Source organism: Grus americana, chromosome 17, assembly GCF_028858705.1.
Source record: "Grus americana isolate bGruAme1 chromosome 17, bGruAme1.mat, whole genome shotgun sequence".
Lineage (NCBI taxonomy): Eukaryota > Metazoa > Chordata > Aves > Gruiformes > Gruidae > Grus > Grus americana.
In genome coordinates this window covers 10,322,697-10,394,190 of record NC_072868.1, presented here as the reverse complement: position 1 = coordinate 10,394,190, position 71,494 = coordinate 10,322,697, and the positions used below count along the sequence as shown (strand labels likewise).

Genomic DNA, 71,494 nt, shown 5'->3' with positions numbered 1-71,494 from the left:
CAGCAAGCAGGAGCAGGTGGTTCCTGGGGCCAACCTCGGTGCATCCCCAGGCTGGGACCAGAGCAGCTCGAGGGAGACTCAGCCCCAAGGCAGAGGTTACAGCATAGTGACAGTTACCCTAAAATAATAACCTGACCAGGCACACTGGCTTTACTCACCAAAACCCATCACTTGCAGACCATTCAACATAATCTGTTCTGGATATTAACCTGCAGTGCTGTCCCATCTTTTGCCACGTGGTGCTTAGCTGCTGTCTGGGGCTAAGCCACAACAGAAAAGCCTGAACACCTCATACAAATAAATCACCCTAATAACCAGTGACTGCAAGATAGTCAGCTGAGAACATTTTGTCTTGGTGAGCAAAGAGTATTGATTGTGCATCTGCGTCCTTGAGATGAACTTGACTGTGACAGCAACCAGAGCCCAAGAAAACAGGATTATCTCCCCCTGCTAATCCCTCAAAGGGTAGGGGTAGAAAGCAAAGGCATCTTATCAAACTGCACCCAGTCGCAGGACTTCTGTGGCTGCAGGAACTCCATGATCATGCCCAGGGCCTGTGAAGCAGAGGGCTGCTGTTTCGTGGCTTAGCTGCTGGGAGGGATGCTGAGCCCAGCACTGCACAACCCCTTCCTTCAACACCGAGACATGAAGCAAAGTGAAAAACAATCCCTCTAAGTGTCTGGGAAAGCTGGACTCCTAGAACAGCAACCCCAACCCAGATTTGACCTGTTCACGTGATTACACCCTCCTCTGAGCCCCAGCTTTTCAGACAAACCTCTGCTCTGTCTCTGCAAATCATCTATGGATCTTCCCAGGATGACTGTCATAGACATGGAGGTGAGGCTCAAAGCCTACCCCAGAAGAGGACAAGGACTACCAGCACTGTGACCGTGGGGAGATGGTTATACCTTGTCCCCAAAGTGAGAATGCCAAAAGCAAGGTGCATCCTGAGAGGTACCCCGAGTGACTAAGAAGCCATCTTCATCTGGCTTTGTTTAGCAGCTCTTCTTGAACCCTGCTCCAAAGACAAGAATATACTTTTTCAAAGGGGGTGAAAAAGCCCTGGAAAGCTACTGCCTGATCAGCAGGTGACTTTAGGCAGCAGTAGCACAGGTGCATTAAAAATTTCCAGCATTACCACCCCTTGGTAGAGCAAAGCATAATCAGTGCTCAGTTTTCTTTCCCACAGTTAATTCATTTAATTTTAAATGGCTGAACATGTCTCCTATCCTTGTGAGCCCTTGCAGGAAGGACACACTCATTGCCTTCCCCGGTGAAGTCACCCCTCCAGCAAGCCTGGCTTCATCTCCCCTGGTGCTCCTCCATGGAATAAAAAGCAGCTTTAATTCAACAAAATTTCAAAATTAAACACAGGCAAGATAACTGAATTTGAAAAAGGAGAAGGAAAAAGGCGTCCATCTCAGGGGCTGATCCAGAGTAACTCATCCTCTTTAATTGCCCCTGTGGATTAACAAAGGAGGTGAGGTAGACTTCACTACTAATGACCTGGAGAAGTTCTCCTCAAAAGGACTAAAACCTGGTTAGAGGGGTCAGCCTTCTGCCTTAGACGACAACCCTTTAGGCAACATGCCCTCACTGGAGGGCTGAAGCATCTCAGAGGGCTTAGACAGCATCACTCACACTGCTGGTGGGGAAATAATCCCATCATTCGAGCAGACATTTTGTAGTCCTCTCCAAATACAACCCAGGGGAAGAAAGCTTCTGCCCTGCCTGTCCCCAGCGAGGTGCGAGCTGCTGCTGTGGCTCAGCCCTGACCGTGCCAGGCATTCCTGCTGCCCCCCAGGCACCAGTGGTGGAACAGTTCTCTAACTCCAAAATGATGGATGGCCTTCGTCTGGAGTCAGCAGCACATCAGCTTTATGAAGGCAATAAAGCACCGTTGATTTAGCATTGCAAGAGACTTCCCCCTCCCTTACTGCCTTTTCTGTTTGCACAGCTGACTCCAGCTGCATATTGTGAACGTGGGTTTCAAGAGGCAAAGTCCATCTCCATGGCATGGATTTGCCAGGGATAGAAACTTCATCCCTCTCGCACGGCGCTGGCGATGGAGCTACCTGCACAAGAACAGGTCCAAGTGTCTCAGAGGGAAAATACAGGTCGTGTCCTTCATAACAGCAACTTGAACTAGTGCTTGATTGTCAGGGCTTTGTGCCACTGTAACATTTATAATCAAGTGGCAGGGACACCCAGCCAGAGAAAACAAGATGAATAAAACATCCTCTCAGCCTTTCCTCCAGGCACTCCCCATTTCATGCCAATATACACAACGTGCCACCTCCTCTCTGCTCAGCCACCGGCTCTGGTCGGATCCAGAGCCAACGCAAGGGAAAGATTTTCTCTTTCTTGATAGAGGTGCTCCTGCTGCAATGCAATTTCATGTGTGAATTTAGATCTGTTTGCAATTGCCCTCCCCAAAGCAGGTGAGTTTTACTGCAAATCTGCTAGAGGAACTAGGCAAGGGGCAGAGCTCAGAAAGCAGGCGCCGTGCGTTTGTCTTGGGGATATAAAAGAGACAAAAGCCCTTCTACTCACACCAGACAATGAGATTAAATTCTTAGTCTCCATCTCATCTCCAACAAGGTTGTTTTAATCAAACGCATCCTAACCAAGGCACGCAGGAGACCGTGCTCACTGCGGATAATGAGAAGTAAGGCAGCCCAGGCAGCCGGGGAGGGACACAGCCCCCGTGCGGGGCACAGCCCAGGTGTGATCCAGGAGCACAGCCAGCCCTGCAGCCCTCCCCAGCCCCCAAACTCCCATCCCCTCAGGAGTACGTCCCAAAGCACACAGCACCTGGGCACACAGCCACTGGCCAAGGCAGCGTGACAGCCAATCCCAAGATAACATAGTTTGGGGAGTGAAAGGACAGCTTTTAAGATCTCCCAGGGACCAGAGAGATGTGCTTTATGCTGAAAAACAGAAAGCCACAATGAAGGATTTTCAATGCAAAATACTTTTTCAACTTTTTGCCACGGGGAATAGTTACAGATCGGTAAATTTAACATCTCATCCTCCTGAAATTTTCTATCTTCCAGTATTTCCTTCTCTTTGTCAAAGACAACAGCAATTCCTGGAAAATTGCCTTCCCTCTGCAGACCTATCAAACCCCCTTTCCCTTACGAGTACTTACAAACTGTGCCAGCTTTCCCAGAACAGGCAAGAGGAGGGCTCTGGAGGTCTTTCATCGGAGGAAATATCATCCATATCATTCCTATGCATCTTCTGGGGCAATCTTTAATTTCTGTTTAATTTTGCTTGGGCCTAATGGCTGGTCAGATTTTGGTTGAAATACAGAAAATATCTGTAAGAGATGTACACTGGGCATAACAAAATCACCATCTGCTGAAAAGTCCGTTATACCCACAGCCTTAAAGAGTTACCTCCCTGAGTGCAATGAAGTGTTTTGTTCCCACCCAGTTACCAGTGCACAATAATCTTGCCAGAAAAGGATAAACATCCCCAGAAGAGGAACAAAGTCAAACACAGCTCTTAGCTACACGGCTCATTTAAACGAGGTGACCTGCTTCGTCAAATGACACTGCACACTGCCACGCGTAGCACTGATGGATGCTTGCATTTTTCTCTCGCCTGGTGTTAAAGCAAAGGTCAGGCAACCTGCAGTTGGAGGATATATTTAAAAGACTAAAGGAGAATTGAAAGACCCTTGATTTCCTTTTTTCTTTTTTTATAGGGACATGAAGGTAAAGTGATCCTATATTGGTGCTGGTTTTGCTATATAACCTGGGGTGCATTTCTGCTGAGCTTCACAGGACTCTTGCACCTTGTGATGCACATCTGAAGGATTCAGCTGCATTTCCAGAGCTGGACCAGAGACCCAGCTGGGGAAAACCAGCCGGGTTCCCCCAGAGCAGCTGAAACCAGTACAGATCTGGCACGGTAGGTCTGTTTATTTGTTCATTTTGAGCACTGTAATGTTGTGTACCCTCCTCGACTCCCTCCCCCCTCCTCCCCCATTTGTTAAAACCAGCCAGTGTTCCCTACCGAAGCAGTTTAACCCCCCCTTCCCACATCCCTCATTCAGCCAGCCACAGCTTGTCAGCCCTGGGTGCTGCTTGTGCACCTCAACATCTCCCTCATTCCTGAAGGGAACAGCCCTGGAGCATCAGCTGCTCACCAGCATCTGCCCTATTTACTATTTAAACAGCCCTGCAGAGAGAAAACTTTTTCTCCTCCCTTTCCCTGGTGTGAACAAGTGCTAATTGCTCAGCCATGCAATGCACACACAGAGCCACCATGTTGATATGATTGCAAAGCCGGGAAACGTCAGCATCCCGGAGACCCTCCTCCAACTCGGATTAGAGAGAAGAGGCTCAACAGTGCCGAGCAGCAGGTGCCGGAGGAGGCAGCCGGAGCCGCTCACCAGGTAAGGGGCACTTCAACCCTCGATTCCCAATCCTGACTTTCCTGCTTACTTTATTGCTGCGTGGCAACAAAACGCTAGTGAAGTGAGACTTCTTTGCAGAGCCTGGGGACCAGTTGCCAATTCTTTGATCTTCACAGGGGGGGTTGGTTGTTTGCTCGCTTCCCTGCGGAGGAATTCTTGGAAGCATGGGTCAGGCAATAGCAACTGATGTGGCAACTACTAGACAGATGTAAACAGATGGGGTAATTCTTGCTTTAACTCTAAAGTGGATTTGCTTTCAGGGTACTTCTCTCTTTCTCTCCCCCCCTTCCCTGAATAATCCTGAACTTTTGAGATTTACAGGTTTGTCTGTCCATCTGTGCCAAGTTTTGTGTGCTGCCACAGTTGTTTGCAATGGGGATTGTCTTCATATTGACTAAGTTCATAACCTACCCTTGGTTAAAGGGTTACTGTAATTGTGGTTTAAGCCCTTTTAACCCTTAGTTTTGGAAATACTCCTTGAACTCTATTTTTTTCCCCCCTCTCCTTCTTTTGCTAGGGAACCCTGGGAGTGGGGAGTAGCCGTGTTGGAAACTTCTTCATTTTTTTTTGTGAAATCTCAGTCAATGAAAAGAGTCTGAACTCCAACACAGAGAAAGGCACTGATTAAATACTGCAACGCTTCTGCTCCGGCATGGAAAAGCAAGTGCTGTGTGAGACAGCAGCCATCCCTCAAGTCCTCCAAGGGTTGTGAACAGCAGACCAGGCACAAAGCTTCCTCTCTGCCCTCCCTGTTCCTGCCAGCCCCGAGAAGGACTCTTGCTGCAGAGCACTGAACAGGAGCCACTTGACTTCCCCAGCAAAGAAAAGCCAGATCTCACCAGGATGCTCTCAGACAGAAGAGTTCCTTGACTTACATAGGGAGTTATAATTCTCTTGTTTGCTTTGTCAATGGAGCCTTATGTGTCATTCAATTTTTTTTTTTTTTTTTACACCCCCAATCACTTCAAAATCTAACTTCCACAATGGTTGGGAGCAGGAGAGGTAAGTTAGATGGTCCATGCTGCCTCACAACCTCCTCTTTGGAAATAACCCACTTCTAGATGAGATAGCAACTGCTTATCAAACAGAAAAAAGGCTCTCCCACCTGGGCTAGCAAGGCTTTCAATGACATCTGAGGGTAGTCTGTGACCAGCAGGCATGGGAAACAGCTCTCTCTCGAATGATTTGAACAGCACCTGCAGCAATGCAGGCAACAACTGCTACCTGGACAACAGTATGAGGTTCAACTTAACCTTCCAAGAGCAGGCAGCTGATTTCTACATTGTCCTACCTGTGATTTACTCAGTGATCTGTGCTGTTGGGCTCACAGGCAACACTGCTGTCATCTATGTGATCCTCAAGGCCCCCAAGATGAAGACTGTGACAAACATGTTCATCCTGAACCTTGCTATAGCTGATGACTTGTTCACACTTGTCCTGCCCATTAATATTGCTGAACACCTCCTCCACTACTGGCCCTTTGGAGAAGTTCTCTGCAAGGTTATCTTGTCCATAGACCACTACAATATCTTCTCCAGCATTTATTTCCTAACAGTGATGAGCATAGACAGGTATCTGGTAGTACTGGCTACAGTCAGGTCCAAGAGGATGCCACATCGTACATACCGAGCAGCCAGGATTGTCAGTTTGTGCATCTGGATCCTAGTCACCATCATAGTTCTCCCTTTCATCATCTTTGCCAATGTCTACATAGATGACCTGGAGATCAAGAGTTGCGGTCTCAATTTCCCCAAGCCTGAGAGGTTTTGGTTCAAAGCCAGCAGGATCTATACCCTCATTCTTGGCTTTGCCATTCCAGTATCCACCATCTGCATCCTCTATACCATGATGCTCTACAAGCTAAGGAACATGCACTTGAACTCTAATGCTAAAGCTCTCGACAAAGCCAAGAAGAAAGTCACTATTATGGTCTTCATAGTCCTAGCTGTGTGTCTCTTCTGTTGGACCCCCTTCCACTTGGCCACCATTGTGGCTTTGACCACTGACTTGCCCCAGACCTCCATGGTCATCGGTATATCCTACTTCATCACCAGCCTAAGCTATGCCAATTCATGCTTGAATCCTTTCTTGTATGCTTTCCTGGATGACAGTTTTCGGAAAAGTTTCCGGAAGATGCTGGAATGCAGAACTTCTTGAACAGTGGGTTGAGGCTCACAGATCCCTTCTCTCCCATGGCTTTTTGCAGGGGCACCTTTGCCAACTAAAGGGGTGGCTAATGAACGCACAATGTTCTTTCTCTCATTTACATGTAATATATGTGTCTGGTTATCATTATCATTCACATGGTTTGTCCTGCTTACAATTCTTGCATTTTCCCCTCTCTGCACCTCCCAACTTCTCAAAGTTGCACTTCTATATTCTCATTTTTAATCACACCCCCCGAAGCATTAGGACAGAAAACTTCCTTTTCAGATGTGTACTTCTACTACATAGTGGTCCTTTATTGCCATCTGCTGTACAGCACAGACAAGCTGGAGCCCAGCTTTCAAATTAATGTAATGCTCAGCTCTTAACAGCTATGTTATTTGGAGGATCGTTTCATGGGACAGAGCTAACAAGCACTTTCAATGACATATCAATAAAGTGGACAGAGGATGCAAGATGAGAATTTGGAAAACTAACCATTTTCATATCCATGTATGCGTGTATGTGTTATGGCTTTATTTTTGATTAAGGGATGTCTATTTTCCACCCTAAATTCCCTCTTTCCCGAGCTGTTAACACAAGTTAAATTTAAACCAAAAGCAAGATTCATGTCTCAAACGTAGTGTTAAACAACACACCATACAAATACTATAGCAACTGTGGGAATTTGTGTTAGAAATTATTTTTGACTAATTGTTCCTGTTCAGTTTCAAATATATATTTATTTAAGAGCAATTAATGAAATAAACCTCATGGGAAAAAGAGACTGGTCCTTTTTTCACCAGAGCAAACTTATACTATTTGTCCCACATCTTTGTGATATATATTGCATTTTACCTACTGTGAAATAAATATTGTACACTTATAACAACATTAAGGTGTTCTGTAAGCCACAAGAAAAACTCTAGCAAGCACTGCAGATAAAATTCCTTCTTTAACAGGTAAGTAGTAAAGTACTTCAACAGATCCAGGGGCTGAGAGAAATCAGAAATACAGTCTAGAAATCAGAAATACAGTACCTGTGGAGGAGAGCAGGGCTCATTGCCACATTCCGTTCTCAGCAGTGACCTGCCACAGCCAGGATAGTGCACGTGCCACAGCTCCCTCGGTTGGGCTCTGTATTAGCCACCAAAGCACCTCGTCAAATCTGAGTGGACCTTTTATGTCAAAGCAATGCCAGAGACTACCTCCCCTCCTCACCTCTGCAAAAACCAAACTGCTCCCAGCCCTTGTTCTAGAGGGTGATGCCCAGCTGAATACAGTAGTAAGCTGTCTTGTAGGGCTGTGCTAAGTGGGAGGCTGTGAAAAGCTTATTCCCACACCCTTTAATCCCTGTAAAGTATATATATTACTGGTTTAAGGGAGGCTGTCTCAATTAATATTGTTCTCTCCAGCTTTCCCCAGATCCCCAAGCATCAAGCTGGGCTCTTACCTCTCTAAACTCCACCAGGAAAGTGCAGGACAAGTAAAACAAAAGAATATGGGTCTAGAGACAGGACTGGAGACCAGCTACATGGCACATACCAGAGCCCATCAAGGAGACAAGCTACCTACAGCAGTCATCCAAGGTCCACCCAGAAAATGGGGCTGAAGACAAGGCTGCAACATAAGTCCAAGGTCCATCAGAAGGCAGGGCTAGAAACAGGCACCCCTCCAAAAACCAGGGAGGGAGGTTGTAGGGCTCAGCTTAAATGGGCTCCTGGAGCAATGGGTGAGGGTGTGGGTGGAGGCCCCAGGTGAGGCCACTCAGGGCAATTCAGTCCTATCAGTGCTCTCAGGGCACTGACACCAAAATTAGCAACCTTCAATACATCATGATGGCAATTTCATTTTTCCCTTTTAGAAAACTGAAAGAGATTTGTGAATACAAGATCACTTGTGTTGCCTTTTCTGTATTAAAGGTGTTAGCTTTGGAAGGACAATGAAGGAGAACACATTTTTCCAGGTAAAATTTCTCCAGGAACTTTTTTACTTATACCAACTGCAACATTAACTTGCTGTAAAGATCAAGAGCTGAATCCCCTCTCTCAGCCAGCCTGATGAGGAACAGACCACAGCAGTGGGTCCTTAATCCCAGAGTCTTAAACCCCCAGACTTAGTGCCCACAAGGTTCTCAGAGCCAAGTTTTATAGTTTGTCTCTATTTCTCACTAGCTGTACCTTGCAACTATCAGAAAACACAAGGATTTTTCAGGAATTGGGAGAAGAGGGGGAAGACCTGGCAGATGGAGGACTGGGAACCATATGGGTGTCTGATTCTGGAAGGAAAGCTGGGTGCTGTGGTCCTGACCGACCTTCACAGGGAAGGAGGCAGGTACCAGCAGCAGATGAGGGAGTGCAGAGGTGTTGCATGACCCCCTGGAGCAGCCCAGGGAGCAGAGCCAGCCTGCCCAGGCGGGCACCACGGGTACCCACTGCTTTAGCACGGTTGCCACCTGCTGGCAACGGGCTCCCCAGATGGAAAAACCTCTCTGAGTGCAGAAAACTGACTCAAATGATGCCGCCTCACACATAAATTTTCTAGTTAGCTGCAATGCTGCTGTTCATTGGTGTTAGGGCTGTAGGAAAGGCAATATATTCCATTAGGTGAAAAGTATCTTTCAAGTTTAAGCCACCCACTTTCAGACCTGACTCTCATTGCTGGAGCTTTTTGCCTTTGAAGCAAATGTCACGATTGTCACAGAATCACAAAGTGGCTGAGGTTGGAGGCACCTCTGGAGTTCGCACGCTCCAACCCCCCCTGCTCAAGCAGGGTCACCCGGAGCAGATTGTCCAGGACCATGTCCACTTGGGTTTGACTGTCTCCAAGGATGGAACTTCCTCAACTTGGGGCAACCTGTTCCAGTACTTCACCACTCTGACAGCAGAAGTTTTTTCCTATGTTTAAATGGAATTTAAATGGAATTTCCCGTATTTCAGTTTGTGCATTGTGTCCTGCCACTGGACACTACCGAGGAGAGTCTGGCTCCCTCTCCTCTGCCCCCTCCATCAGGCATTTACAGACATTGCTCAGTTACCCCGGAGCCCTCCCTCCCGGAAGACGAACAGCCCCATCCAACAGCATCTCCTCTTACTACAGCATCCTGCCTGCACCTGGGCTTTTCCTTACATAAAATGCTTAAGATGGGAGCGCCAACTCCTCTTTTCTCTTATGGGGTGCAAGGCTACAAAGGGGAGAAGGGGCTTGCTCTAGCCAAGATCTCCTCCCGTGCTTAGGAGGGTCCCCGGCTCTCATCGGTGCACCGAGCTGGCCGGTGCCCTGTGTTTCAGCCCGGCGGCACTAAGCGGCACTCTCTGCTTTCAGCTCGGCATCGCCGGTGGCTCCCGCAGCGCTGCTCAGCCTCTCACGCAGGCTGGTACCGTGCTTCTGCGGGGAAGGCTGCAAACCCGTGCTGTCCGTGCCCGGGCAGACCCTCGGAGCACAGCACCCCAGGCCAGGCTGATACTGCTGTTTCTGGGAGAGCAGAAACCACCTTGGAGGAGACATTTGCCCACTCGTTGCGCAAGTTCACCCCAGGGAAAACCCACACCCCAGCTCGTTTGAATTTCATCACGCTGCTGGGGCTGGTTTACTGCAGATCACACCGGCCCACATTAGTCGCATCTTGAAGACTGGAAGAGGGGAAATAAATCCCACTAACAATTCACCAAATAAATCGCCTTCTAAACCAAGCTCTGCAGGGTCGCAGGAGGATGAATCAGGCACCCGCACAGCTCCCTCTCCTCCTAACCGCCTTCCCAGCCGGCCGTGTGTCGTGTGGGGAAGCCAGCTCAGCCCCGAAGCCGGGGAAATTTCCTTCCGGGACAGTCCGGGATGTCTTAATGAGTGCAAAGGTGCTGGGTAACCTCGCAGCTCCCTGGTTACAGCAGGAGCTGAAAGCTTTCCGCTTGCTCCTGCCCACTGCAGCAGCACGGAGGAAGGCAGCAGGCTCCTGCCTGCCTCCTCTCCGGGAAGGACATCGCCTTCCCTGCGCCGGCTGCACCCATGAGGACAGATAGACCTGGAGAACTCTGCTTCATCATCCCTGGGAGAGGGAGAAGGAGCCATTTTCCACCCCAGAAACAGGAATTAGGGCTTATACAGGACTCATATTCCCATCGCAGGCTTTAAATGCAGGCATCTGAGATAAGAGGCGGCGATCGGAAATGACTATTGCTTTTTAAGTCTTTCTGCTACAGCAAGTCATAATGGCTGTTTCGATCAATTGTCCTCGTCCGAGCTGTGCTGCAGCTTGTTCCCCCATGAAGCCATAATCCCCTGGTACTTACACAGTCTTGCACTGTCTCCTACTGCTGGTCACGATTTTGGGTGAGAAAAGCAATAATATCCCACTGAGAGATGAAGTCCCAGCTCTCAGAAGCATCTTTAGATGTGAAAAAAAATGGATGAGCAAAAACTTGGAATATAGAAGATATGAAGCAGAAGCATCTCTAGAGAACACTGTTAAAAGCAATCCAAGAGACAGAATTTCTCCCTTTTCTGTACAGCCTGACCTATCCGTACCGCTCACCTTGTTGCCCACGGATGCTGGTAGTCCCTGGGCGTCATCTCAATTAGGGACGATCAGGTGCTAATGTGCCACTCATGGTCCTGCTGCAAACGCAAGGAAAGGAACCGGTGACCCTCCGGCTTTACTGCTAGTTCTGGGAGAAACGAGCCCGGTTTGGTGCCTTCAGAGGGTCTCAGCACCTCAAGGGTTGACATTCCCACCTGCTGCTGAAGAGAAGGGGACTGCCCAGGCTGGAGTCCCTTCAGGAGGTCACCTGAGGGGACGCGGCACTGGCAGCTCCCTGTCCCATGCCCGGGGCAGACTGTTGGGTCTTAGCCCACCTACACCACCACTGCAGCCAAGGCCGTGGCTGAAGTTGGTTTTGGGGTGATAAACCCTTGATCCAGGGACGCTCTGAGGCCTCCAGAGGAGCTCCACGTTTGCTGTCGTCGTGGAGTGACAGGACACCAGGCACCCTCCAAAAAAAAAATTTAAAAAAAAAAAAGAGCTTTCCAAAGAACCCCCTCTTGAAAAAGCCACGTGCCACACATCATTGCCACATTTCTCTTCCCCCACCTCTCTTTTCCTAGAATGGAGGAAGAGGAGTTAATTTAAAGGCAAATGCCAAGAATAGTGACAGTAAATATTGCCAAGCGTTTCTCGTTGGCATTTGTTTTTGGTAAGTGAAGATGAAGAGGGAAAGATCAAAGCTGTCTGAATAGCTTTTAATTACGAGCCTCAATTGCTCTATTTTCTCTCAGAAAAGTATGACAATTATCTAACGAAGCTCTTTGAGTGGAATTACACATTAGCCTGAAGCTTCAAGGGCTGTTTAGTGGCTATTTTCCCTTTAAAAAAAAAAAATATTTGATGTCTAGATAAAAAACAGGCACTCCTTTAAGTGCCTACAGCCAAGTCTGGTGCTCACTGGATAAATAGGGAGAGGCTGGAAAGCTTTCCCCGGGAGGAGGTGAGCAGCCCAGGCTGCACCAAAGGGTGGTGGGTGCCTCTGCTAAAGCACCCCACTGCAGCGTCCCCTCACTGGGCATGGGGGGGGGGCGGCTCTGGGTGCTGCCACCAGCATCCCACGTGGGAAGGGGAATTCCCAGCAAGGGTAAAATAAACTATAATTTGGGAGTGAGACCTTTGACAGTGTGCAACTGTCCCCATTTTCAGTTTTCCTGAGATGTAATTTCTTTCTCTGTCTTCCACCAGGACTTCTGTATGTCTCCGTCATCTCCCCTTGCTCCTCCGCTTCCCCTGTACAGCTCATGCCTGAAGAACAAGACACCTTGGGAGTTTTTAAGGTCCAAACCATCCACTGTACAAAACTCAGTAAGACAGCTGAATAAGGAAAGCAGAGAAATAAGGATTCAGTTTCATAAACTTAACCCTCAAATGAGATCAGAGGCTGGTAATTAATAAAGTCAGAATTCAATGCAACGAAAAACCTCCCCTGAGACTCAGCCTGCTGCTGCTTGGTATTGATGGAAATGCTACGGATGTAATTACATTTCTCTTAGCCGTGCGATGGAGACAGCGGGCTCCTCTGTGCCATGGGCTGCTCTTGGTTGAGCTTCTTCCTTCCCAGCTGATCATAAGCCAGGGAGATGAGGCTGATAGCCATCATTTCGCAGCGGATGGGGCAAGTCAGAGCCAGGCAGCTCATCATACACCATCCTGGCGGACAGCCCCAAGGCAGAAAGGCTCAGTGGCATCACTAACACACATTCGTCAAAAGACAAGAGGCAGTTTTCCAGCCGAGCACATTCAAATTAAACCCCAGTGCAGATGCCAAAGCAAACTGCGGGGAGAGCAGCCCCGATCAGCTTTCCATATCCACCTCTGAGCTGCCACAGGAATGCAGGGAGCAAGGATAAACACCAGCACCAGAGGTTGGGCTCATTTTCTGCTCTTTTACGCTTAATCCCTGGAGGCAAGTGATTATCTCCAGGAATTTTCTCTGTGGTTAAGCAAAGCAAGAGCAGCGCAAGGCTGAGATGAGGGAAAGTCCAAAATATGTGAACAAATGACCTATGCACACAGAGAAATTGCTATTAATGCCTAACATTGAACAAACATTAAATAGCCAAATCACAACACAGGATTTGTTTCACACAGAGGAAATCAAGCTGAAAAGCCATTAATCTTGATTTCATATTGACTATATAGCTTGTGTTTTTATTCCCCACCACCATGAATCAGCATGGCATGAGCTTTTCAGAGCATTTGCTGGACATGGCAGACTGGAAACACACAGAGAAATCAATGTTTATAGAGTGGACAGAGCAAGTCCAAACTTTGCCTGGTCTCCTCTCTGTGGCCAGGAGAAAGGTGATGTGATGCAACCAAAAACCAGACTGTGGGAAGATGTTAATTCTGTTAGTGGTTTCCTTGGAAAAAAATCAAGTTTCCTGCTTGGTTTCCTGCAGATTCATCCTTCACTTCACTACACTGAAAATCTGCTGTTTGGCAGGGCTGGTGCTGCTCGGTTCCTGGCTCCAGACCTGCCTGGCTGCAGGCCCGGAGGGGAGGGAAGCGGCGGACGCTCTCCCTGACCACTGCAGGCAGACAGGAGGACTCCAGCCGCACAGGAGTTACATCCCCTCACGGCAATAACATATAATAGAGGAAAAATACCCTTTGCTGCAAGAGTGGGCTGGTTGCATTGGTTATGAGACCTCCCAGTACCAGCTGCCTGCATGGGCTCTGCAGGTAGGATTTCCCACCCAGCACCTATATACTGCAATAGGCACAAGGATTTGAGAGCAAAGCAGGAGCAAGAGGCAAGGACATGTATAACACCACGCTATACAGACCCACAAATGATCCAATCTGCTCGTTACTCAGGAAGATGCCAAGTGATGCCATGTGCCAGCACAGAGTGATGCAGTTTGCTCCCAGAAGACCTTCCAGCAGCTTAACCACGGGAGGACCAAATTCCCAAGAATCCAAACATGACAGATGTTCTCCAGGCAGGTGAAGGTGATTCCAGCTGGTGTTGGATATTGTTGTGCACTTTCTACCCCAGGGAGCATTTAGTGAGCTTTTGGGTTGCTGAAGCAGAAACCTTGTGTGTAGTAGGAGAGGAGGCAGGTGGGAGAAAGGGCTGTCCATGTCTCCAAGCGCTGCAGAGAGCCAGCATCACTCCTTTACTGCAGACAGCTGGGATTTCACTGCATTAAGGGAGAGAGAGAGAGAGAGAGAGAGAGCGCGCAAAGTCAGTTTACATGGTTGATTAGCATCATCGTTGCCAAGATACATAACCATGTTGCTCTATTTATTGATTATTTCATTGTCATGCAATTTATACCAGGCTTCAGGGTACTGAAAAAAAGGAACAAAGGGAGTTTGTGAGCCATGGGGCATTTTGACCTAAAGTGTACCCACCCCAATAGCAGTTCCTTTGCTTGAAAAAATCCTAAAATTCCTTCTTTCAAAATTAGTTTTGGCCTTAGCACGTTTGTTATCACGTTTTGAACATAGGTGGTGTGTAGCTCCGGTCTAAATGGGCAAGATGGCAGGTGCATGCAGCCACTGTGGGCCACTCAAGATAGATGTGCATCAGCTCAGCTGTGGCAAGGGGAAGCTACAGATCCTGTAACATCACATCCTCATCCCCAAAAAAACCCTATGCCTAACACCTATTGGCATCACACAGCATATGCTCTATTTATAGTCCATCCCTGTTCCTCACGCAGCACCATGACTTGGGTTATGAGCCGATGCTGAAGCCTCAGGTCTGCCTTCCATTTTCTCTCCCTTCTTCCAGCCTCATCACCTCACAAGCCTTTTTCACCACAAAGCTGAGACATTTTTCCCTCCAGCAATCCTCCAGGCCTCCCATCTCAGCTGTGTGGTTCTCCTCAACACAGGAGAAGGCCAAGGAGTAAGGACTGGTCCTTCAGACAGCCCTGGGCAGGGCTTGGGGAGGTGAAGATCAGGGATGTGAATCACCAGCTGATTCTGCAAAGTCACAGCAACGAAGCTCTGCCGCCACAGAGATTCACTTGGAAACACGAGGTGAAGCCATGAATGCACAATCAGGGCTACAGTTCAGGATCTGTCTGAAGAAGGTTCTCCTTGCTGAAGGAAGGAGAAATTTGTTTATGCATAAATAGCCACAAAAATAGCTGAAGGAAAGCAAAGGCAAATAAGTGGGAAAGCAAACTGAAGTTTTTCTGGCAGAGCCCGCTTTGCTGCCAGTCAAAGAGTCCCTCTGCTGAGCAGGTAACAAAGGCTGCACCAGAACCAGCTGGTTCTGGAGATTCTTTTCATTTAAACAAAGAGGCTGTAACTATGGAGAGCACCCACTTTCCCTATAAAGCATTGCAGAGTCAGAGCCATCCCTCTCCAGGCACACGTTGTCCTATCCAGCTGTGATATTCCAGAGTACCCAGAGAGACATCAGAGCCCAGTTAAAGTTCTTTAAGGAGTTAACAAATCTTCCTCTATAGGAAAAAAAAAAAATGTGCTTCATGTCAGGGGAAAGTTGTTGGCTGAACAGCCTGGGCAGAGGGAGAGGAAGGGAGATGCGGCACGGGCAGAGCAAAGCACCCCTCAAAAGCCAGAGCTTTGCCCAGATGTGCCAGTGCCATGAGCCACCGAGCTCCTCAGGGAAGAGCTCAGCCCCCAGCTCATCCATTCCTTGGCCTTTCCAGCAGTTGACTCCAGCCAGCAGCAGCAGGGAGAACACTTAGTACATTAATAAATCCCATAATACTGAATAAAGCACTTTGGTTTATGGTTTTGCTATAAGAACTCACCCCTGGGTACTTATAATTAACTAAACTGGAAATAAAGATTTCATTTTTTTTTCCCACCAATTTTCTTTTTCTTTTTTTTTTTTTTTTTAAAAGAAGAAAATCACCACTGCTAATAACAAACTCTCTCCTTATATTTACCTGCTTGGGTAGGAATATTGATCTCTGTGCAGAAAGAAGGTGCTTTCCTTACTGCACATCTCACTGCCTAATTCATCTTTCCTGGTTACAGAATATTGCTTTGGCTTTATTTGCAGAGCAGTTCTGTAATTCATTGCTCTCCATGATCATGCCTAACCCCGTAACGCCTGGCAAGCATGTGGGGAGTAAGTGGGAAGACCTCCTTTTAGTCCTGCATCAGACTTCACCTCTGACAGCAGGCAGCTGCCTGCACCGCTGCCCTGCCCGCACCTGACAGCTGCCTGCTGCGAGACCCAGAGTAGCTGCGGAGGCTGGCAGGGTGCAGGCAGCTCACGCTCATCTCCAACTGCTGATTTTTCTAGCATTTTCACATCTTCTTCTTCCAGGCTGCCTGAAGACAAAGTTGACTTCATAAAAAAAAAGTTCCCGTTGATCTCAATAAAAAGGGATCGGATGCTTCGGTGTTATTGTATGTGCTCGGCAGTGGTTTTGGCTGGAAAAATGAGCCCACGTGCAAAGATCCCGGCAGTGTTGGGGTTGAAACAACCCCCTGACCCACGCAGCTAAGTCTTTCAGACTCCACATCATTCAAAGTACAGGGGGTTTTATTTTCCTTTATTAAAGCACACAAGTAGCCACCTAGGAAATTGTCATTTACACTGCGGTAATTGTAAAATCATACCAACACAACCGTTTCAGGAGAGAATTAAAGAGCCTGCGCTTCAGCCGGCCAGCCGATCGCAAGCCTTTAACTCCATAGGCACAGTACAATAAAGCTTTTGCTTTCAGGTTTTTGTTTCTCTTCTTATAACAAACTCCACTGAGCATTGAACAGAATGCCTAAACACATTCACTGCAGGGGCCACAGAATCACCCAAAAGCTTAGTAAACGTACATTTATTGAGTATTTGATTACGTAAGATCGTTGCAGCATAGTCATTATAACAAAATCCTCATTAAAAAAATGCCAAACACTGGTATATTTTTTCCAGAGGACATAAATCTACCTAAAAACCCAACCAAGAACTACAAGGGGAAGGTGGCTGTTCCTTAGCCAGCCACTAACGAACGCTCTCCTGCTCCCTAACGGCACGGCAAGAAAAGCCTGGCAGTCGGTTCCCAGCTTCGTGCACAACCGCACCCAGCACCCCGTCAGACCCTACGACAGCTGACGGGCTGAGAAGACTCACAGTTGCTCCCTGACCAACACTGTTATTGCATCCACAAATGCGACAGCCCACCAAACTCTTTTTTTTTTTTTTTTTTTTTCAAGGTCATGGATGCAGCTTGCCAGCAGCGTGGTTCTCAGGGAGTTCTTCTTAGCATGCTTGGGGGTTGTATGAGATTTCCTGGTGAGCGCTTGGGGATAAACATCCATTGCAAAGTGCTTAAAGTGCCCAGATTTTCTCCTCCCCCTACTTTATTCAGGGGAAGCGCTAATTGCAAAGTTTGCTCTGGTTTCCCTCCAGATTCCCAATCAAATGCTAATCAGCATAAAAATCCTCCCAGCTTGAGCAGTTGACAAGGGATCTGGGTCCTATATGTGGAACATTGGAATTGCATCTATATTTTTAAGACCAACCATAAGGGAAACACTCTACATAGAAATAGAACATTGGATTCTTTTATACAGCATATATAAAGAACATGACAGCATTAAAATATTGGCAAATCAATACATTAAAAATACAGAATCTCATAGACCAGAGCACAAGAAATATATTGACATGAAATCTGTACAGTCCGGACGACGCTGCCGGTTCTCGCGTTGGAGTTGACCTCCCATCTCCGAATGGAGGTCGTTGCTTTGCCTCCCCATCAAGCACCGCTGGCCATCACTGCCCAGATTTCACCGGGATGTTGTGCTACAGGGAGAATACAAGTCTGCTGCCCTGCCAGCACGGAGGGCACTGAGTGGTTAAACTCTTCGGGAATGCTTTCATTATCAAATGAAATGACAGGGCATTTCATTTTACACAAAGTTCTGACCTAATGGGAAAGGAAAATCAATCTACGGTTGGCAGGAGGGGCAGCACCTCGGCAGCACTTCCCAAGCTCTGTCAGTATCGCGGATCTCATTTCATTAAAAAAACGCCCAAACAACTACCTTTTGTACGGTTTGCACACGGCTTATCTCGTGTGAAGCAGGTGAGACTGCTTTAGGCTGCCCCTCCTACCAGAAATGTCCACGTCTTCTGGAAGAGCTGCATTTCTGACTTCTCCGAAATGGCTTTCCCCTATACATAAATACAAGTCTATATAGGCCACTTCATTCCTTCCTCCTCTGACTGAGAAAGATCCCCAAGGCATGCTTGGCAAGATGAAATCCTACAATATAGCTGTACCTATAGCACTATAGAGAGGTGTATATACAGACACATTCTGTCCATTATTACAATGGAAATACAGGGTTTTAAAAAACCAACAATAGCAGCATGTAAACAAGGATTTGTGTTCGTTTCATCTGTCTTTTCTTCCTCCTCTTCCGAGCTACCTTCATCAGTTTTGACAATCCCTTCTCACCACCCTGCTCCCCTCTCAAGGGTTTTTACTGCAGACCCCATCTGCAGGAGCTCACGTTGTCCTCCCCGGGCTGCCAGCCGCGGGGCAGCTTGAATTTCCCTTTCCACCAGCTCCCTCCTCTCCCTCCCCGCATCCTTCCCTTCGTGATGACTCATCCTGGAAATGATCTTGGGTTTTTGTCTGACGGCTGCTGCCCACTTTGGCTTGAGCAAAGTCTAATTTCAGAGCAATGCTGCAGGAATAAAACCTGCACACGAGCGCCTGGTGAGCCATATGAGCTGCTAGTGTCTTAACTCAGGGAGGAGAAAAGAAATGGAATAGCTTGCATTTTGTCTGTCTCCCAGCAGTAAGTTTAAGTCCCAGGAGCAATGCCTGCTTTAAAGCCTTAATTCCTGAATTGTCAATAACCACCGGGGTTTTGCAGGAATCAAAGGGCTGATTTCAAACACGTCCCTTAGTGCAGCGTGCACTGGAATTAAAAATGCAAATGGGCTCACTTTCTGCATGCTCTTGCAGTATCCGGTTTTCCCAACCCCCAAAATTGTTTCCTTGGTTTCTCGCCTCCCAGTTTTGAGGTCCTGCTAAAGAGCCGTTATCTGAGTTAGCTCTGACGTGGGGGTGGTTGGACTCTGCTGGGCGACAGCCACCATGGGAATTTCCATGCCTAGTCAGGCCGGATTGTTAGTCCCCTCCGAGTTCTTGCAGGCATAGGCCACATCCTTGGCAATGCTGCACATCCTGTTGGACATCTGGAGCTCGGTCCTGAAGGCAGTGGGGAAGCAGAACTTCTTGAAGCATGCCTTGAAGTTCTCATCTAAGAAGGCGTAGAGCACGGGGTTCAGGCTGCTGTTGGCGTACCCCAGCGCAGTGCAGAAGCAGGAGATGGCCAGCTCGAGCTCGCTTTCTGCCTTGGCACCCAAGCACTGGACCAGCACGAAAATCTGGATGGGTGTCCAGCAAATGATGAAGACGGCCACCACCACCAGGACCATTCGGGTGATGCGCCTCAGGTTTCGATCCTTCTCCTTGGAGCCTGAGAGGACACGGACATTCTTGAGTCGTCTGATCATGAGACTGTAGCAAATGGTGATGATCAACACAGGGATCATAAAGGAGAAGAGAAAGACACAGATGCCAAACACTGGATCCCAGTAATCCACGGGTGAAGGGAGTTTAATTAGACAATCAATTTCTGCAAGTGAAAAAAATAAAAAGGAAAGGAAGATCAGCAAACCCGTACCAAGAAGAGAAACATCTGCACATTCAGTTTAGTTTAGGCATGTTTAATAGTGGAAAAGCAGTAGCAGTGATGCAGAGATGCAAGGGCAAAGAGGAAATAGTTAAAATGGCTTTACAGCAGAGAAGCTCACCACACTGCTGAAACTGGTACCCCTCTCCAGTGGCTCCCCAAGCCCATGGGTTCTCCTGGCCACCAACACCTCCCACCTCATGGATACATTTTTACTGACCGTTGTTTTCATTCTCCGCAGATCCCATCACCATTGCTGGGATGCCAAAGACAGAAGCCAGTGCCCAGATGCAGACGTTCACCACTTTGGCCTTGTGGGGAGTGCGGATGTCTAGTGCTTTGATAGGGTGGCAGATAGCAATGTAGCGGTCCACACTCATCATCGTCAGGGTGAAGGTGCTTGTGAACATGTTGTAGTAGTCTATAGAGATGGCAATCTTGCAGAGGACATTGCCAAAGGGCCAGAAGCCCAGGAAGGTGTCTGTACCCTGGAAGGGTAAGGTCATCAGACACAAGGTATCAGCCAGAGCAAGGTTAAAGATGTAAATGTTGGTTGCTGTCTTCATCTTGGTGAATCTGAAATGAAGGAATGAGCAATGATTAGAGCTCCATCTGACCATAATGGGTAAGACATTGAATTCTACCGAAGAGGCCATTCTGCCACTTTAGGAAGGAGATGCTGTATTTTTCTTATGTTGCAAGAGATTGAACACCACCCTTTCCTTTTTTTACGCTTATCAACACACAGCTCAACCCAGCTCCTACAACAATACAAATGGTGCCTTTACAACCAGTTTCATGGACAAAAGAAGCTTATTCCCAAAGACTGCAAGTGAGGACCATGAAAGCCTGAGGCTGTCAACTCAGATTGTGCTTTTTGAAAAATGACTTCAGTAAGGCTAATCTAGGATTTCATCACATATGGCTTCATTATTATAAATATTGGTGAGAGCTTTACCCACTAAGCTGATTTGAAAGGCATCATATGGTCCAGGGGTAAGTTGATTAGCTATTTTATATGGGCTCATAGACAAAGACTATGGCTAATGGGAGCTATCAAATCAGAACGGGCAAGATAGTCAGCCCTGGCCAGTGGCAGCTAAAAACTGGTGAGCAATGAGGTTTGTATCAGGAATCAAAATATTACAGTGGATATTTCTAAAGAAAGGGGCAGTTTGCGGATGAAGTCATGAGTCGACTCTACTTCAAAGGGGTTTTGTCATTTCTATATTACTTTTATTGCATGAACTGACTGCCCCAAAAGAAGATTCACCTTGCTCTAATGGTAATCATCTCCTTTTTACACATGGGAAACAATGCAAAGAAAGATGTGATCACCTACCCAAGGATACGTGCAGAGTTTGCAGAAATGGAAACTCAACGGTGACTCTGTGACTGAATCTAACATTTCAGCTCCAGGATGTTCCTCTCATGGGCAAAATAAGAGCTCAAATAGGTATAATTTTAAAACTATAGCTCATCTATCATTTACTACACTAATGGCCTTTGCAGAAACGTTGCCAGAAATGGCAGACAATGATGTGTGTTATTAACAGAAGGCAAGTTTATTTGAGGATAACACTTAAAACCGTAAACTACTGCACTATTTGTAATTTGATATGTGTTGGAATATTATGGGGTCCAATTTGACCAAAAAAAGCTCTTTGTCAAATCGATTCAGACTAGCAAACCCCCAACTGCATTCCTCAGCACTGCAGCCCCACGCCCCCCCTCCCCCACCAATGATCTGAGCTTCACGTCTTGATAGATTATTTGAATGCATGGAGGAACATTATCATTGCCACGCTCTGAACTCTGTTGAGACACATGGCGACATAGCCAGGTTTGCAAGGATAACAGCCAGGGATCCACAATCCAGAATATAAAGTCTATTTTTTTTACCCCTTAGAGCTCTAAGCTGTGCTTGTATTAGAAGTCAGATGTTTGAAAGTGGCTTCAGAAAGCAAGAACAAAGAATCCTACATTTGACCCTGAAAGCCAAGGGTAGCTTTTGGAGCAGGTGAACGTTGATAGAAGCACTTGAGGTCCCCACGTAAGCCTGAGTCAGGCTCCTCCTGGCCCAGAAATCACAGCAGCCAAGCAAGACAGTGGGTTCTTAGAAAGCCAGCCCAGATCAGATAAACTTATATAACAAAAAGCAGTAGACGAAAAATACCAGTGTCTTTCCTGTTGTGTAGAGATGAACAAGCAAAACACTTTGCAAATCCAACCAGGCAGCTGCCAGGGCTTTAAAGTTTTGGGACTTACTAAGCAGAATTACACAGGAACAGACTCCAGTGCTGTGAACCCCAGAGCAGCAGCATCTCAGGGAGGGCGAGTTTTGCTTTTTCGCTTGAATTCTTGCAGTTGGCACAAGTGGGGCAATGCACACAGGGAGCACAAGATGGGTCTGTGAATGGATTCAGACACTTTCCCCTCTAGGTCAGCAGGGTGGGTAATTAAAATTAAGAAATTAAATCACTGTTGTTTATCAGCCCACACAAAAATAAGTATTGTCAGCTTAGGCTTCAGGAAATTACTCAAGTCATCCAAGACTGTGTTAGCAAAGGTCTCCTGGGAGCTGTAGTCTTCCTCTGTATACCACAGACCTGGCTGGGCTCACCCAAGCTTCCCAAAGGTCAAACTTATTCCAGTCCATCCTTCCCAGAGGACTGGACTTGGAGGCAATTCATCAACATGCCTCTAACCCTAACTACTTTTACAGATGTTATAACTTGAGAGAATAACAACTGCATCTTTGACCCATGATGGGCAACTTCACCACTGAAACAGAAAAAATAAAAGGGTTTCTTTATACCAGTGGGAGAAACAAGCAGCGATCCACCCACCTCTACCACCCATCCAGCATCCACAGGGGACAACATTGCCTCCATGCACACTCCCGTGTCCCCAGCACAGTGAGAAGTTTGGGGCATCTCAGCTAAGCCTGAGCTTGGTGCGTGCAGCTTGCAAACCTTCAGCTCCCTCTTGCTCCCTTCCACCCCAGGGGACCTCACTGGTCCCTCTCCTCCAAGACACTTCTCAGCAAGAATTCAGAGGCTGGGTGCAACCGCTCAGCCTGGCCCCACAAAATCCGCCCTTCCCCAATGCACGGATGCCTCTCTGCTGTCCTTTTTCTCTCTGTCCCCAAGGTCACAGCAGAGCCACCTTCCTTCACTCACTCCAACGCGGGGACACGCTGGGGTGGCTGGCCCACGGCTTACCTCCTTCCACCCACCTTCAAGCGGATTTTAAGGCTCATTTTGCGCTCTTGAAAGGTGGGGAAATTAATTTACACCTAATTAATTACTTCTAGTTCCACTTTCTCTGCACGCTGCGAGCCAACAGCCATTATCCCAACCAACCAATGTTCCCAAACATTTCCAGAATGTTCAGTACAAACAAAAATCAATTAATCACTTCTCTGTGGATTAACCTCTTTTTCTTTTCCTCCGGGAACTGCGAGTGTTCTCTTTCTTAATCTGCACAAAAAAGACAAATTAAACTCTCGGGCTTTAGGAGGCACCTAAGGTCCCCACCACGGCACAGCACAGACACAACTGTGTCCTCCGGCACAGTCCATGGAGGACATTAACTCCCCACTGAGCCACTTTCTTGCATTTGGTCACAGAGGCAATTTCCTAATGGAGCATCTCCCACAGGGCGGTTCTCAGCTCTCCATCCAGCTCCACCTTTGTCACAAAAGTAATCGCTTTGCTCTGCTTTCCTGGCTGCTGAAGCCAAAGAGGAAAAAACATCTGGATATCAGCTCAGCACTCGGCTTCCCCCTCCTTTTTGCTAAGTGGACGTTGAGCAGCATTACCTGGAACAAAGCTGTGCTTCAGCAAGGGCAACCCACGTACTGGGCTTTGAGGTCCTGTTTTTCACAAGGACAGATTCTGTCCCTGGCTGAAGCGCAGGGTGAGCTGCAAACCTGTTGTTTTAGCATCATTCCCTCCTTTGCACCCAGCCACCGCAAGGCTGCAGGGCAGCAAGCAGCTCTGGATGCCCCAGGGCTAAGGACTAGCCAGCTGCAGCAAATCCACAACCTGAAATGACGCTGCAGACACCAGGGGCAGAGGGACCAGAGCAAAGCCTTCAGCCCTAGGGAACCGTGAGCATTATCTCCAGAAGCTCCCTGTCTCTTGGAGCCTCTTGATTTTGATATTTGTAGCTCGAGCTAATCAGGATGCAGACAGTGCTGTTCACCTTGAGCGGCTCCCTCCATTCCCGCCCCATGCCCTGGCATCAGTGACAGCCTTTGCTGCCCTCCCTGGACACGCACAGGGAAGCAAAACAGAGCAGAAAAGGCTCAGGGAGGATTTTCGCCAACCTGCTCCCACCCTCTGACAGTGGAAATCAGCACCGGTTCACTGACATCTCTACTCCCAACCTGCTCTTAGCCCACAGGTTGCATGAAGCTGATATTTGATCTGGCACGTACCATCGTGATTTGTGTCCTTCCAGCCATACTCCCCCACTGTGCTCACCGTGTCCCTGCTGCTCCGTTCACCTTTTCAGAGCCCCCTCATCCTGAAATCACCCAATTCAAGCCAGTTTATTCTTAATGGTTCAACAGGCCACAAAACCCCAGAGAATTTAAGGACAAATTTAAATCACTTTGGACTATGAAACCAGCAAAAGCAGCCAGCAGCACCAGCACATAAAAGCCTATTAATTACCTGGCGACTGACTAGCAGGGGTTAAAGTCTGCTGCCAGCCAGGACGAGCAGCAGCGCTTTGGGACAGATGATTTTCTTGCCCTCCGAGTCTCACTGGGTGACACTGGTGCCCTTCCTCTTCAAGGGGCTCTCTAGGGACCAGCACAGATGGACACACTGCATGGCCCCGATCGCTGCCATGCCAAGGGCAGAGGCTGGGCGGCTGCTGCTGCAAAAGCCTCTGCAACTCACCCGGGGACTCACAAGGAAGCTCAGGCAACCCCGAGTGGGCACACGGTGCTTTGGTGTAAGGAGGGCACTCACCAGCATCTGTCTTGCAGCAAGATGCTCCCTCTCATCCCTGTTCCTGTGCTGGATCTGCCTCTGCTGAACTGCTCGTGTCCTAAATGCTGCTGGGAATTGCCGAGTCCCCGCAAAGCACTGGGAACCAAGTCCTACATTAAACATCACAGAATTACTGCTGCACACGGGTAGTTCCTTTCCACTCATCCCACCAAAGCCAGGGGAAACCGAGCGCCCTCCAGCACACACTGGAGTTGCAGGAGCCATGTTAGCAGGGGCCACACACGGCTGCTATGAGCCATGCGGCTGAGCCCAGCTCACCGGGGCTCGTGGGGGCCTGAAAATGCGGGAGCCGCAGACCTGCCCTTTGCAGCAGGTTCTCTTCCTGCTCACCTTGCCATCCTTCCCCAGCTCCAATTACTCTGCACAGCACAGAGCCCTTGGCATGGATTTCCCTTGCCTACAAATTGCAACAATTGTCTTCTATTTTTTTCCCCCAGGAAAAGCTAAAAGAGGATAATCTGGAGAGAGCTGACGTCTCAGATGGCCCAACCAGTGTCCATACCGCATTAAACACTCACTTGATTTCAGCTCTGAGACACACAGCTGGCCGAGGCTTTTCCCTTAGAAAGCTTTCTGTTAAGAAAACAGCATCCCTGCAATGTCACAATTAACTTCATTTTCCCTGTCTCAACACAGCCAGCTGCCTTCACCCCTATTCTCAGGGACTGATGCAGTTTGCAAGCAGAATAATGGCTGGCACAGCCCAGTGCAGGCACCTCCCCATCACATCCCTCCTAAAGCTTTACCTGGAAGCAGAAAATGGAAGTGTAGGTCCTAATCTGCCTAAACAACTCCTTAAAATGCTCTGAAATGGCATTCTTCAATAGGGAAAGCTGAGCGTCCCCAGTACTTTGTGACACAGAAATGTCATGGCAAAGAGAAGTACCCTACAAACAAGGAGTAATTCTCATGGGGGCCAGAAGCTGCATGGTGTCCCTGGTCCCTTCCCTGGCACACCGGTGGAGGCTTGGGGGTCTGTCACACCCCATGCAGCAACTCTTTGGTTACTCTCAGTGTATGCATCGCCTGCAGCCCAATGGCCCATGCATGATCCAACCCCATGGCTATTGCAAGAACAATACATTCCCCTTCTCTTTGCTTCCTGAAAACAAAGCTCTTGGGCATCCAGCCTTGCAGAATTCAGTTAATAGATAGAGAGACCTCAGCATCCTGGTTTCCTCCACTCTTCCCCCAAACCTTGTTTCACATTCATTAAAAAGCAGTACAGGAAATATAAGCAGAAGAGAGCAAACAGCAGGAGAAGGAGGGAGGGGAGGCATTATCTCCCCTGGCAAGGAACTCCACAATGAGCAAGCAGAACAAAGCTGCAGACAAGGCAGGTTTCCACAATAGGCCCTTTACTGTCCAGGAAATCGTGTTTCTGATGAGAGCCCTTCTTGGTCTTATCCAATTAGCGCTGCTCAGTATTAGAAGGGGATTGACAGTCACATGATGACTGTCTCTATAAATTAATCATTCCAAATGTTAAATCACTCCAAATATAATAGAGATGTAGGCTGGGTTCTACAAGAGAAGGAGAAACCCAGAGGAGGCTTTGGATTTGTATTTTTGTGTGAAATACTGGGAGATTTAAAACTTCTCCCTTGGTGCGGCAAAAAACTCATTCAAGAGGAACAAAAACCAAGCCTTCCTGATGCCTCCAATTTCCTCAAGTGCTGATATTAGAGTCTTTGTATTTCCCAACTCCCTCAAAACCAGGAAACAATTACTGTCTACACCACTATACCATTCTTTTTGTGGAAGATAATACACTGGTTTCTTATAGGTTGTGTAGCATGTTGAAGTCTGGTTATCCCTGGTGAAATATAAGCATGGAAAGAAATAGAACAGCTTTTGTAGGGTGCACCATACCTACAGATGATACAGGTGCAGCACAGAGGGTTTGCCAGTCTTTTTTCCATTAATGGAAGAGATATATCATTAACAGTCCCAAAACCCCGCGTTGACTTACCAGCAACCAACTCTCAACCTACTGAAAAAAAAAAAAAGCTATTTAAGGCGTGAAGCCCCAAAGCACCAATGCTCCAGTCTGAGGAGAAAAACCTGTGCTTGAGAAGTCATCAACATCATCTTCGCATGGCCACTAATTTGGCAGCTCTGTGTGAATCTGCATACGTGGCCAAGGTCAAGAATTTGAGATATTGAGTCCAGTTTATCACCACACCTGCTCCTGACCTCAACAGACAGGGCAAGGAGAGAAAAATCCAGAATAACCAGAAGCTGCAGTTACTTACTGAACCAAGAAAGGTCATTTGCCTGGGTATAACTCAGCATTAATCTCAGCCAGTACTGAGGTCCCAGGAGATAACGATGGGGAGAACCAGGGGGAACCAGCACCATCTTCTAAGCGTGCTCTAGCTCAGTTATAACTTCTCCAGCACATATTATTCAAGGGGTGCCTCCAGGCTCATATAGAAGATTTTTGGGGAAAACAGAGATGAATCCCTAAAAAGGACTACCCAAATAATTAAAGCTTCTGTTGGCTTTTTTGTATATATAGGTGTTTCTGGATAAAGAGGAAATGGAAGAAATGGAAAAAGCCTGGGGGAGGTGGAGGTGACACCTGTCTTCAGTTTTCAACTGTAAACCAGTAAAACCAGAGGGGACACACACAAAAAGTTATGTTCCAGAGGAAATTCCAGTGCTAAACCCCACTTTCTTTTCTTGGGTCTCATTTGTCCAGCTGGAAGGTATCAAAGCCAAAAAGAAGTGGAACGGAAGCCACCATTTTAAAAGCATGGCCCTGCATAGCCATGGCACACGTCCACCCTGAGCAGGATGCTGGTTTGGGACATTTGTATTCTTGGTGATACGCTGGTCAGAGCCCTGGGCAGGGGCCAGCAGGGTCCTGCTGTCCACGTCCCACAAGACCTTTGCAGACAAGGAGAAGATTTCTGCCAAGGCTTTTTCTTCTTACACACATCTAAGGTTCTCCCTTCCCCTGCATGCACACTGGCTGGCATTCCCAGGGAACTGCATCACCGTGGGACAGGGACTTCTCACTCACAGAGACACTACTCACCACACTTATGCGCACCCACAAACACCGTGCCTACTCAAATGATTGCTACTATACGGAACAGAAACACAAGCTCTCCAAACGTGGCACTGCTGCACTGCAAACCTCCTCTCTCCGTTTCCAGACTCCCCAGTGTTAACATGATCCCTTCTCCCTGCCATAAACTCCTCGGCAGGAAGAGCACGGACAGGAAGCTTGATGAACAGTCATGTCGCTTTGCCCTTGTAGCAGAAATTTAGCCACCGTTCACTGGCCTGTGACACCAAAGGCTTCATTTTGCAGCATCTCCCCCAGCCGAGCTGTGTGTATTCAAGGGAAAGATGCTTTGCATCAGCAGGGCTCCTGGCAGGAGTGAGACTTAATCTCATCAGTGTCTGAATACCTGCTAAATATTTTCGTCCTCTGTTGGAGGAGAAAACAAATTGACCCTGTCTTTTCTGTGCTGGCAGCATCCACCTGCACCAGGAATCTGCTCTGAGACATGTATAAAATGGAAGCTCCCTCCTTAACATTCAGCTTACAGAGATCAGAAGGGGTTGCTGGCATTTGACATATAATCACAGCCCTAACAGTTGCATAAACTTCTTTTGGACTTACAGAGGGGAACAGGGTTTCTGATTGCAGGAAATAGGGGGGGTTGAACCACAGCAGAACCAAACAGGGACAGTTAAAATGCCAGCAATGTGCAGGGAGGGTGGACAGTGCTGCTGGAGTGTGCACACGCCGTGCTCTGGACCTCTGCAAAGGTCCCCCTGCTCTCCCAACTTCAGCGTGAGGAGCCAGAGAAGTTGCCCTCAACTCTGCAGCATCCTGTCACATCTTATTTCTGCCTATAGTTTCCAAATGGTTGGAAGAGCTACATTCGTGATTTTTTCCCTGTAAAAGTAAGACCAAGCCTCCCAGCAGGCCCTTTCCCTTGCAACTACATTCAGCTTTGGAAAGCACCAGCTCCCAGATGGAGCAGCACCTGCAGCTGGGGTACTGGACACAGCACAGGAGGAAGAGGTCCTGTTAAAGATCAGGCATACCCTGGCAGCGGGATGCTCCCAGCACATTGCCCTCCCCAGGGACATCCAGCTCCCTGCCCAGCAGCTTGGGAAAAAAAAAAAGCCCCATTTTTTGAGCAGCTCTGATCACTCTGTTCCATTCTCTGGGTTAAACTTTAGGAGGCACCAGAGGGCAGCTAAAAGCTGGTGGGAACCTTCATCACAGCCTAGGAAGGGAGAAAAACAAATAAAACCTAAACAATAAAACAAATGCCACATCGTTACCTCTAAAGCACATTGCAATTACCAGGGAAGCGCCTGCCTGCTTCACCCCCAGCAGGGATTTAGTGGAGAAGGTCTGCCCTGCTCACAGCCCTCCCCACAGCCTCCCTGGCGTGCTGCCTGCGTGTCCTACCTGACGATCACATACATGACAGAGCAGTTGCCCACCAGCCCCACAATGCACACAATGGAGTAGACAACCACAATGGTGATCTTGATGCTCAGCGGTAGGAAGCTGTCCCCCGTGCCGTTGTTGAACCAGTTACTGGGGAGAAAGCTCAGGTTCAGCATGGAGGAGTCGTTCAGCAGCTTTCTCAGGTCAGGGTCTTCCAAAATATGGGCAGGGAAGAGCGGGTCCATCCTGAAACACCAGTCTGTGCCAAGGACCTGGGGCACCAAAGAGACAGTTTTAAGATCTGCTGATCAGTTGGGTACCACGGGACCGTAGCAAAGCATGTGTGTGAGAAAAGCTGGGGGAGAAGGATGACTTATTGCCGAGGAGAGCACAGCCCCCCCACCCAAACCTCCCCAAGAGCATTTTAACGGAATGCAATCCTGAGAGGTTGGTGCATCCTGAGCGCACAGGGAGCTCACGCATATCTCCACACTGCCAGCGCAGGGGACATGCGGGCTGCACAACGCCATCCCTCCCAAGCCTTGGATGCTCTTACCTGCCTCTCCCAGCCCTGCCGGGTCGGTGAGTCCCCACACGCAGCTTTGTGCCCCCAGACCTCTCCCTCCCCGTGTCCCCCCGAGAGCCGTCGCAGCCTCCCACCGGGACGGGGGGTTCGTCCCGCCGCTGGAGCATGACCTCTCCCCCGGCCCCGGCCCCAGCCCCGATCCAGCCCCGCTGCAGCAGCGGTAAAACGGCAGGAAAAGCCTAAAGTTGAAAATAAGCCCCCGCTGGCTGCTTACCTGCGTGCGGGTTTCCCCTCTAGCGCGGCTCCCTGCCCCGCGGCTCCGGGCGAGGCTGCGCTCCCCGCGGCCGCATCCAGGCACCCCGGGCTGAGGGGGGAACAAAGCCGGGCTGCGGGCACGGCCGGAGGCTCCGCTTCAGAGGCAGTCGGTGGAGGGGGAGGGAAGGGGCTTCTCCTCGCAGGCAGGGATGCTGCCAGCGCAGGGTGCTGCACCCCGGAGCCCACGTTTTTAACGAAAAGGGAGGGATGGGGGAGAGGGAGGGAGGACGGACGGCGGCTGGGCAGAGCCAGCCCCGGCTGCCTGGCTTCTCCCACTGCGTAAGAGAAAAGCGGGGGGGGGGGAAACAAGAAAAAGGGGGGGGGGGCGCGAATAATAAATAACCAAACGCACCAAACGGAAAGCGAGCCCACACCTGCGAGCCCAAGGGCAGCGTCCTCCCCCCGCTCCCGCAGGCGCTCCGAGCTGCCGCCGTCCCACCCCCGGAGCGGGGAGGGGCGGTCCAGCCCCGGCCCCCCCCTCCCCAAGCCCTGCCGCAGCCCCCAGCTGCGGGGGGGACCCGCAGCCTACCTGGGGCGGGCTCCCACCCAGATGCGCTGGGAAGAAGGGAAGGGAAGGATCGGGGCACGGGTAGATACGGCTTCGGGAAGCGAATTCCTCCCTCCTCTGCAATTGTGCAACCTGAACGCTGTGCTAGCGCAGGAGAAGCAGAATGGGGAATTTGACCTAGAAACTGGCAAAAATACAAGGAGGACTGAGAACTGAGGGGGGACAAAATGTTATTCTTTAGTATTCTTCTGGTGGCATTCGCTATAGATCATTTTTGTATCCCAAAACATCCTGCACTTAGAATCAGAGTTACAGAGTAGCACATTTCTTTTAAGAAGCTGCAGCGGTAAATTCATTACCTTAGGGTGGAGTGATCCATGCAGACCCCACAGGTCCCTGCCCTCCCCAATCTAGCCATGGGACATTGACTCAGATAGACTCAGTGCCCGAGAGCCGCAGAGCCCCCCAGGTATGCCACCCCTCAAACAGGGTGCAAAGAGGTCTTTGGGGTCCATCCCCAGCTTGATCCCAGAACAGGGGCACATTGACAGCTGAGATCTAGACCCTCATGGTCTGATGCCTCTGGCCATCTATAGTCTTTCCCTGAAGAAGCCATTTCCCAACGGTTTGTGTTGGGGACACAAGCAGAGACACATGGCTCAGATTCAACTCAGGGCACATTGCTATTGCCCAGGAGATGGAGAAAAGGAAAATGGACTCTTGGACAGCAAATGCTGCTTTTCTTACGGAGCCCACAGACAGCCCAATGCAGAGCTGCTTCCACCCAGCAGACACACTCAGGGCTAGCCCTTTCGGCTTTAACGGATGTCTGGGGATATTTAGCACAGAAGCTGCACCTTCTTGACAAGAAATGTGATGGTATGGTAATGCATGGTAATTTTCCTGAATGTTTCCATAAGAGCAGGTCTCTGCTCTAATAGGGAACAAGGGAAAAAACATGACCCAGAGATACAGCCCTCTTGTGAAATACAACAGTCCTAGTGCTTGAAGAAGTTTTTTTTGGTCAGTCCATTAAGGAGAGAGTGTGAAATAAATACTAGACTAGACATTACTTTAATTGTTAATGGATTGATTTTCAAAGGCTGAAGGAAGGACAGCAGTAAATCAGTGTGAGAAAGCCCAGCTGGACAGCCCTGGAGTCTACGGGAAAAGAGTGTTTGCAAATTCAGCTCTGCTCCTCTCTGCTGGCTCCCACCCCAATAAATGCACTTAGCCCTTCACATACTCATTTTATGTTAACTCAGTGCAGCAAATACAGCATGTTCACCTATTTATCTTGTTGCGGTGCTCATCTGAACTCAAAGCCTAGTGTTTTGGAATGACTGCTCTAAAAAGGATCAGGATAGCCACCTTGAACTACTGACAGCCAAGACATGTTTTGTTTTCCTCTCTTCCAAACTCTTTGGGAACTCTTCCAAAATTTCTCCTCCTCCATCCATCTAGCATCTTCACACTGTTCAGCCCTGTCCTTTTGCACAGGAAAAAGCCCAGGATGTTCATGTCCCAAGCCCACTGTTCCACATGATTTGACCTCAATCCTCATTCAACCATGAAGAGATCTGTTCTTCCAGAACATCTCATGGTATCTTACCTTCTGGTCTTCTCGGGATCCCTGGAATAGGAGGAGGACAGACAGTCATCTCAAGAGCAGGAGACTTGCCAGCTTTCTTCCTTAACAGAAGTCTTCACCGTGTCCATTGGGGTCTATGCACAAAGGCTGAGAAGGAAGGCCACCAAGGTTTCATCTGCATGACCCAAAAGGACTTGTCCCAGCCTTTTTCTTAGAAAAACAGATTGACTCTTCTGCTTGAAGGTTTCTATGCAGACAGCAAGGCAAACAAAGCCAAAAAAGAACAAGTCAAAAATGCAACCCTTCTTCCCAGTGATGATTGCCTGGAAAGCATGCATGAAGGCAGCAGATGACACGCCATGAACAGATGCTGGATTTACATGAAAGTGTCCAGAGCATCAACATACAAGTCGAACACATTCATGGTGCAAATACTTTTTTTCTCAACCCCACTTTCCATTGAATATACACAAAATAAGATTCAAACCAAAAATACACAGAAGTTTTTTAATTGGGTAAATGATTAGAATATCCATAAAAACCCAAAATTGTCTGAAAATGAGCTTTGTGCATATTCAGGGGTTTTTTTGCAAATTTTCAGAGGCTTATATTATAAAGAACCACAGCTGGGACCCAAGCATGCTTGTTCTCTGCTTGGTTAATGGATATATCCTGGCAGAGGCAGGACCCTGGGCTTTCCCCACATACCTATAGCATATCTATCTCCAAACTCCTGGAGCATCAGTACAGTCCACCCAGTTGTGGATGAACAAACCTTATCTATTTCAAGCTAATCTAGTTCAAGTGCCAATAATTACATCTACAGCTGTTTCAACCAGGTTAACGTTACAGACACTGTTCCTAAATGTGGAAAATTTTTGCTGCTTTTGCAGAAAACAGCCCACAGCCACCTTCATTTCATAATAGCATCAGCCCACAGGTTTTTTGCCTTTCCTTTCGGGAGGTGAAGCTGTCTGCATGTCAGAGCTGTTTTGCCACCTTTAGCACAGTTTGCCAATCTGTTTAATCAAGGCCATCATGAGCAGAGAATTAATTTTGCAAGATGTGAAATCATTTCTCATGCAGGGAACAAGAGCCTGGGCTGGAGAGGAGAGGGAGGAAGGCTGGGGAGGGGACATGGAGTGTGCTGGAAAGGCTGGAAAACAAAGGTTCAAAAATGCAGCTGTCACTCCTGGAATGACTGGCACCTACCAACCCCGTGCCAAAGGCTAATTAGCTAAATTTGCACCACAGCCGCTGGTGGTGGGTGAAATTTGTTCTTTGGATGTTAATGATCATACTTAAATAAATTCAGCAACCAAGAACAGGCACATACAGGGAGACACACAGCCTCATTTCTCCCACCACTGTCCACACCATAAACACTGAAAACATCTCTATTTAATACACACATCCTCCACCCATCAAAACTGGTGGTACTGGCAGTGCATTACCATCAGTGAGCCCATTCATTCAAGTATCATAGCTCATGCTGTTTGGTAGGATGAAAAACAGATGTGACACGCAGGTAGATTTGTTATTTGCTGTTGAAAATTTATGCAAAAAAGCACAGAATGTCTTGTTTTCCTGATCAACTGTTCACACTTTTCAATAGTCAGCTTTTGGTTGCTCAGAACCCCCCAGCTTCCCCTCTCCAGCAAGAATTGCATCCTCGGAGCATTCCCTCTGGTTCTCCATTTCACCCTCTTCAGCCTTGGCTTTACAAGTGCTTCCCTGAGCTCTCTGTTCCCTCTCTCCCAGCTTTTTGGTTTTGCTAAGCATCTGTACAAGTCAAGGAAAGCCTAGCAGTGGCTTGGGCTAGCCAAGGCCTCCCCAAGGCCAGCGTTACCAGTGAGCACTGGGAGGTCCTTGAGCATCGCTGCTCCCTTCGCTGGGTGGGTGCTGAGCAGGGAAATTAACTGTCTGCAGCTCAGCAGGCAGAGCAGCACCAGCAGTCACTGCATCTTCCAGCAACCATTAAACACTAAGGGTATTGGGGTTCAGTGGGGAGAAAAAAAAAAAAAAAAAGAGAGAGAAACTGCATTACAGCTAGAGAAATTAAAGCAAGAGCACCTTTCTAGAGCTGGAAAACCTGCAAAACAGACATGGAAAATGATGTCTAGGATGGTCAAGCTATGGAAGAGCATGGGGAAATCACTGCTTAGCCCTGCCCCAGCTCCAGAAGAAAGAGCCAGAGATGTTGGGTTCAGTATATGAACACTGACTGATTTACATAATATCACTGATCTATGGCCAACAACTAGAGCATCAGAGAAACTAGCAGGAAGAAATCAATGAGAAGTCATAGCCAAATTAAAAAAAATGTCTCTTGAGCCCCAAAAAACACTTCTACCCCTCTACAAGGGGATTCAGTTGTCCTTCGCAGAGACAGCAGTGACAAATTCTGTTCCTTGTGCAATGTTATAAATCATGTAACAATGCAAAGTGAGAGATATTCCAGAAGTGGATTATCTGCCCTCCATCGCTGATGGACTCATTCAAAGAATGAGAAATAAGACCTACGAAGAAGAGGGACATCAGCTTCTTCAATATTTGCAATAATATTCCTTGTAATTTCTGTATTTTCTCCATCAGACTCCTTTTACAGATGGCAGAAGTCTCTGCAGACCCTTTTTTAGCAATGCTAAGAGTCAGAACAAAGAAAGAAAAAAGAAATAACTTTCTCAAGGAGCAAACAGGGGCCTGGGAACAAACACATTGTGGAAAAAAGATTCCTGCTGACTTCAGCTTGGATTGGGACACTCCTTAAAACCCAGACCAACTGAGGGGAATGGGGTCAGCAGGATGTCCCCACCTGTTTCGAAATCCCTTTTTCCTCTCCAAGATCACTGAACTTCTCAGGAAGAGCGCATTTGAGACAAGATCTCAGGATGCACGTGGCAGGGTGATGGTGAGGATCCAGTCCATATCACAGGTGACTGATCCTAGTACATCCCATCTACTCTTGGCCCTAGCCGTAAATATAAGCCCAGTCACTTGCATACAGCCTTTAGCTCAAGCCAGCAGAGCTCAAGGCAGCTGAGCTCACCCACCCCCAGGCCCTGAAAGGCAGCTCCACCTGCCTGCTCTCGATGCTTGCTGTGCCAGAGCCGTGGGGTCAGTGCCTACTTCCCTCTGTACCCTGAAAACCCAACACTGCTGCTGGGTACCTCCCTGCCCATTCCTGAGGCTACAAGCAAGGAACTGATCCACAGGAACAGGCATATTATACAATAAAACAATTTCATGCAAGAGACAGCTGATCCTCAGGGACACCTAGCTAACAGAGTTGGGGTCAATTGATTCCTCTCTCTAAAATAGCAGGACAGTGAAACAAGTATAACTCATGCCCATGGCAAGTACAAATACAAAGGAAATCTCTTCTACCCATTTTTTTCACTCCATTTGCTCTCCAGCTCCCAAAGCCATGGAGTTACCATGCCAATAAATACATCAGCTCCCGCTACATTCCCTGGGACCACGCAATAGGAGAAGAAAGAGCCATTTAGCTCCCAAAACCTGAGCACAACTTCACAAGAAGAGTTGCTTCAGTCCTATTCCAGTGTCTCCTATGTTTCCAGCACACCTTGCCCTTTGGTCATGTCCAAAGGACAGCAGCCACCAAGACCAGAGGTCCCATACCCCATTAAGCTACAAGGGCCCATGGTAAGGAGAATAACCAGAGGCACTTAATGCCAGGAGCCGCCTGCATTTTGAAGAACCAGGTGCGGTGGTGAGCCTGATCCTTACTATTTACAAATAATTAGAGTGGATCCTGCTTTCACCAAAAATTCATTTAGAGCAAAATCCCTCAAGTTCTAACAGGAAAAAGAGAGTACATGATGCTACCCACTTCACTGATATTTTATTGTTTGCCATCATTATTTGCAATTTTCCAGGGACTGATCATTTCGGGTGATTGTGGATGAGGCCATTAACAATCCTCTCTGCAACATTATATTATTTTTTACAGTCATATTCCTCTTTGCATCTCAAACCCATCGACCTTAAAGTGAGCAAATTCTTCCATTCTCGCAAGACAGAAACCCTCCTTGCCCCTGCTGTCTCCTCACCCAGGACATTGATTTTTTACCCATCATTTTGGGAGTGGGTACCCAGCATCCACGCCTCACTATTTGGAGGTCCCCATAGCCCAGATGCTGAGAGAAGAAGGGTCTCTGATTTAGGGAAAGGAAATGATGGTTGCATGATTTACACAGGTAGTCAGTAAGAAACAGAAGCAATGCTGAAATCAGATCCTGCAAGCTCCATCCCAGCATTTTAACCTCTTATCCCTTAGGGAAGAAAACATCTCTGTGCTCAGATGGTGATTTTCACAGAAGTCTTTCAAAGTAAGGATCTGCTTATCACCTCTGTACTGCAGTCATTTTACATAGCGAACAGCTTTGAGAGCAACAAATTTGCTGCAAAAAAGTCTAGTACCAAGATATTCAGCGTCCATTTGCTGTTTGCTTCCCTCTGAGCTTGCTTTCCCCAAAGAGATGCCACTCAAGATCTTGCTGTTATTTGGATCAATAGCAGCTGATGCCTGAATACTTGCTTTTGGGCAGGTGTTTTTTCAGTTTTAACCCACCTAAATGCAGTCTCAGAAGCCTTCCCTTGCTCTATTTTCTAGCGAAAGAAAACAATAGATGTTTACTGAAAATTTCAAGCAACTGTAGAGGGAAAAACATTCCCATCAGTTTTCCAAAGGCTTGAATATCTGCCTTGAAAAGACTGCAGTCTTTAACGAATCTATAATTAGGAAGAACCATCAGCTAGGTAGGGGATATGTATGTAAATAATATGCAACAACCAGCAGATATGTAATGTCTCCTCACATATGCTATTTATGCGGCTGTCATGCTTACTCTGAAGATGTCATGCAAAAAGCCATGCCAGAAGTACTGTACATACACTCCAGCTCCCCATAATTTTATGTGGGATTGAGAGTCAACAGCCCTGCTGGGATAAGTTGGTTCCAGCAAAGCTGTGCTGCTTCACAGGAGCCAAAAACCACGGCCTGAAGGTTTGACAGAATAGGAAAACAGTTCTAAATTTGTGCCACAGAGATACCAGTGACTATGTCCAGCCATGCCTGCCCACAGGACCATGGGCACGCATGCATCGAGTGTGCAGAGGTGCACTGGAGACCATGAGAGGGGCTATCCAGCACCCTGGGCTGCTCAGCTTTCCCTCCCATTCCCCTACAACATTGTACCATTCCCCTACAAAAATAGTATTTAACCTCCAGCAAGAACCTCTCCCACCTTGCCCCAAGCCAAAGCCTTACCTTGAAGTTGCTTGGTCCCACCAGGGCTTCTCTGCTTCCACATGCCCCTCACTCTCCACACCACCCCTACCCCCACACAGCCTTTTATCCCTCACCCACTCAACCCACAAAAGGAACAAATTTGGGGCTGTTGGTGGGGTATAGCTGCACTTCAGCACCTTATCCTCTCCTTCACAGGGAGATGCTCCTGCCAGGCCTGACCCCAGCTCATTCCCAGTTTCTGAACCTCTCATTACTTCCCCCACATTGCCCTCAAGACCATTTTGCTTCATATCTTCTGCTTTTTCCAGACTTGCACCCTCCATCACCTTCACTGAGGCAGTGTCGGGTTGAGTCCATCTCCCAGAGCAGCATGAGCTCAGTGCCAGAGGCAGGATCTGCCAGCTACACTAATCACAGAAATAAGGATTGACTTTTTAAACCGTGCTTCTCCTGCAGAACCCCAGACAGCGCTGCAAACTCTGCAAACTCATTTATGAGATGGATGGAGGGGGAGAGATACCAGGAGCCTGGGGATAAAATGCAGGAGGTGAGAGTAAAGGAGCATCCCAGAGAGGTAAAAATGTCTCAGCCTTGCAAAGTGCTGTTGTCATGCCAGAGGAGCTGCAGTTGTGAGAGCTATCCAAATTGAGGGCGCCGTCATCCGAAAGCAGCATCCCACCAGGGAGCTGGATTGACGAGGGCACCCACCTCTGATGGCTTTCCTACCCGTCCCCTCGCCAGCACCAGCACAGCCATGAGGATCCTCAGTCTCCTTCCCATTTATCACATCCCCTGCTCGGTTCACACCACAACCTCTCAAGGCATGTTTGTCTGCTCTGCTCCAAACAGTCCATCTCTAATACAAACCATATCAGATTTCCCCTGGAAATCATCTCAGATTGCTCAGAAATTCTGATAGCATCCGCAAGTGCTAAGGCTTTCTGAGACCATGGACATGCCCAGATACCATGTTGCTCAGATCTCAGCAACATCAAAGTGTAGAACAGCTTTGACACATGAAACTAGGAAATCTCACATGCTTTTGTGAAATCTTACTATTAACTTGGGGGTTTTTGCACTACCCAGAAGTGTCTTAGATTCAATCCAGTAAGTAAGGGATGTTTTCTAATCATTCGGCATACTCTGTGGGACAGGAAACCTATTCCTTCCTCAGGTCTCATCTAGACATCTGAGCACCAAACCTCCACATTTTGGAGTGACAAAGTAGTGACAGAACTGCCTTGGAGAACTTAAAAACAGTCTTAGACATCTAATTCCTCTGGGATCTCACTGAATTCATTTCTGAGGACACTTTGGGAGACCTTTGCCACATCTCTCTTATTTTTTTATAATAACTATATAAGTTGAATGCTTCCAGCTACCACCCCTGATGTGTGATTGAAGGTTTCTAGTTCTAACATAATAAAAATGCTGCACAGGTCAGGACAATCCTGGGACAATATTTCCTCCTTGCCCCAACACCCTCTGTCCCATGACTTCTGAACAGCCACCATGTGCTGCCTGAGCTTTCACTGCATGCTCATATATCAGTATTTCACCAACACTGGCTGTTCCAGGAAGATGTTCCTACAAGTTCTTCCCAAGGTTTCCCCATGGCTGAGGTCTGGTGCAGACATATTAAGTCCCTGTTCTGCATTGAGGGTCAATCCATATGAGAGGACAGACTTGACAGCAAAATAAATCTCCCAGCTGTTCTTGAAATAAATAAAACCAAACCCTGCCCAAAAATTATAAAGCTCAGTTGAGATCTTATCTTTGTATGAGATCACCCTACAAGCTGGGGCATCATCTCGCGCTATCAGTTGGTTTCATGAAAATCTGAATGAGGGCTGAGGAAAGAGAAAGGGGAAAAAGAAGGGAAACAGCATTTTTAATATTGCTCCTGGAGCTCAGGGGCAATTATACTTTTGGAGGTTTGGATTTGTGCTTTCCTGAGGACTTTGATCTTTCAGACAAGATGGATTAGATTTTACAATATACTTGGAGTTGCTTCTACTAACTTTAAAGTAGCTACTAAAGCAGTTCAGTGCCACAGTCACCAAGGTGGTTGTTAAATGTTGCCCAAGGATGCCTTTTATTGCCGCCTCATTGTGAATCTCAGAGTACGACAGTAAAATTTAAATTATTTAACAAGCCTGCCTTATTACTGTCCTTCTTGCCCTTGTTTTCTTCATTTAAGCCTTCAGGTAGTGAGCCATTACTGAACAGCACCCACGCATCCCATTAGAAATCCCAAAGCCTGCAAAATGGGCTACTTTGCACCTCCTACCCAACACCTCCTGAGCTCTTTCAGGGGTTTGCAAATCCCATTGGAACCAGCAGGTGATGCTGAAGCAGAAAACATGGAGTTCATTCTGCCTTCTATTAGGCTTTTATTTTCCTTCCATAAAATTCATAAGTGAGAAAAATACTGTGATCTTGGTGGGGGATTTAGAAAGTGTAGGATATAAATGATGACATGTAGCATATGGCTTTGTTCTCACTGTCTAGTCAGCTTTTTCAATCCCTGAAAATATACATGGGCTTTTTTACACCTAGGATGGAGCGAGGACACCTGAAAAAAAAATAGGAATATTTCTCTCATGGAAGGTTAGAAGGATCTAAGCTTTCCTTGAGCTGACCTTCTTGCAGCACTTGCAAAGCCCCAAGGCTGCATTTTCCTGACCTTGCTTTGCCATTCCTGGTGTGTGACAGACACTGCATGTCCCCTTGCAAGTCTGCAGGTGTTGGAGTGAACATTGTGGGAAGCAGCTGTGTTGGAAGAGGAGACTTGTGCTCAGCATCTAACTAACTTCTAGTGCATCCCTCTGCAAACATAAGGTAGCGCAGTAAATGACCCTGTCTAAAGCAAGAAGAGGTGTCTTTTTCCTTTCCAAGGCATGCATCAGCAGCAGTTTATGGGAGTCATACTGATTTGCAAGTCTCCCTGGCAAATCATCTTGATGGTCTTCCCTTGAAGCTTGAACATTGCTTGCATAACAAAGGTTATCAGTGCTACAGGTGCACCTCTCTGGGTCGTTTTTTTGCTTTCAGTGCTTGAGTTAATTCTGCATGTAAATGTTTCAGCTGAGATCTCTGCCTGTGAGAGAGACCACTTTTATCAGATAAAAATAAAAAGGAGACATTGATATGTCATCACTAAATATCAGCAAAATCCCTTGCTGTTGCCAGCGTTCCCTGAGAGACATAAATGCTCCACCACCCTTTTCCAGCACCCCACCACTGCAGGGGAACCCAGATGCCTGCACAAGCCCCTGCTCAGCTCCCATCTCCAGCCAGCCACAGCACACAGCTGGTCAGTCCTGGACCCATCCAGATGTGCAGCCACCACCTCATCCTCCCCATTTCCATGCCAGTTGATACCCACCAGCTGCCACCAAGGGCAGGCACGGCGTGGCTGATGTGGTGGCACCCTCGCCTGCAAACATTCACGGGATCCCACGGACTAAATGCCTTTTGCCTTCTAGGCTTGGTCTGCTGAAGTAGCCCCAGGAGGGATAACTTGTTTTATTCCCGTGACCATTCCTTGGCTTTTCCTTTAACTGGCAGCTCAAGCATGTGATATGTGCTAATTCTGTGCAGACAAAATGTAAAAATCAAATCAGTCGTTTTACCAGAAGCATTAAACTGTGAAGAAGAAACACTTGATAGGCAGCCTCCACTCCAGGGGATGGGAAACGCAGAAGATATTCCTGACAGGCAATGACATTTGCAAGTGTTGCCAAACTTCAGTAGCTGAAGGGGAAACAATAATCTTCAGTATTTCAAGGGAAGAGTTTGACACCTTCAGTCCTGCCCCACTCACCATGCAGACCAAGACCCAAACATCCAGGAAACCATGGAAGTGGACACCAGCAAACTGGCTAGTGGCTCCACAACACCCCAGTTTCCGTGTATTATATCTGCAACACTGGGTGTAAATTGGGAATTGGGGGCTGCAACACACTCATCTGAGCATGCAAAGATTGTGCCCACCAGTGGGCACGTGGAGAAGAAATGCACGCACGTTTCCATCCATCCTGCTGGATCTGATGGATTTGCACAGGGGATGGTTTTCTCCCTGCATGCCTCATTGCTTTGCCTGCACAAATTCCATACATCCTCTTCTAAGGAAGTTCCACATAAAACTAATAGTAACACCTGGTAGTTTAGGGGTCCGTAGGATGCCTTTATTTCCAGCATGGAAATGTACCAAGCTTAAAAGTTTTGCATGATGAACATTTTTGTAAAGATTTTAGTTCCTTTTATTTTCCTTTCCCTGAGGATTTAGTTCAGTTGATGTGCACTGATTTCCCTGAAAGCACATCATCACGAGGATCTAAACAGAACAAACAAAGACCACAAATTCAAAGCAAACTTTCATATCCCCTTTTAATCCCTAGCTCAATTCTAGATGAATTTCACCCAAATTTTCCTGCAGTTTCTGTCAACCTTGCACAGCATTTTTCCCAGAAAGAAATGATGGCACTAACATTTTCTTGAAAGCTCCAGCTAAAGTAAGAGTCAAACCCTGGTTAAGTGACACAGTGACCTTGATGGAAAATAAACAAAAGAAATCTGAAACAGAAATGCTCAGAGTCCTCCACGGCATCCTCCCGTGACATCAACTACCTCAGCTGCAGAAAATGTCACCTCTGGCAACCAGATGGCGTGATTGAAAATTAATTTCTAGGAAAAAAGGAAGAAACAAAGAAAGAAAGAAAAACATTTGCTTTCATTCTAAGAAATACCAGGTGCAGCTGCTGTCCTCAAGGAGAGTGTTGAAAAATCATTTCCTAGTTAGCTGGGAAGCTGTTGGGTTTTTTGCTCCTTAACAACAAGTCACAGCAAAATCTGACAAGGGAGTTCGATGAGGCACGTGAAGCCCTCCAATGCCAGGGGAGAGCTCTGCTCTTTCAGCCCCTGAGAAGCGGGGCTGGCACTTGCCTGTTCTCAGAGCACGCCCGTGCCCACGCGGTGCAGCGAAGGGCTCTCGAGAGCCAGCCGTGAATTCGGGAGTGCGGAAATGGTTTATGGCAGCTGCAGAAGCCGGCAGTAAACACGCGCCGCTATAAACGTGAGCCCTGCTAGCACCACCATCTACGCGCACAGCAGTGACTTCCAGCCTCTTCCCCCTGCAAGTCTGCGTTCATCCATCTTCTAACCTGCGCGCAGTCCGTCATTACTTTGGGCAGGAGCATTCCCCCAATCTCTCTGCGTGGGTCTGCCAGCACCATCCTCTTTCTCCCACCCCAAAACGACACAAGGACCTTCTCCATCCTCAGCAATCCCCTTGCCACTGCTGAGCCTCCACCCTGGGCGCAGCAAAGCACCAACCAGATCTCTGCTTCGTCACAGCCCTGGATGACGGGGTATATTTAAAAAGCACCGGAAAGCCTTTCGGAAGTCATTTAGGAAACCACGCTTCTCAGTTCCCAGGTCACTCCTCCGGCTGTGGATCAGTGCTGGGAGCAGGAGCTGTGCCCTTCCTGCCTCCAAGCAGCATCTTCAGAAGGGTGCAGCTCTCTGCAGACACCCCATGAAGCCTGTTCCCTGCTATGGCAGACTGTCACATCTGGGATGAAAGACGGCAACCCCGCAGGCACAGCAAAACCCTCAGGCATGTCAGGGTCCAGATAAGCCCCTGGGTGTATGTCAGTAACATCAGCCATGCACAACTGCCAGCCCTCTCGCTGGGTCAGGCTCACCCGTTTGGACATCCCTAAGCCTGCAGTAAGAAGCTGATTCGGTCCAAACCTTGGAGCTCCCCTGAAATTTTGCAAGGGCAGAACCCAACACCACCCGGTGCCTTTGCACAGGCCACAGAGGAGAAAACAAAGACCCGTTCCCGACCCATGTTGTCTTGAACCCATTTAGGGACCCTGGGATGTACCCACTGATGGCCCTGGTCCCATCCATAAGCTCTGACCTGCTGCCCTGGGAGCTCACTTACCCCAGAGGGCTGTTGTACTGATTTACCTGGGACTCTACCGAGGGATTCAGGCAGAGATGAAGATGCCCAAGATCATTTCTCCTGGGATCACGCATTACTCGCAGCCCTGCTGAGGGACATCTCTGAGCTTTTCCCAACCCAGCTGAGCAGCTGCTGCCTTCATTCAGTTTGCTATCTGTCCCCTCAAGGGCATTATGCGCTTGAAATGTGCTACCTGTCTTTTTTCCCAGTTAACTCCTGGTTTTGCCTTTTATGTGTAAAGTGACTCTCGCTCAGCTCTGAATCATAGACTCATGCTCTCTTTTCCAAATTCCTGTCTTTCAGCAAGGCAAGTGCACATGTCTCAAGGTTGTTCTTCAGATCATGCATTTATGTGGCTTTGGGCTGAATATTTAGATGGGCTGTTTGGAGGATTTAATCCTTAGATGTTAATGTGCAGCTGCATAAATACGGCTCCTAATTTTTCTTTTCTTTTCTTTTATGTCAAAACATTAATGTCTGAGGACAGCTGCTGTCCCGATGACTGACCCATTTTGAGAGTACAGCTGTATTTTTCTGGCCTGTCTTCTTTTTGCATCCTCATGCAGTATTTGTTTCCTGAGAGAAAACAACAGATCAATTTTACTTCATTATGTTCACTGCACATTTTTAGAGATTTCTTACAAAATTCACTGCACTGTTCCACCCTGTTTATCTGAAAGGTTGCAGAAACTTGAAGCATCATTAGATCCTTGACAGGAATTATTTTTGCCTACAATTTACCATCCCTGCTTGGAGAAAAGCCTGAAATCAAAGGCAGATGAGCTGCCCTGGAGCTTGTTAGCTGCGTGAGTCTGTGCCCTTTGTGCAGATCACATCCACAGCTCACCGAGGGCTTCCAAAACCTCCTGATGTTTTGTGAAAGAAACCCCCACCCCCAAGCCCTGCTACAGGACAGTTCTTGCTTTGCTGCCCGCACTCTGCTCCCAGACCATATTTCCCAGCTCATCTGCAGCAGCTTTTCTCCAATAATGAAATCTTGGTGGAAAAAGTTTTTCCTTCACCTCTTAGTGTGTGTTTACTCTATATTCTAGATAAAAGCTTCCCAAACCCAGCTGGATACGAGCATGTCCAATACCTTTGCTGAAAATAATGGCTCATATTTTGCCATTGATTCCTCACTCTCCCACTCCTCTCCCTTCAGCTTTAATTGCAAACTCTTCGAGGTACAAACCGCTGTTCAGTTTGTGTCTGTGCAGCATCTGCCACGGTGTGGCCCATGGATGGCTGCCACTGTGTAACAAGTGCTGGGAGCTGTATCCCACCACTTTGGTTGCAGCCACCACTTCACCTCTCTGATGCCAGAACTGAGTAGGAACAGCTTGAAAACACAACGGGTTACAATTTCTTCGACTTGGCCAGGGAATGACACTAAAACAAGTTTCCCTGTACTTTATAATATCTTCTTAAGAGACAGCACTCAAGGATTAAAATCATTGGCTACCATGGACTAAAATATCACCATTTTGTCCTCTTGGAAGGAGTGATCTTAACAGTCTTGTTCATCGATTCGCCCCTAACATCACTGAGCCACTGCCAAAACAGCATTTAACCTGAAATCATGTCTTACATGTGAAACCAGAAGGAAGATAAGCCGAACAACTTTTTCATGTTATACTATAACCGTCTTTAACTCAAGAAATTAATCTAAAACCTTGGAAGTCCACAGACATGTCACAAGCATTTGCTTGCACACCCAAAGGGGTCAATGCCTGCATCACAGTCCTGGCTGCACCTTGAAATGGTCATTTCACCTTCCGCCCATATCTTGTTCTTTACAGTTGGGATATGAAAGGCTTCTCTACCCTCTAGGGACAGTTCAAAAAAATTCAGACAAGATCTTTGATTGTTAGCCAAAGAGCATTGGTCAACGGGCACACCTTTTTGTTGCTATTGCTGTGCTTGTGTGCTGAGAGCAGCTCTTTGGCATGGGACCATGGAGTGGCAGGTGACCAGGATGCTCCCTGAGGTCAACCCCAGCCCAGTGGGAGAGGTTTGCTCTGGGGGCTGAGCACCTCCGGGGTGGCAGGAGCCTCTCTTGGCCACCCACATAACCCATTGCTCCCAGCGGGAATGACTCAACCAGCAAGACCCAAGTGACAGCATTTTTGTCCAATGGATGCAAACGAGATGCATTACTCATCCTGGGAGCAGGCGGTATTGGGGGATCATGCCCTGAGGGCAGCAGTCACCTAGCAACTCCGAGAGGCTCTGCCTGTGCTTGTTGGCTCTGCTGGCACATCCTTCACAGCAGCATTGTGTCCTTTCAAGTGAATGTTAGAAACGAAGTAGGAACACAAGAAGAATGAATAGCTCGGGTCCTCTTTTGGAGTGAATTTGTGTTTCTCTCTGGGCTTCATGGCTTGCTTGTGGGTTATTGCTAATAGCCAGGGTGATGCTGGGAGGAAAAGTGAGGCTTGGCCAGCATCGCTCCCTGCTTCCAATAGCCCACAGCTAGGAGCAGTCCTTGGAGAAGGCGGAATTGCACAGGGAGGTACAGCTCTAAACCAGGACTGAGTTTGCCTTTGCAGAGTCAAAGCAACCCCATGCAGAGTAACTTCAGGTTTGGTTAATCGCGTGTGTGCACGAGAGGAGTGCTGCAAGGACCATCAGCACAACAGGGCTGGGGGAGAGGAGGAAGCAACCCCCGTGGCAAAGCCCAGGCTGCCCAGCACAGCCCTGGCTGAGGAGACAGAGGACTTCATTCCAGTCAGTGGATTAAAGTGTCTCAGTCCCCAGAGAGCCACCAGGCTGGCTGGGCAGGGCTGCTCCAGCAACTCATTTCTTTCAATGCACAAACACTGTCCTTGAGGTGCCAGAAAAGAGATGGTGAGATGTAAAGCAAAGACAAACACCTCATTCCTCTGAACCTGTCTCACTCCAGGCAGTGGTTTCCCAGCTCTGATTCAAGTCCAAAGATCTCCTGACCTGACCTCCTGATCTGCCTTCTGACAGCTTCAGCTGATCCTCTTGTCTACATGGAGCCCTCAGAACCTTTGAGAAGACAGAAAGGTGAAGATCCTGTTTCTTGGCTTTGGAAGATGCTGTCTGCAGTGCTACTCAGGGCACTGTAAAGAAGGTACCTTGGACACAGATCCTATCATACCCATGCATTTGTTAACACATTGGTTAAGTCAAGTGCTGAGAACTTATCCAAGTGCCTTCTTGGATAGAGTACAGCCACTTGGGTAGACTATACTATTATTTTTATTTTGTTTTATTTTCTTTTAAAAAATGTTCCTTTCAGTTGGATCACACCCTCACCCATTTTTACAGATTACTGCATCCTAGGAAGAAAAAAGAAAAAGCTCAATGCTATAACAAATAGCGCAGCAAGAGGCTTTACATCCTGAAAAGGCCAGTGCTGGACCTGATGGAGGCACAAGCCAAGCCTCCATCACTGCCGATCTCCCAGCAAAGCTCCCACCACGGGGTAACGATCCCCCAGCCCTGCCACTTACCTGCTCCCACCACCCTTTCAGTGTGTCTCCTCCAGTGGCTTAATCCAAATGCTGCATGAAACTATGCCAAACACTTTGCAAAACGTTAGGCGTATTAGAGCTACCTAATAACCATGACTAAGCTAATGAATTCAGACTTCTTCTAAAGACCTATGTTTCATAAACCAAATAGTTTTATTCCTAGCCTTTAATTCTTCATCATCTGAATTCCCTTTCACCTATACCACTATTTTGTCCAGGATTACTAGCTTGTAGTTATCTGGGATATAATGACAGTCTTTTCAAAATAAAAACTAGCCCTTTCCCAGCTTTTCTATTGTTGATTAAAAATGAACATCTGCAGACCCCAATCTTCTGAGCCAGCTCTTCTGAGACTCTCAAACACAAGTTATATGGACACTGATTTCTAAGTGTACCCCCTGACAACACAGATATAATTTACTACCCTGCTGATTAGAGATGGAATGGGAAAGATTTTATCTCCCATTAGGGAGATAAAGCACATCATTTTGTCTTTCCAAATGCCACAAAGAAATACTGACCAGATATTATTGCACTGATTGAACCATGTCATCCAGTGATGAACCCACCAGCCGGCACCATTTTTATTTTTTTATTGTTTTTCTGTTTAAAGATATTTAAAGTCTTTTGTCCTTACTCTTGATAGCCACAGATTTCAAGCTCTTTTAATAATTGTCCCTCATCATTTGGCTAAGCTTCATAATTTCTGATAAACATCATTTGCTATCTGGTTCCTTTTTCTTTTTTCTTTTTTTCATATCTGCTCTGACTTGGCTCCTGAATCAGGGAGATCCTTGAGGCAAAGCCAACATCTCTTTATGACAAAATCCAGGGGCTTGTCCACATGATGATCTTTACCTAAAAAATCCCAATGTTCATTCATCCTTTTCTGCTCATATTTTAGCTTCCAGATAATTCCAAGCACAATTTTCCCCAGCTCTGGAGAGTCAGCCCTTTGGAAGCTGCCTAGGACCGTATGGCCATAAACAACGATGATACTGATGAAAATGCCCTTTGTCAGCCCATATTGGATGTAATCAGGCTCTGATCACTGGTTCCTAGGCAACCACAAAATTCCTGTCCAGCGACCAGGTCCAGAATAGGCTTGGGGTTTGATCAAAACACCTTTTGTGTTAGAAAATTATTAGCTATCAGTACGAGAAACCCACACAGTGTTTTAATTACTGGCTGCACAGGACTTCCAGCAGAAGTCAGCTTCAGTGCCCCTTGCAATGACAGCGGTTTTCTTTCTGCAGATCACCAGCTGGAAGAGCAGAGCCCACCCCACTCCATGGTGCAGCATTTCCTCAGGTGAAGGACAAAGGACCCCTCTCCCACCTCCCTGGAGTTCATTAGGTAACGGACTCATCCACCCTCATTCCTCACTCCTCCAGCATGAAGAAAGAGATCTCACAGAGCTATGAGCAAAAGCAATCCCTGCTCTTGTGGATGGCAATCTCCCTTCCCAGGAGGGTGATTCCCAAATTTTCAGCTTCTCAGCATTTCCCATCACATTTCTGAGCAAGCATTTATTTACAGGAGTTGGGTCTCTCTAGGTTTCTGCACCTGTCTGCCTGTCTTAAGCCACGTCTATTTCCCCCACCCCATCCTGGACAGAAATTTAATCTGAATAAGGAAATTCTCAGTTGAAAAATAACATTCTCTCTCCGAAGGATAAATTCTTTTTTCTTCAATTAATGAAAAAGTGAATTGAAATTTCTTTCAATTAATGAAAAAGTGAATTAGATTCATCCTTTTCCACACTTTCTTGAGGTCCTAACCAGTCTGGAGATTGCGGACAACTTAAAAGCAGCAAAGAAGTCTCAAAAGAGCATGAAACAGCCCTCTGGAGCAAGAGATGAGTCAATGCACACAACCAACCTCTCAGCATGTTTCAAAGCACCTGCAAAAGACCTGAGTGTTGGCAGCCAACCCTCAGGGCAAGGTTGAAACAGAGATCATGGGGAGAGTTTGTCATCTGAATCTGCTCTCAGATCTTAGCAGGACCCCAGGAGGATGATATCCTGAAATAGAAATGGTCCAGACACAGCAGTCAATTGAAAAACTGCACCACAGCTGCTGATGGTTACCATGTCAAGCCTCCTTCATGACCTCTGTAGAGGGCATGTGGCCATCACAGCGCTGGTCACCAGCAGGCAGAGTCCACAGCCACTCACAACAATCAAACACCAAACCAACCTCCCTCTCCATCCTCAAGTTCTTCTAGGCTCAGTTTTAGGGCAACCATCCATGCTGCAGGCTGAGCTCTCTCCTAATCTTCAGCACGTGGAAGGCTCTCCCCAAATCTCCTGTCCTTCCTCCCATATATCAGAGGTCTCCCAGACTTGCTGGACTATGAGCGTCAACCCTAAATCAATGCATTGGGAAGCTGAGGCTCATGTTGGCACTCTCTGTTGCATTTTGGGGGAAGGGGGACTGTCCCATGAGAACATTTCATACCGCAGCTAGGGATATATCTGCTTTCAGAGCAACAAAGTCATTCCTTGGGCTGTGTGAAACCCAAAGTCTCTGCATGTCAAAGCATCGCCACTGTCAGTGAATTGGAGATTCAAACCATATTTCCTTTGGAAAAGGGCTTTTTCATCTCATCAAGCTAAAGCAAGACAAAGTATCTCTGTTAAAACCCCACTGAATCCAAACTCAGCTATTGCTGTGGTATTCCAGGTAGGCGACAACTCCTGGAGTCCTTCTCACCAAAAACACCCTGTAGCTTTGTTTACTTATTAAAGGCTACAGCTCCAAAGGTGAGGATTTAAAGATTTTTCTGCAACACCTCCAAGCGCTTCCCACCCGTTAGAGCCACACTTCCCCAGAACAGCGCATCTGGAAGGTAAAAGCCAGCATGCAATACCCTGAATTCAGCACGATGTTATTTATCTAAGCAGAGAGCAATAATAACACAGCAGAGATTTCATTTCCTTTCAGCACATAAGAATTCCACTGAGCGAAGGTGAGATTAAATAACACAATAGAGAGAAAGAGAGCAAGGCAAAGGAAGGTTTTCATGTCCTTCTCCTTTGCCAGGAGTTATGAAAACCTTACAGAAGCCTTCATATCTAAAGCTCCCTGGATATCTTCAGCCTCTTAACAAAGATGTCCCAAATACTCCCCATACAGACTCACCACCTCCCTTCCTAGGCAGCTCCAGCAGGACCCTACTCCACAGCTAATAGAATATAATATGGACTGGTTTGGGTTTTGCCACTCAAGCCATTGACCCAGCTCCTTCATTATACTGCAAAATCGTTTCTTTTTCTTTCATATGTCAGGGAAAAGGCGCTGCTTATTTCTAGAGGACAATGAGCAGCATAAAGGAATCTAAATTCCTGACACTGTTCCCAGCAAAACATAACGGGTGTGCTGGCATGGGCTTCGTGGACACAGCACGGGGCCCAGTTCAATGATATGTGTTGAAGCACTTGGATATGTGTTGAAGTCCATCCTTATCTGGGAAAAAAATATATAGGTGAGATTTAAGGATGTACTTAAGCAAATACATTCAAGCTGTGCCAGATAGGGTGGGCAGTTGAGCCCACCCAGAGCTGACAAACTGCGAAGCAACTGATTCTCACAGCAGTGGAAGGAATACACAAGCAAGACGCACAGAAGGAGGAGTGACATCTTGGCACTTCATTGCAATCAAAAAGCTGGGTTTTGGCTGTGCCTCATGGCTTTACTTTCAGCCAATACAACATAAAATGCCATGCCTCCTGTGCAAGCTCCCGTCCCTCCCTCCTGCAAGAACCCATCAGTCTCATTTGAAGCCAAAATACTCCTTATCACCAAAGACTTTTTGAGATCTGAACGTGAGCCAAGGACTGCAATGAAATGTGGGACTTAATTATGTCTGACAAAAGCAAATCAATTAAAGGCTGTTTCACATCTGTGTCATTTGATTGGGGCTTCTGCTTTATCATCTCTTCTCTGCTCCCTTGCAGAAATTGAATATTTACGGCCAGTAATTAGGTCAAAACCCAGGAATGAATAAATGTTTGCTGCTTTATGCAGGAGACCAGGAAAATTTCAGATTGCTAAACACAAAGCAAAAACCAGTTTAGTTTTGAAAATGGTCAGATAAAGCCTCCACCAGTAAAGAGCGAGCCTCACCCAAGCGTGTGCCATATCTGGGTACCCTGAGCTCTGCAGGAGCGGTGGGTCTGGACCAGGAGATGCACAGAGTAAGGCTGTTCGATCCGTAGAGCTGTTGCCCATCTTTAGATATTTTATTTCTCTGACCTCAATTAGATTTACTTTTAAAATTGATGTTAGAAATGGCCCTTTTAGAAGAGCTCGGGTACTCTGCAATTCACTGTTTTTTAAGTGCCCAGCTTCAGACTTCAGGGATCTGCACTTGAAGTGCTGGTTTGGGAAGTGATGCACTTATAGCAAAACTCTTCCCTGCTGTAGGGCTTGGACGCAATAAAATCCCCTTGCTCCCATCCCTCCATCCTTCCAGTCTCCTCCTGAGACCTTCTTCTTTCACTTCAACATCCTTCACCCCCATCCACCCCTCAAAGGAACAGCAAATTGCACAATTTAATAGCTAGTTATTTACTAGGTAGGGCTACATCTCCAAAACAGCCAAAATTTGAGCGTACGGGTAGGGTAAAACTCGCGTGCTTGGTGCAGCAGCCCGTCCAGTGCACAGCCCTGAACACCTGCGCTGTGCCGCAGGAATCAAGATCACATCTGCGCAGCCCCGACAGCATCCCTACACCTTCAAAACCCACCTGCCATTCCCTCGTGTTCAGCATCCACAGCTCCCAAGTTACTTTTAAAAACTCAGAGGCAAAAAGTGAAAAAAAGCCCCAGTTTTCTTTTTGATGACTGGTAGCAATTATTTCCCCACATACCTAACTGTAAGGTCTGAATTAAATTGGGCAGAATCCTTTAAAGTGAATTTATTGAAATGTAATATATACCTATTACTCCTTATACCATTCAGGGATTGTCTTTCTTACATACTTTCTCTTGACACTTTAATATTTATATCTATATTAAACTATTCACACTGCTTTCAAGGCATCTTCTGCCATCATTCAATCTTTAATAACTTGCCTGCAACAAAATTGTTTCCAGTATACTTGTTAATCCTACAGTGCAAGCTGACATTAATGGTTGAAGGTTTGGACCCAGAAATCCAGAAGGAAGAATTATCATGCTCCAAAGCAACTTGAAGGCCCAACATAAATATGGATCAAACCCCAAATCACATTCTGCCTTCTGGCTTTTATCTTTTGTGAGGAGCTGATGGCATAAAACGTGTAGGTCGTGCTGCTGCCAAAGCACTCTCCAAGTGCAGGGCTTGGCTGTGCAGCATTTTGGAGGAAAAGGTGTTGAAATAACTCAGGGATGCTGGTGGTTACTCCAAAGGAACGGAGAGCAGTGTCTCACAAACCTCCAGTCCTCACGGGACCTGCCACGCCAGGGATGCGCAATGCCCACCACTCCTCACATCAATGGTCTATTAAACTCACATTCAAGAAAATAAATATCAAGATGTGTAAAGCAACATCCTTCCAGCATGTGTCCCAAATACCCTGCCAAAATCAGACGAGTGTTTTCTGCATCAGTAGGGTTTGTAATGGACAGAAGATGGTGGCTTTTGGAAGCCGTCTCCTTGCTGAGGTTATGCTTTCACATTACAGAAGAAAAAAACCCCACAACCTAAACTTAAGAAAAAACTGTCTTTGTAAATGAACCCCAAATGAAATTAGCGCTTGATCCTTCTGGAGCCACCCATAAAGGCAGGAGAAAAATCCATTATTCGCATTACTTTAATTCCGACTTCTCTGGAGCTGAGGTCACTCTTTATTAATCACAAATGGTCTCTGCATTGCACAGCGGCAGAGAGGTAAAAGCTTTGTTGACAGGTATTTATTCTGTCTTCCTTTTGAAACAGCAAACCCAAAGATAAACAGAAACCTTTTACTCCCCTCCGGCAATAACCACAGCCGTGTCCTGAGGAGCGGGCCAGCCCGCAGCAGCCGGGCGCTGCACCGGAGGGGTACGTACTCCAGGCGCTCAGAGCCCGGCACTTCAGAGCCGCCTCTCGCATTTCCCACCGCCTGCTTTAAAGCACACCCATTCTGTTATATTTTTAAACATTACATTTTATTTTCTCAGTAAATAGCTCAGCTCACTGCAGAAGAAAGAAAGAAAGAAACTAAGTGCTGGGGGGTTAAAAGAAATGCCCTTGGCTGCTGCCGTGCTCAAGCCACTGGGGTAAACCAGAGCATCTCCTCAGGCTGCACCGTGTGCTGGTAGGTGGTGACTGCCTGATGGATGGCTTAGCTTATTTTTTTATTATTATTACTTTAAGAGCTTTCCATTCCCACCCAGCTTTTCATTCCTGATGCTCCTGGAGGAAAGGGTCCCTAGGGGACACATTTTCCCTGTGATTCCCACCTCCATCAAAGTCTCACTGCCCCAAGGGGGGATTGCCAGCCCCCGGGGTTGCCAGCCTCCCACCAGCAGCTCCTGGGACATCCTCTGGTTTAGGGGGTGGAAACAGCACAGCAGGGCACAAACCACAACTGCAATTACTCACAGCACAAAAAGGAAATGTATGAACCTGTTTTGCAGCACTTTTTCCTTCCATGCAAGTACAGCCCAGCAAAGCCTTTCAGACCTTCAATTTGAATACTGGCACCGTCAGACCAGACACGGACCAAAGTTTTATTCACATTCAAGATAATTCAACACTAAAACAAGTCATCAAGAGAGATGACATTCATGAACATTTTATGTTTCTAAAACCAGACCAGATGACTTACAAAACAAATACTCTAGTTCTACCAAAGTGAGTGAACTTTTCTGTTAGTAATGTCCAAGATGGATCCACTCCCTTTCAGCACACACACCCCCTCCCCAAGCCATAATCCAGGATTGGCACAGGACTGGGAACAATCACCTGGAAATGGGGCAGTGAAGGCTTCAGAGTAGCAAACACTGCTTCAGCTTGCACAGCATCTTGAGCCTGGGAAATTATTTCTGCTGCAGAAGTCCCCAGGTATCTGTCTTTCCAGCTGGGCTTACATCAGAGGATGTTCATGGGCCAAAAGCCATCGGAATAAATCAGATCCACCCTCCACCAGCCAAACTGGAATGTTGAACTCTTCCCTCAACATTGTGAGGCTCATTACTATGATGGGCTGTCACCTTCATACTCCTGCCCCATGCCCTCTCCCCACAATCCTTGCATCAGGGAAATTTCAGTCGGAGCCTCACAGAAGCGATCATCCTGCTGGAATAATTATATCTGTGTTGAGCTAATTCATCTCCTAAAGAGCCTGGCAAACATTAAGCAAAGGCAACACATTTGGCGTTTGGCAAGGCATTTGGATAGAGGAGGAAGCCTCCACTAATATCCACCACCAAATGGAAGCTCAACCCTATTATTAGACACAAGGGAATCAGCAAGGGAGAGAAATGCTGCAAACATCCCAGACACGGCAGGCAAAGCTGAGACTCCCTGGCAGGTCCCAGCTCCACAGGAGATGATGTCTCCTCTGCTCTGCTGTCCCCTGACAGCCCCATTTTATATCCACCTTGCTCCTCCTTGAGGCTTTCTGCAAATGACCTACAGAAAGAGCAGCAGAGGCTGATTAATGAGCTGATCCTACGGAGGATTCAGTGAAACCAGCTACACCGGGAAGGAACTGGAAGGGGGAAAATAAAGGCAGAAGGTTTTTTTTCTCCTTTCTCAAGTGTATATCAGCAATAAGGGTGCCTACTTTATTTGTGCCAACAGTAAGCGAGCACTTGTGAAATACAAGTAAGACGGTTGGTCCTTTTTTAGCTCAGAACTAGGTCTCTCTCATATCACTAGAAATCTTTCAAGGGAAGAAACCAATTCTTTCCCCTCTATTCATCTCTCTATTGTGGCATTTTTCCACCCTTTGTAATTTACAGCTCTCTCCATCCCAGCAGGGTTGAAAATTAGCTCTGCCACCTTGTCCGTCCAAAAGCACTGTAGAGCTAGCAGCAACACCAATTGCCCAATTTTCTTCAATAGTTAACTCCTCTGCCAAGAGGAACAAAATGATTTGTAGCCATGCTGCCTATGTATTTTATTACTTTATGTATTTTTCTGTCCTTGTCTTGCGCTGTTCCAAACAAATAAGAGTTGGTTCCTAACTGGTGGTGCTGTCTCCTGCAAGCAGTTCTCCACAGCCCTGCGGTGACACCGGGGAAAAAATATGGTGTGAAAAGGGTTAGGCTATGAAAAGAGAACATCCCCTTTGGGGAGAGGATTCCCATCTCGAGGGCCATCTGGGAGATCCCAGGATGAGCTGAGATCGTTGACCACACAGTAAGATATCTAGGGAAAAAAAATGGCAACAAGGAGTCAAATAACCATTGGTACGAGACTGCTTCTATTTTGGGCTCCTTCCTCCTCCCAAAGCCATCAGACACCCTCTGAAGCCAGAAGCATTGCACCCAGAAGGCTGTTATCAACTCGCACACAGCAAAACCATTTCAGCTAATGAATCCCCTCTAGAATCTGAATTAGCATCTCTCAGTAATAACAAATCACTCCTGATTTCTGATTGCTTATAAATAACCTACCAATGACCTCGGGAGCTTTTAGGCGAGACTCAGGAGTGATACAGCTCCGCCAAGCTGCCGAATTTCCCTTTGTCCCATGGGACTTGCCGGTCCCTGGACACAACCCAGCGGAGCTGGAGCTTCAGCCTTAGGAAAATCTGTTCAGCCTTTTATCTCGTTGCTGGCAAGAGAGAAAACAAGACCTTTTTTAATCCCCAGGAGGTTAGCAGAAATATTTATGGCAGTACCCAATAATTAAACCGTTTGTAATTTATCCCAGCTTCCTCTTCCATATGTTTGACAGATCTTTATAGATTGACGAGTTAAACGGATGCAACAGATCTAGCCCTCCGGTACGTTTACGTTGCAGCACCTCCCAGCTGCACAGGCAGCAAAGGGCACCCAGCACCGTGCAGAACCGACCTCCAACGCCGCTTCCGCCCTCTTCACAGAAAATCATGCTTTTTGTCTAAACCTTTTAATTTCTCTATCCTGCTACCCTAATCTAATTCCCTCACTCTTATGTAATTCTGAAAACTGCTTTCGGAAGTCTTTGTAAGTAAAAAGTGAAGTTACATTCTCTTCTATTCAATGAGATGTTTTCCCATGCAAAAACAATTCATCCTTTTACGTTTAAGGGTACTGAGGGGTAGATCCTGCCTCAAGAAGAGCTGGGTAGCAGGGAGATTACAAGGCCCTGCCATATAGGGCATCGGAAAAAGCATCTTTTAATGCTTTTCTTTCAATTTAGTAGTCCCTGGCACTGCAACACAATCTGTCACCTAACGGCACCAAATCATCTCATCAACGTGCATTAATGAGGCTCCCCATCCTGCTGGGAGCCCCGGGTGCTACACTATAAGGCAGGGCTGGGTCTTCTCAGGAGCCAACAGCACCATCCCCACTTTCCCGTGTATCACCGGTGGGTTTTTTTAAGTAAACCAGTCTCTGCAACTGGATTTCTTCTGTTTTAGAAAAGCCAGTAAACAGAATCACAAAACCTAGCTCTGTAATTACAGAAACACTTGACTGTTAATCACGGCTTAATTGTTTTGTACCTTTTGTTAAGTCCTGAACTACTCAGACGGTGATAATTCTTGTCATTAGTGTATGAACCTTGGGGCAATATTATTCTAACATCTTAACATTTGCACTCTCTCGTTAGAGAATGGCATCAAATATGCAGAACAGAAGCCAGGGTAGAAATGAAAGGCCTCGCTGGAATCACAAATGTTCTAATCAGAGTTAATGATCTCCCTCCCACCACAGTGGACGACAACTTCAGAGCCAGGACTAGCACTGCTTTTCACACCGGTGCTTATCCGAGTAGCATCTGCGCATCTTCTCCCCAGAAATACTGTATTCTCCATACTCCAGTGCCAGGCACTGTCAGCCCATCCACAGGAGGGGGAAAAAGGGCACCCCACATCCAGCTGTGGCACTGAGGGAATATCACCACCCCAAAAGTAACGGCATTTCAATTACACTGCCCCGGATATACCCAGCCCAAGGGACAGGGCTGGATTAGCACTGAGGCATAGCAGGTGAGCTGGTACCCAGGACACGCAAGATGCCTCATGAGTTTCGAGAGCCATAGAGTCAAATGCCAAGTAATTTCAGCTCCCCAGGAAGGCCTGTTATCTATCTGATTCCACTTAGTTTGATGTAGTGTCTTTCATACACTGTCACTCAGAACAATTTACAACCAGAGAGGAAAATAACAACTTCAGGCTTTGGTGAATCGCATCCAGCAACCCTCTGGAAGAGCGGCAGAGCTTTTTTATGCAGCTCTTGTTACATTCTTAAAATGATTGGGTAGCGCATCTCAGCCCATTTGGTTGCACAGATCACTCCATCCGCAGAAACTCAACACACGGATCAGGCAGGATTTCAATCTGTTAAGATGTGCAAATGGTAATGCCCTTGAACTAAAACTGGCAGCAGCTCATTTTAAATGCATGGGCTAAACAACCAGCTCTGGGCTGACATGAAAATGTGCTCTCAGTGCTCACAACACGCTATGGGCTCCATCCACAGAGTTCTGCAACACGGAGAGGGTGTCTGTGCACAGACAGTCAGTAGATCAATGCCACCGAGGTTGGGAGGTGCGATGCAAGCCTGTCTCTTCCACGGTAGGACAGCATCCAGTAGTATGGTATTCAGTTGCCCATCAGTATCACAAAATTTGGGTTGGGCACATTCAAGGAGGAAAGCCAAGCTACCTAAAAGCCAGCAAAGAGGTGGAAACAGGACATCTCTGCTACATGGACAATGCTGCAAAATCCTTGTTCCCAGGTCACCATGTCACACCTCTTTCCTGTTAAGCTGAGAGTTAACCACTCTTCTACCCCTAATCCATCTGCAGTCACCTTCATCCCCATCACCCTGCTGGCATCTGCCTCAACACCCTCCTCTGGAAAAAGGTCTCCCATTTATCACCCTTTCCCCAGGGCAAACATGACATGAGTCCTCACACAACATGGCACAGGACGTGCGCTGAGTTATTTAGAAAGCTTTGAGGCCACGATGTTCTCATCTAATTCCACTTTCTGCAGACAAGAGCCATCTATGAAGCCACAGCTCTCCACGCAGGTCTCCCTGCAGACCTCGAGCGATCATGCCAGTGACAAAGGACGTCACTGCAGACCAAAGGTCTTTTCTTTAGCAACTTCACCTGCTCTTCCCAGGAATATATTTTCAGCTGGCCTGTATTTAATCTTCCTCTCTCTAAAGCAATAGGCAGCAGCTTTTATCAGAAAAATCTGCAGGGCATGTATGGTCAATGGCTCCTTAATAACAGTTTTAAGCATTATGTTCCCAAAGGCTCATGTAAAAAAAAAAAATAAAAAATTAAACAAAATAGAGTGGAAAAAACAGAGGAAAACAAATAGCTTGTGCATGGTCTCCTTGAATTGTTTAATAATCCACCAAGTGAAAGGCACCGCAGGGGAGAGGCAGGAGCAGCGCTCCCAATTACATCCTCTCTATCCTTCTAATAAACCAGAAAAATGAGGCTATTGCTGGTAGTCGCCAAACCCTAATGTTTCTTAACTACCTGTATTTACTCTATTTGGTTATTATTGTGGTTTGAAAGGCAAGTCCCTGACTCATGAAGCTCAGGTGAAAGCACGTGGGAGAGTGAATACCTCCCATGCTGCAATTTCCACTTGGCCTTTCTGTTCCTGGCAGGAGCGTTCACAGAAATCGAACGCTGAGCTCGAGCTCCTGAGGTTTTGCCAAAGGAAAATCTGAATCTTTCACGTACTGGTGAAATTTGCAGCTCACCCTGTGCTGGCTCAGATCACAAATGCATCAGATGAAGGCAGAGCTGGTAAGCTGCGATCTTTCCAGCTAACCCACAGAAATGGAAATTGCTCAAAACTGGAGAAGGACCACTGGGACGCGTGTGACTCTCACCACAAAGTCTCCAACCCAATCCCAAAATGATCCAAACTCTGTGGCAGGAGCATTGCTATAGCTGTGATAGCTAAGCAAGAGAAATGCACTTTGCAGCCTGGGATAGTGAGACCCAAAGAGTTTGTTGTCATTTTACAGGACCTGGAGGGGACATTGAAATTTTCATTGCTCTTTTGATTCATAACATGGCTTCCATGGGAAGGCCATGTGGCAATGCACCAATAAAGTTTATTTCAGCTGATTTCTCCCCCGATTACCGTAAAACTCCTGCAGACACACACGACTGTCCGCACCTCATATCCTGGGACCACTTCTGACTGCTTCTCGCAACTTTTAATGTTTCAAATATTTCACGTTTAGCATCCCTTAGCCTGGATTCAGAGATAAGAGCCTAAGCAATAATGAAGAAAAAAGTCAATTTGTTGGAAAACAACTTTAAGCTTTCCTTGGCAAGGATTTATCTGTCATTCGTACTGTACTAAGCAAGCCAGGCATTGTGTTACATGGACCTTTTAGGAAAATTAAAATGCTACTGCTTCTCCAACTCTGCCACACTGAAAGCCGACACCATTACTCACTAATAAGCTTAAGGGATTTCACAATTTCATTGCAATTCCCTCAGTATCTGGACGTTACTCCGGTCTCAGTCACAGGTACATGCCAGAGTCACTTCATGCAATTGAGAACGGTAAAATTAATTTGCAAATTGAATGAAAGCCCAGAAATATGTCAGGAATAACTCCCCCAGGTCGGGCTGCTGGTGATGCTCGGCAGAGGAGCTCACCAGCCCGCTCTCACCCTGCTTCCCACTCTGCCCACTTTGTCAGCTCTTCACCGCTGTATGCAAACAGGGATGTATCGTGAAAAAAAGGTACATTTTTGTTTCTCACTGCTCTGGCATTGCACCTCTCTCCATGTAGGACTGTCTGGCTGATGTCTTGCTTTTCTCCCCAGACCCATGCTCGCTTGCAGAGCTGCTGCAGGTGGGACAAGGACACGGGAGAAGTGATTTGCCAAAGAACATAACTTGTTTTTATAGCAACTCATGGTATGTTATAGTCACCCTGGAGTGGGAGGAAACCACTTTCTTCAGCAAAGAGCAATTGGGAAAAAGCTTCTGTATTAAAATAGGAATATTTTGTTACATACAATCTGGAACAGCAGAAGTTCCCCATCACCAGCTGGTTTATGGAAGAGGCCAGTGCAGAAGAGCACAGACCCATTTTTACAAGCACCCACCTGGCTCCCAGGGCTGCCCTGTGGTCCAGCACCACACTGCAGGATGCAGTCCTGCTCAGGCAGGATCCATCCCTCCAGCGCTGCCAAACCAGGAGTAAGTCCAGAGGGTCGAAAGCAGGACCCTGTCCATCTAGGGGAAATTTTTCCAGCTGTCTTTCTCCCAAAGAGCCTCCCCACAAAGCACAGCAGTTCTTCCAACCCTGTCTCCGTCGCCAGAGACAAGCAGCAGAACAGACAAACGAGGCTAATCCCTTCTCTGCCTGTTGCCGAAGAGGCAAATCTCCTTCCTGGGGAGTTTTACCCGCTTGTTTTTCAGTCGTTATAATAATAATGATAAATTGCCTGGACTGGATGTGCTTGCAGGGCTGGGAGCTCCAGCAAGCCCCCATCCAAGCTGCATCACAGCCTTGCTCAGCCAGGACAGAGGGCAGAGGAGGTTTCACCTCCTATTCATGGGTAAGAAGGAAACGGGAGAAGTTGCTCATTGATCCAGTGAGATTCAAGAGCTTTCTTGTGCTTGCAGCTCGTCACCAGGACCTCAGTGGGACTTTTCTTCATCCTTTGATGGTCTCATGGAGTAACTCTCTCCATGAAAGACAATGGCCTCAGTGACTCCCACCTTTTTGTGGTCCCCTCAAGCTTTGTTCCCACCCTCCTCAGAAATGCCATCAACGTGCAGCAATTCCCCATGCATCTGAGCAGGGGAACAGCTTTCTATAAATAGCTCCTAATTTGCACCTCCGCAGCCCGAGGTTCTCATCAGAGGCTGGGAGCTGCCACAACAGAGCCGTACCGGGACGAGTTACATCCTAGCACCAGCCATTGGCACAGGGGATAGCGCAGAGGAAACCACTGCAGGACAGATGAAACACTGAATTACCTGCACAGCCTCCTCCCTCCGCAGTGCTGGGGAGAGTCTGGCAGCACGGACAGCCACGAGCCCCACGGACCACCCTCCTCCTCCTCCCCTCCCACCCTCCTCCCCTCTCCCCAACCCCTTCCCCAGGCTTCAGTGAGGCTCAAGGCTTCGCTCAGGGCAGACGCAACCATTCACGAAGGAAATTTCACATTGTGATGTGAAGGGAGATGCCCTCTTCGTTCAAGCCCTGTCGCAGAAAGCTCTGCTGTGTCTCAGATGTGGCTCCTACAGAAGCACAACTAATTCCTTCCGCTCATTCCTGCCGTATCCCACAACACTCCTCTGCCCTCAATTCACCCTGATGTCCAGACTGACCCAAGCCAGAGGCACACAGCGAGACGCAGCAGGTCCAGGAGGCTCCACCATGCTCATCCCTCCATCCCGTGTCTGTGCCGGACAGCCCTGCCTTCCTCCGCACAGAAACCACGCGCTTTGATGGGGACTCACTCCACTTGGAGGCATCCAGAGGGGCCCCCGGGCGAAGCCACGGCACAGGCAGCAGTCCCAGCGTGTGATTAAAGCGGAGCTCAGGACAGCACGGCTCACGCTCGCAGCCAGGGACCTGACACGTCAGCTTTTACAATTTCCCCGGATCTGGCAATTTGCCTGCGAGGTGCAAGACAAGTTATCAACACTTACAGATAACCAGGCAGTTTGCTTTCGCCACGGTAATTGCACATAGAGATTAGAACCTTAATTGAATATCTGCTCTCCTCCGTGCAGATGTAAGCCAGGGCGGCTGGGGTTTTTTGTGCTTTGCCTTTTTTAAACAAGGACTCCTCGTGACCTGCACAGACATTAATGTCTGCTGGGAGTCTCTTCTTGTCACTTCCAAGACTCCTCTGGACTCGGAGCAGGACGTATCCTGCAGACTGCTCCCACCTGCCAGCACCTGGAGCTGGTAATTGCAGGACAGAGCAGAGAGCTTGCCCAATTAGCTAATTCTGTTAATTCAAAACATCTCAGCAAGGCATACGATAACATGTAATTTGACCTGCCCTCACTTCGGTGAGTCATTTTGTGGATTCATTGATTTGTTTTTCAGGGCAACATGAAATAAGAGCGATCAGAGAAAAACAGCAGGCGCATTCCCCTCGGAGGGGGAATTCCCCTGTAAGGCAGCACCTCTGGCTCGAGGTGTGGGTCACCCCGGGACGATCTCAGGGACCCCCACAGTCCTGCTGGCTTCAGCAAAATACATTCAGCTGCTGCCTTAAACTCTTGTGAAGTTTGAGACATTAGAAAAACAGGCGAGACTTGAGAAAAACCTTGAGAGGCAACTTCATTTCGGTGTCTCTCTACTATGTGTTTTGTGACATCCTTATTTGTATCTCAGGCACATGTTCTTGCAATGCTTTAAACAGTAATTACTTCACATTTTCGTTTCCCTGCACCATGCGGGCATCTCAGCAGGAGTGATATCACGTATGTGTCAGGTACTCATGGGAGGTGTGGTTAATGCTGGCCAGATTGCTGGACTTCAGGGCAGAACTTCTACATACCACCTGCAAAAGGCTTTTTCTATTGTTATCCACCTCTTCTATCTCCAGTTTTCTCGACAACCATGTGGATAAGCTCTAGCTATACATTTAGTGAAAGGAGATGTACTATGATACTATGGTGAGACATCGGCAGCAGCTGAGATGCTGAAGGTTTCCAGAAGCACATCTGGTCCTGCCAGGAGCTGAATCCAGCAGAAGCTGGAGGAGGAAGGTTGGAGAGCACTCGTAGACCAAGCAAGAGAGTTGGTGTGCACAGAGCACCCAGGAAGGAGTGCGAGTAAATCACTTAGCTTGTTTACTGACCTTTTAAAGAGGTGAAGGATGAAATAAGCAGGGAAAGCCAGACAGAAGGCTATAATCAGTCCATCATTAGTTTAGCTGAAAATCGTATTTCAATTATAAATTATTTCCTCCAGGAGCAGTGGACATGGAGGCAATTGTCCACCAAACATCCCCTGTTAAAGATTTTCCTTTCAGCTTCAGAGCAGACCTAACCAACTTCATACCCCATCTAGCTTTCTGGCTTTCTCCTGCCCTCAGGTAGCTAATGAAGTGACCTCCATGTAGCTTCACTAGCTGACACAACTGACACTTGCCCAACAGCAAAAGAACACCCACTTCATCAACCCAGCTGTCCCTCACTCAGAGACAGCGCTTAATGCTTTTCAATTGTCCTTAAGTAGCAAAAACACTTAAAAAAAACCCCAAACAAACAAAAAAACCAACCCAAACCCCAAGGCAGTCTGGAGCTGGGAGCATGGCAGTGTCACCCAGTCAAGGAGCAAATCTGAGATCCTACACCGATAGCAGAGACAAAACTTGGGAGCCGGCAGCTATCCAAGTGACTGCTTTCATCTGTCTTGCAGTAGGCTTGGAATTTAAATCAGGTATTCCAGCCCGCTCCTGCTTCATAGCTGTAATTGCATCAAAGAGCATCTCACGCCTGCTACATCAAATGCCAAGCATGAAGAATTGCCAAAGGAAAATTAAGGTAGAATTAGAGTCATAAGCCAATGAACGTAAAAATAGCTCAGGCAAAGGTAGCTCTTACATACTCGCACTTCTCATACCGGAGCCACAACGTACCTGTGCAGTGAGCTAAGTCTCTAGGGATGGAAGGTTTCCTCAGGCCACCTAACCCATCTCCTTCCCAGCACCAGCTTTTCACATTTATTATAATTATTTCCAGGTTCATCAACTCAGAAGAGCCACAAGGAACTCCACACAGGTGGGACTGACTGATCCTTCCTCCCTGTTCATTTGTCACCTGATGCACACAACTGACCCTTTTTGCCTTTCAATTTTTTCAACAAACACCCAGTGACTTTCTCACTATCTGAGTAGGAACATGAGATTCACATTGGTTTGTAATTTATTTTTGTAGCTTTACAGAAGTGTTATTTAATTCACAGATCCATGTTAAAAAAACCTCTCAGATGGTCATGCCTTACTTGAATGTGTGAAGTTATTCACAATACAGGCTGTTTATCAGCCCTTGAAAAGAAAACACTTTCCTTGTGATGAATCCATCCCTCCCATACAAACCAGAACAACTCAGTGCCGTTTCATTTAAATTCCTACTGGCTTCAGAAGAAAACCCTTTTTAAAGCAAGTTAATTTCATTAAGCCAAGTTTGAAGGAAGAAACAACTGAAAGCTGAGAAAATGGCCATGGTGTCTCCTCAGGGTCCCACATCAGGAATAGGATCTGATTTATCCCATCGGAAACTCCCTGTCTGGGAGCACCTCTAGCTAGAAACAACATTTCCACACAGCAGTCATGGAGGAGACAAAACATTAATGACAGTCAACAAATTCCATAATTTTTAAGTGCTTTCCCTTCCCAACTGCTGCTGCTGGCAGAGGGGAGCGTTTGGGGATGTTCCCAGCTCACTTATAGTAAATAAATCCCTTTTCTCTCCATCTGCTGCACTGGAGGCGGCGCGGCGGGTCCCCCTCTTCACTGGAGAGCTGGAAACCCCCGTAGCACCATTGAAAGCAAGGACACGGTGCAGGCTGGCCAGGGAGTTATAAATATTCCTACCCAAGAACCAGGCACGTCTGGGGAAGGCACGGCTGCATCCCCCTCAGCAGAGGCATAAATCTGCCCTTTGCACCAGACTGGTGCCAGAAGCGATGTCACATTCTCAGAAATGTGAATATGCAAAGAAATAATTAAAGAAACTAAAGCTAAACCCCTTAAATACCTCCTGGGTAGGTGTATTGCTCTACCTCCCATCCCTCTCTGCTCCCAGCCTACAACGCAGCAATGAAATACTCTGCCCAGAGCACTTGGAGATACAGGAGCAGAAAGCAGTTTCCCACTTTAAGCAGATAAAGGGATGGTTGGAAGAGGCCAGGATGCTCAGACTGGTTGGCTGTGATCTGTGCCGCACACAGCCACCATCTCCCCACCACCACCTTCTCCTCTCTCAGCACCACGTTTTCTCTTGGTCCCACCACTGGATCCCACCAGCGTGTCCCCGTGCCCCCTGGGGAGCCAGGGACAGGGCGGTGACACTCCCTATAACGCAGGGTCCAGCTGTCCTCACCTCCAGGCAGGCTTGAGGCTGCAGGTTTAGTTGAAGAAGCACCATTTCCACAGGGCTCTTCCTTCAAGAGAGCCCTCCTCTCCCAATGTGGTTCAGCCCCAGGCTGAGCACCATGCGGCCGCTGGATGATCCCCGCCACGGGATGGGGAGGAGAATGGGAAAACAGAGGCAAAGATTTTGTGGGTTGGGGTAAGGACCGGTTACAGGGACAGCAAGGGAGAGCGAAACAACAGTAACAGGACTGATAACAGATATTCACAACGGGTGATAACAGAAAGCAATTTACCGATCCCACGACCACCAGACGCTCAGCCTGTCCCAGAGCCATGCCGAGCCCGCCCCTCCCCGACTAGCCCCCTTTTGCGGTGAGCATGATGACTTCACAAGGTATGGAATAGCCCCCGGCCAGCCTGGCTCCTTGGGAAAATTAACTCTATCCTAGCCAGAACCAGGACATCTCCACACCGCGCTTCTGATGTAAAGGGCATTGCAGGGCTCCACATTTGATCTGAGCAACACGTGAGCTGGGCAATTAACTGTCCCAATGTGAGAGCAACTCTCATTGTTAATTGCTCTTGGAGAGGAAGAACTTCAATAAAAATTAAAGTCCAAGAGGGTTTAAGAATGATATCTTTGAAGTACACAGCCGAAGACCTTTATCCACCAGGACACATGGTGTTTGTGTAGCATCCTCGGGAACTGCAGGCTGCTGCGTAGAAATTAAAGGTCATTCTTTTTTATTGTTTCTTACAGAGATACAGCAGAAATATAAGGCTTTGAGAACAGAGGAGTGATAAAAACAACAAACTATGAGAGTTGCAAAGTTCAACACGCACTTTGTTCTTTGGTATTCTTTATGCAATTAAAAAAAGGGAGACAGTGCAGCTCGCACAAGAGGTGGAAGGGGTCTTGGTGGTACGCTGCACACCGGGAGCTTCATCTCAGTGGCCCTGGGGACCACAAGGCCTTTCTGATGGAGGAGGAGGAAGGTTTTCCTCCTCAGACATTCTGTTAGGGGTGGCAGGGGGCCACACACTCCCTCCAAACTCCCCCAGAAAAGCAGCAGAGAGGCAGGGAAGGGTTTCCCAAGGCCGCGGGAGGGAGGAGGACTGTCCTGGTGCCAGGCTAGTGGTCATGCCCCATCATTGCACCACATGCCCAGCCCATCTCCTTTCTTCCTCTACGGGCTCCCACCTGCGACGTGTTTGCAGGGAACTATTTTCTGCAATCTGTCTGCCACTCCAGAGCCATTAGCATCCTCCCACAATTTGGGCTGTCATTTTCTCTAATGATATATTTAAAGAAAATGATACCACAGGCAAAGCATTTCTCGGTGATTATAACACATGGCAAGTAACACCACCAGGCATGAGTCAACCTGCCGGAGCTGTGTTTTTGCTCAGCGCTCCAGCTGCCGTCTGCTCCTCCCGACAGGCATCACAAGGCACGGCCGTGCTCGGCACATCGAGAGCCACGGCAAGCGGCGCTGGGCTGCTGCCCCTCCGGCCTCACACCCCAACACGATGTCCAGCACATAGGGCAGCCCACGGAGAGGTGCCCCCTCCAAAAAACCCACCGAGCTGGGGGAGTCCTGTCCCACGCAGGGCTCTCCGTGCTCCCACAGGTGTAACCAGCCTGTATTTCTGAAGGGATGCTGCTGTGAGATGTAGCTTGAGCCCAGATGGGATGGGGGCTGCAGGTAAACGTGTTTAAACCAGGGCAGGGCTTATGTATGGTGACGTTCGGTGAAGGTTTTATATACAGCTACGGCTGGTGCATTTGCTAGTTAGATATATTTTTTCTCCCTTTATGGCTGAGCTATAACAGTTGCACTGCAAAGCTCAGGGACCGTATTGCACTTCTAACCCATCCAGCCTTGGAGCTGCAGGGCAAACAGAGGCTATTTTAAAAGTCTGAACACCAAGAAGGAAAAAAAAGAAGAGCTAAACCCGGCTACCCAAGCAGCTCCCAAGCACAGGGACATCCCAGAGACACCATTAAGTCCACCTGGAAGTTCATTTATTGCCATTAAGTTGATGAGCAGCTGTATAAAACTCAAAGACAGGCAGCTGTCATGCGCATGTCTCGTTCAAAACTGGGTTTTCTCAATGGCAGGTCCCCTCAGAGAGTTGCCAACTGTTCCAGATTTGTCTTGCGCATCTCACATAAAACTACAGGAGGAGAGAGATATGCTAAATCTCATTTTAATAGCAATGACTGAGCCCACCAGGGAAGACAGGTCCACGTGGAACACCCAGCATATCTCCTGCCTGCGACCGTGCAACCTTCTAGTTTGGATCACCACCTCCAGCCCCACACGTACCTGCAGCTCCTCTCCAGCGGCACGGTCCTTTCTCTTGCAGGCGTCTCCTGGTGCAGTTGCTGCAGAAATCAATACACTGGGCAAGTCCAGATGGGCTGTTTTATTGCGCTGCAATGAGCAGACTTGCAACCTCCCACTGTTTGCCCATCGATGGCTCCAAGCAGCCACACTCTGGAGCAGGAAGTCAGATAGTGATGATACAGAAAACGAGGGTGAAGTTCCCACACAATAAGTAAGTTAAATAAAGGAAATGAAAGGAGGGTGGATCCCTTCCTGGCCTGTTTTCAGTGATCTCATGAGGCTTCAGCAGTACAGGCAAGGTGGATCGCTGCATTGAGCGCTCCCAGGCATCTGCTGAGCACTGAGTTATTCTGTAGTTTCTCAAAACTCCAGATCACAGGCACACATTTGGGTGAAAAACACTCAACTTTGATTAGAAAAGAGGAAAAACATTTCAATTTCCTTCTGGCATTTCTCACTGAAAGGCACATTTTAACTGCTGTGCTTGCAAGGAGCAGCTCGAGGAGGTGATAAAGCACGTCAGGAGCAAACCCACCTGCACCCAGCCTTGATCGAAGCCACGGTGGGGTGTGGGGACCTGCAAGCTGGCAATATCCCCATGCGCAGTTTTCCAAGTGGGAACAGCAAGGGAGGAGATGACTTCCTCTCCACCCAAAAACCCGCCAGCAATTTGGGTTGCTATGTCTTGACACGATCACTGCTCTTGCAAAAGAGTGTGGAGTGACAACACATTTATTGCTACCCATAAGCGGGGATTTGTCCCTCTGCATTGGGTGCTCTCCAGGCCAGGAGTGCAGCCAGGAGGATCCAGGGGGGCCACACAAGCACCTGGAAGCAAAGGGACATAAGTGGGGTACAAAGACGAACCTCCCTTCGCAACCTGCTCACGGCAGCTCCGCAGAGGTGATGCTCGCAGGAGGGCTGGTTGCACCAGAAACCAGCAGCTAAAGAGGGGACAAGATGGGAATTAGGGGCTTGCAGCTGCTTCCAGGCAGGATCCTGCTCGACAGAGGTGGGGACACGGGGATGGGCTGCAATCCCTGCCTTGTGGTATATCTACTCTGAATGGCAGTAGAGAGAAAAAAGTAATGGAAGCAGTTAAAATTCAGTTTAGAAAATTGTACTGATGAACCCAATACACAATGAGCTGCTTGTTCCTGCTTTCCAGCCTTCCTCGTGATTAATTTTCCCTTCTGTTGCCTTGGCAAGTTTGGGGAGACACATTGCCGGCAAAATCTGGGAAGAGACCCCCAGGCTGCTATCCAGTGCAGATGGAGGAGGGCTCTCCGCCGCCTCCACGCCCGCTGCCAGCCCCATGCTCACCCGCCACCCACGCTACAAAAATCAAAAAAGTGGTTTTCCTCTGTGCACACTCCCCTGGGTCCTCCCAGCCTTGAACCTTCAGGGAGGGTAATGCATCGCTCCAGGCTTTCTTGTGCTCCCCCTTCCTGCTATTCTGCGAAATTCTTAATTATTGAAGGGGGTGGCAGTGAACTCTCAGGCTGTCAGCACGCTGAGTGTTTGCCCTTCTCAAGTATTAATTTCTAATACGTAAGTCATTTAGAAATATCAAAAGTATCAGGTGTGTAATTTGGAGCAGTGTGTCACTAAATAACAAGCTCGTCGCCGGGTGGATTTCAATCAGATTGGAGCAATTTAACTTGCAAAATACAGGTTGCAGTTCTTGAAGGAATGGAAATGTCTTCTTTTGTCTGAAATATGGCACTTGTATCTCTCACCAGGAGATGCTGTTGTCAGTCGCTCCCATTGCAGAAGGCATTATTAGTGCTAAACACTGTCTCCTGCTATTTTGGGAAGAAAAAGCAGAATTTCCATAGGACTCTGCAGTTGCACGGTAGCTCTGCATTGCTTTGTTTATGAATACCAGCCAAACACGGCTGGGCTGGGCAGCGCGAATGCGGTTTGCACCAGGCAGGCTGCAACGGAGGAAACGCTGCTCAGGCTCTCCAAAAACCGGGATGTCACATCCCTGGAGACTTGGAAAGGGAAGCGGTGGGAAGGGAGCTGCAGAGACCAGCCACCCCCAAAACGAGGATCAAAACGCAGAGATCCCATTTGGACAGCAGAGAGTTTGGGGGTTACATTCCTCCTCCTCCTTTTTCATATTATTTTCAGCAAACAAAATGCCATGAGAAGAATACACGGGAACCAAGCACGGAGGAGCACGGCACTAAATGGGTTCAGCGCTCCCCTCCCAGGCAGATGCATCCCTGGAGACACGAGCAGGGTCTTTTTCCAGCAGGAATTTCCCACACACGCAGTAACACTGTCACTGACATCATACTAGCCCTGACTCCACTGCAAAGTAAAATCTTGACCAGAATCTAAGGTTTGCCCCAAAACAAGCCGTGGAGGCTCATCCCTGTCACACGCTGGGACCGCAGCACCATGCACATCCCCTGCACAACCCAGGGGAGATGTTGCTCCCGCTGCTCAGCACAGGCAGGTTTTGAAGCACGCTAATGAGGCAGGAGACAGCTGATTTGCATTTCTATGGCCTTGTTTGGATCAACATAAATTTTATACACTGTGTTTACACTGATAAGCATGCACCTGTGCCCATGCGTGACTCTGTCCCACCCCGTCTCCCCTCTGTTTCCCTCAATCAAGCTGTCTGAGAGACAAAGCCAAACTCCAGGCGCTCCTAATGATCTCCAGAAATAGCACCAAGATGACTTTGAGGCTAAGAAAAGCATTCACCATTGAGATGAATGGCAGAAGTCAAGGGCTCGCAGGGTCCAGCTCAGGGACCTCGTGGGTCACCAGCAGCAGTTGTTTCCCTTCTTCACCAGATCCCAGTGGCTCAGTCCCAGCATGGTCCCCCATCATTGCCCAGCCCCGCACCAGGGTCAGCCCACCAAGACCATATTTTTCTATTTCTTTGCTTTACTGTTTCCCACAGCATCTCTGTGCACACAGCAACTGCCCTCAGAAAAGTTTATATTCATTTAGGGATAAAAAGCTATAAAGGTGTCAGGATTGTGTTGGCTGGGACAGAAGCACCCAGATCTTTTGTGTCATTTCCCACCCTCAGCCCCAAGGGAGGAGGGAGATTTCTGCAGGGCTGGTGCAGGAGCAGGGCTGACAGCCAGGTCAGCATCAGGTTGTAAATACTCCAAAGGAGCCAAAAAACAGTTCTTCAGGCTGAATCAGTGCAAGCTGTGAAAAAAAAGTAATCTGGCAGCTCAGGAGCTCTGAAATTCAAGATTAAAAGCATATGGCTGGAGAAGGACTAGAGGAAATTATTTTCCCATCCAGGCACTCGGGGAATATCTGGCCTGAGTACATGGTAAGCCCACGACTTCAGCTCAGCCTCTCCACTCCCACAGCAGCATCTCAGGTCAGCCACCCTGGGATGATGATGAGGGCTGGTTCAACTCTATTCCTTTCCCAGGAGGAGAGAAATTTGTTAAGAAGTCACAGAAACCGAGACGTCACAGGCTGTCTGAAACAAAACCACCCACAATATTCAAGAATCTGTGTTTGCACTGAGCAGCTCCTGAAAAAAACCTGACAGCTTTGACAGTCTTCGCCTCTTCTTGATGTGCCCATTAGCAAAAGACAGGTCTGGAGGATTATGGCCACAGCACTGCTGGGGAACCTGGACTTATTTCTGCATGCCTCGGGCACAGAAAGCTGGAAATCACAAAAGCTGCTCTTGCCATCACATAGCGGGTAGAAATACAGCCTAGTACTTCAGAAGACCCATCAAGTGCAAAAAGGCAGCCTGCAAAGCCCGCTCCTCTCCCCAGCAGCTCAGCATCCCTTCCATGCCTACCAGCCTGGCCCCTGCAGACAGCAAAGCAGGCAAGGAGGGTCGCTCAGCAGCACCAAAATGACCCAAGTTACCATAAGCAAAAGGTACATGAATAGTTTGCAGCATCTTTTTCCTAGGGGATGGCAAACTAAGATGAGAAAGGAGCTAAGAATTGCCCTGGGTGCTCAGGGAAGCGATGGAGCAGAGCAGGGAGATGCGATCAGCAGGAACAGTTACTGCCCAAACCACAGCAGTGCATCTCGGCAAGGAGGAACTG

General features: G+C 47.7%; 2 protein-coding genes across 2 annotated transcripts; one reads left to right on the top strand and one right to left on the bottom strand.

Moving 5' to 3' along the window:
* Positions 1-5,448: 5,448 nt before the first annotated feature.
* Positions 5,449-7,315, top strand: NPBWR2 (neuropeptides B and W receptor 2). Its single transcript, XM_054845560.1, has one exon. The coding sequence runs from the start codon at positions 5,585-5,587 to the stop codon at positions 6,581-6,583; it is 999 nt and encodes a 332-aa protein (XP_054701535.1). The 5' UTR covers positions 5,449-5,584; the 3' UTR covers positions 6,584-7,315.
* A 9,274-nt stretch (positions 7,316-16,589) lies between these two features.
* Positions 16,590-67,479, bottom strand: OPRL1 (opioid related nociceptin receptor 1). The gene is made up of 6 exons (XM_054846001.1): positions 67,419-67,479; positions 32,169-32,394; positions 30,008-30,323; positions 29,226-29,479; positions 19,978-20,333; positions 16,590-19,700 (listed from the first exon to the last, which is right to left on the bottom strand). Exons 4-6 carry the CDS (start codon positions 29,450-29,452, stop codon positions 19,177-19,179), a joined length of 1,107 nt encoding a protein of 368 aa, XP_054701976.1. The 5' UTR covers positions 29,453-29,479; positions 30,008-30,323; positions 32,169-32,394; positions 67,419-67,479; the 3' UTR covers positions 16,590-19,176.
* Positions 67,480-71,494: the final 4,015 nt, after the last annotated feature.

Coding starts and splice junctions, on each gene's coding strand:
- NPBWR2 (XM_054845560.1), top strand. CDS start 5,585: ATGGGAAACAGCTCTCTCTCGAATGATTTGAACAGCACCTGCAGCAAT.
- OPRL1 (XM_054846001.1), bottom strand. CDS start 29,452: ATGGACCCGCTCTTCCCTGCCCATATTTTGGAAGACCCTGACCTGAGA. Junction 20,334..29,225: donor GTCATGTATGTGATCGTCAG/GTAGGACACGCA, acceptor CCTTCATTTCAG/ATTCACCAAGATGAAGACAG. Junction 19,701..19,977: donor TGCGGAGAATGAAAACAACG/GTCAGTAAAAAT, acceptor TTTCACTTGCAG/AAATTGATTGTCTAATTAAA.